Genomic DNA, 72,089 nt, shown 5'->3' with positions numbered 1-72,089 from the left:
TGATATGCCATGAATATGCAACCATAAAACATGCATTACATACCACTATGAGTAAACGGATCAACATCATTAAATCTTATACTGGCACTAGTCATCATCAAACCATACTGATCTTACTCCACTGGTTCTTGAGACTCATCATTTTTTAGTCATGATATCAACTTAATAGAATCAACTTCTTTCTTAAGAAAAATAGTACAGTACTATTCATGTCTTAACCATGTCATTATCACATAAGCAAAAGTTACTTCTACTGACTCATACTAACTTAGACATCATCACACTACTGGAATCTAGCATTTCAAGCAGAACAAGTAACTAGCAAAATCAATGTTCATTTAGATAATTTTAAATGCATGAAATAACTCATATTCAAGTTGAAAAATCACAAATATTGAAATGACACCATGTAAATGTTGGTGTGGCTTGCCTTAGTGCAGAGGAGGTTCACACTCCTCCTGGTGATCCTCAAGACAAGCTTCTCCCTCTGAAAACAATTATAAACAGAGAAAGAAAATATCAAGAATCACTCTAAAAATCACCAGAAATTCCAGACAGCAGAGAAAAATTCACATTTTGGTGTGCTGCTAGAACTATTCAAAATAAACACAATGCAAAAAGAATCAATTCATTTGGACTTCTGGTTTAAAAGTTATGGCTGGTCAAATTTTCTGGTCAAAATTTGAATTTAATTTGAATAAAACAGAAACCAGTGGGGTGACGTCGATGGCGTATTTTCAGAATACACCTCCACTCGTACCGCTTTGGGCGCGAGTGGAGAGGCTGATAGCGGGCCCCACTGGTCAGGTGTGGAGGGGGGAGAGGGAAACAGGGAGGTGGCGGCGCTTCGCCGGAACTCACGCCGGCGAGGAGGGGTCCTTGGCTGGATCCAGAGGGATAGAAAGAGAGAGGAGGTCGAGGCGCACCTGCCTGTACCCGTGGCTCGACGAGAGACGGCCGGAGCAGCTCGGAATCAAGCTCCCAAGCGGCGGCTGCGGTCGGTCTCGCCGGAGTTGAAGAAGACGGCGGGCGTAGGCAATTCCAGGGACTCCAACCGGGTCACTGGGCACTAGTGAAACACCATGGAGGCGCCGGAGAAGTTGCACGAGCTCGAGAGGGGCTGGAGGGGTGGAGGCGAATAGAGGGGATCGTCGGCGAGCTCGAGCTCGAGGACGGCGGCCCGAGGCCTGCCCGGCCGGGCTGCGGCTATCTACGGTGTTGTGATGGATGGATGAGTGTGTGGTGATGCTCGGAGAGGCTGGGGAGGGCCGTATTTATAGGCGAGGGAGGAGAGGGGCTCGGGGCTCCGCTGGAGTCCTCTGGAAGCGGCGCCCCGCGACGATTGGCGTCAGTGAGAGGGGGAGAAGGCACGGTAGATCACGCGGCCACTGTGGGCGAGCGGAGACGAGCACAGGACGCGTGTGGCGACGAGCACAGTGGGCACGGGCGCACTGTTGGCATGGTCGCGTCGTGCCCGTGCTTGCTGCGGCGAGCTCCGGCGTCGGCGAGTGCCAGGGGGAGTTAAGGGCGTCGGGACGGCGATTGTGGCGAAGTATGACAAGGCGCGGCGGGGTGGGAAGCGAGCACGCGCGAAACAGAGCCGTCGGCGGCATCCAGAGTGCGTCGACTAGCACGTTGGCATGGTGCACACGCATGGTCACCGCGCGAACTCTGGCATAGAGCCATGGCTAGTCTTAAATTCATGTCTGGCGTGTAGTCCTTGATGGTTTGAGTCACTCCATGGGTTTGAGTTGGTCACAAGAGCTCTGTGTGCGTTGGTTTCTTCCTGGCAAGTTTCTGGTCAGTAACTTGAGAGGTTAACTGTGAGTAAACCAGAAAGAGTATAGGGCTGATTTTTGGTGGTTAGTAGTTTCTTAGGAGGGTAATGAAGCCCTAAATTTTTTGGCTCCATTGGATCAAGGAAAAATGCACTTCCTGTAGAAACTGCATTTTTTGACCAGAACAGAGATGATTTTCTGTAGCAAAAATATTCCAAAAACCTATGCAATATTTTTGCTTGGGGATGTGTGCCAAGGTTCAATGAATATTTGGGAATTTTCTCAGATTTTTGTGGGCAAAGAAAATAGGGTTGCTTTGGAGCATATGTTGCTGAAATGGGGTTTTGAAGAGAAAATGAATATTTTTCATTCCTAGGATCATTTTGGGATATATGAGAGAGGAAATGATGGTTTGAGAGAGAGATGGGCCACTTGGGTGAAAATCAAAGGTATGCCCAAGTGTTTAAGTAATACTGAGTTGAATCAAAACCCAAATTCAAATCAAATGGCAATAAAAATCAGAAAAAGAAAAGAGGGCAAAAACCAGGCTGTCACAAACCTCCCCCACTTAGGATGAATCTCGTCCTCGAGATTCGGTTGCTCAGGAAAACAATTCTGGATAGGTTGCCCTTAGAAATTCCTCTCGTTCCCGAGTTGCTTCTTCCTCGGTATGGTGCTCCCACTGAACCTTATAAAACTTTATTGCTTTACTGCGAGTGACCCTTTCCATTTCATCCAAGATTCGGAACGGTTTCTCTCATATGTTACATCCTTGGCTAGTTCTAATTCTGCCATATCAGTCTTTTTCTCTGGAGGCGATATACATCGTCTTAGCTGTGAGACATGGAACACGTTTTGCACTTCTGACAATTCCGGGGGCAATTCCAACTGATACGCAACAGTACCCACTCGGGACATAACTGGGAACGGACCAATATATCTTGGTGCCAATTTTCTATGAGTCTGAAATCCCTTCATAGGGTGACTCGGAGGTATACATGTTCTCCAGGTTCAAAACTGATCGGACGGTGCTTTGCATCATAATAACTCTTCTGTCGGGACTTAGCCAACTGCAATCTATCTCGGATCTCCTTGACTTGCTTTTCAGCTTCCATCATGAGATCAATTCCGAAAATATGGCTATCTCCGGTTTGAGACCAGTTTAGCGGAGTGCGGCACTTACGGCCATATAGAGCTTCATAGGGGGACATCTTCAGGCTGGTCTGGAAGCTACTGTTGTAAGAGAACTCGGCATATGGCAAAAACTCTTCCCATTTGGGTCCTTGGGCCAGAGCACATGCTCGAAGCAGTATTTGATTTACTCGCTCAGTTTGCCCGTTTGTCTAAGGATGATAGGTTGTGCTGTATTTTAGCGCGGTCCCCAAAGCTTGATGGAGACGTGACCAAAAAGCTGAGGTAAAAAGGGAACCTCTGTCGGAAGTGATAGTTCTTGCCACTCCATGCAAACTGACTATTCTGGACACATACAACTGTGCGAGCTAATCGGCTCTGTAAGTGGTCCGGATGGGAATGAAGTGGGCTACCTTGGTCAGTGTGTCCACCACGACCCATACTGCATCATTGCCTCGGTGAGTCCTGGGTAGTCCTGTGATGAAATCCATGCAGACATCATCCCACTTCCATTGCGGAACGGGCAGAGGTTGGAGGAGTCCGGCTGGTTTCTGGTGTTCTGCCTTAACTTTATTGCATACATCGCAACAAGCAACAAAATAGGTGATGTCCTTCTTCATCCCATCCCACCAAAATATCTGCCGAAGGTCTTCGTACATTTTGGTACCTCCGAGGTGAATGGAATACGAAGATTCATGCGCTTCTGTCAGGATCTTCTTTCTCAGATCTGCTTGCTCAGGTATACAAACCCTTCCTCGAAACCTTAGCGTACCTTGTGGATCTTTAGAGAAATCCTGGGTCTGTCCTTCTAACATACGCTTGACATGCTTTCGTAGAACTGGGTCGTCTGACTGGGCCCTGCAGATTTCATCCTCGAGAGTAGGGGTAACTTCCATCTGTCAGCGTTCTGGGAACGGGGGTCCCCAGACTTGCCTTCCTGCGGCCCACGGCGTGGCTCCACCAGCGGCCCCATACGGCCCATCTTCACCAGCGAAGACTCAAGACCCTCGTGAGGGGCCAAGCCTCGCGAGGCGGACGACACAAGACCTCCTCAGGGGCGGCCTCACCAGGCTGGCTCGTGAGGAGCAGAGAGATCAAGGCAAGGGGCACCTCGCGAGGTTCCTGTGACGCAAGCCATGACGACCGGCGCCAGGCGGGTGCCAGGCGGGCGCAGAGTACTCGTTTCCTATTTGGTGCTAAAGAGGCAAGCGCATGCGAGGAGTCCCGAGGCATCAGGCAAAGGTTCCCATATCGGTGCAACGAGACCAAGACCAGCAGGACGGCAGGACGGAGGTCACCGTGGAGCCCAAGACGGCGTCACCACCAGAGCCTTTGGCAGGCGAAGACTACTTTTGTCAGGATAGCTTGTACTAGCTATCCCCCTTCAAACTTGGCCATTGTGGGATCCCTTCCCGCTCAATATTTGGGAAGAGGACCAGAGCCTCTATAAATAGGACTAGCCAAAACCATAGCGGGGGGCGGATCATTCGGACCACCCTTGCACTCACCAGCTCGCCAAGCACAAGAACACCTCTCCTCAGGAGGCTGTTCTTCCCTTGTAACTGTTCATCCTTAGCCCAAGAGGCAATCCACCACACCACACTGGAGTAGGGTATTACACCACATCGGTGGCCCGAACCAGTATAAATCATGTGTCTCTCTATTATTTGGGTTCGTCGAGCTAGGCCGTGAGATCCTTGAGCGAGCGAGCCATCGAGGGAGAGAGAGATCTTCGTGCGAACCCCAGTGTTCGAACGTTGAGGGTTTTGCCGGAACCCGTGATCCGACATTTGGCGCGCCAGGTAGGGGTGCGCCGAAGCTTTATTTCCGTCGATCCACGCTCCGTTGTCCCACTAGTACCATGGCCGACGCTCGCCGAGCTCGCGCTGAGCGCCGGGCCGTCCTTGCTGCCCGCGTCGCCCAGACGGCTCCCGTCGGCGGGCCTCCCCATCATTCGCCATCACCTGCTGCCAACGTCACCACCGGCCCGGCAGCACTCGAGCAGCAAGCTCCATCGTTGCATCCCTCCGTGCGCCGGGACGGCCGCACCACAACCCCATCGCTGACTCCCGCCGGCTCATCGTCTCACGCTCGCCGCGGGCCCGTGGACGTGCAGGCCGCACTGCTCACGGCACGTGAGCTCCTACGCTACCGCCTAGTCGACGACCTCTACGAGGAGTGGCTGGACCGCATCGCCGAGCTCGTCAGTGCCGCTGGGGGCTCTCCTGCACCGTCTCTCTCGCTGCCTCGTCTGCCCCGGCCGCGGGCAACGTGGCCCACGGAGCGCCTCCACCACCTCCACGTCAAGACGTCTCCCTCGCGCCAAGACGCGCGGCCCCACGGCGCGACCCCCGCGCAGGGTGCCCGCGTGAAGAAGGAAGCTGCCATGAGATTCCTCGGCCGCAGCAGGACGCCGCTGCACTCCCTGCGCCACCACGTCAAGACCGTGCACCGCCCGTGGTGGTTGTGCGCGGATATCAAGATCAGGCTCCACCTCCGCAGCGAGCTCTAGCGACCACGGCGGGCTGCCGCACATTCACCCCTGAGCTGCGCAGCATCATCTGGCCCGGAAAGTTCAAGCCCAACCTGCCTCCGCGTTACGACGGCACTCCCGACCCTACGGAGTTCTTGTAGCTCTACGAGCTGAGCATCGAGGCGGCCAACGGCGACGAAAAAGTCATGGCGGACTGGTTCCCCATGGCTCTCAAGGACGGCGCCAGCTCGTGGCTCCTGAACCTGCCCGCGGGGTCCATCTCCTCTTGGGGCGAGATGCGCGACCGCTTCGTCTCCAACTTCCAGGGCACTCGCGACCGCCCTCCGGCCGCGGGTGACTTGCGTCGCATCAAGCAGCAACCCGGAGAAACCCTATAGGAGTACATCCAGCGCTTCAACTGCGCCCGCCTCAAGATCCCCAAGGTGACAGACGAGGCCATCTTCGCTGCATTCTCCGACGGCGTCCATGATGTCAAGATGAAGGAGGAGCTCGCTATCCACGAAGACGTGTGCATGGCTTTGGAGCTGTTCAACCTGGCAACCAAGTGCGCGAGAGCCGAGGAAGGGTGTCTCTCCCTCGTCGAGCTCCCAGCGGCAGAACCAGAAGACAAGAAGGCCAAGGTCAAGGACATGAAACGCAAGGGCGCGGCCGTGCTCGCAGCCGAGTCAGAGGTGAAGCGTGGCCGCGACCACCCAGAGTCATCCAGCAACAGCCACCCATTCTGCGCCTTCCACAACATGCACAGCCACAACACCAGCGACTGTCAAGAGCTCAGGGCCATTCGAGATGGACGCTTCGGTCAACGCCCCGAGCGCAATGACCGGGGCTACGGCCGAGGAGGAGGCCGAACAGGAGGACGCTGGGACGACCGTGGCCCGCGCCAGGAGTGGCACGACCAGCCTCGTGAGGACCGCTGGCATGGCCAACCTCGTGAGGACCGCCCTCAGGGCAAGGCTGGCCTTCATCCTCTACCGCCACCACCAAGAAGGAACGACGACCAGGACGAGGGGCTGGGGGCTTCCAGGAGCCTCGCACCATTGCCTGCATCTTGGGCGGTGCGCAGGCCCCAGCCTCTCAGCGCCTCTTCAAGTAGTTTGCTCGCGAGGTGAACGCGGCCCTCCCCAGGCTCGAAGCCACGCGCCCACTCAGGTGGTCCAAATGCGCCATCACCTTCAACTCGGCTGACCAGCTCAAGTGCGCGGCAACTGCCGGCGCCTCCCGATGCTCTGTTCACCAGTCATCAGCAATGTTCAAGTCACCAAGACCCTCATCGACGGCGGCGCAGGACTCAATGTCCTATCCGTCAAGACATTCGATAGCCTCCAAGTGCCATACGATCAGCTACGGCCTACCAAGCCCTTCTCAGGAGTGACTGACGGCTCCACCACCCCAATAGGGCAGATCCGCCTTCCGGTCACCTTCGGCCAGCGCGACAACTACCGCACCGAGCTCATCGACTTCGACGTCGCCCTGGCCAAGTTCATGGCGGTAACCCACCACGGTTACAACGTCCTCAAGATGCCAGGAAGCAGCGGGATCATCATAGTCCCCTGCAAAGAGAAGGATGCGGTGTGCTCACTCGAGCGCGCTTACCAAGCCACGGCGGTCGAGGACCTAGACAATGCAGGAATCCTGTACCCTCTTGAGGCCATCCCCAAGAAGAGGAAGTTGCTGCTGCGCCAAGGGCCTCAGGAAAGCGGCGCCACCAGCAGCACCACCTCAGGACCTGCGCCCTCGGATGGGGCGCCTCCCTCTCATGCATAGGAAGGCGCGCCCGGCGCCCTCCTCGGGCAAGGCTCGGGGGCTCTCTCTGGAGGGCCTCAGACCTCGCCAACGTCACGAGGGAGGCGCTCGGGCACCACGTGGAGGCATGCTTTGCGGCACGTTTCCCTCAGGAAGGCACCGGGCAAGGAGTGCTTGGCGCTCAGGAGTTCCTCGCCAAGACCACTCAGGAGCTGCAGGATGCAAGGGCCATGCGCGGCGATCGCCGCCCATCTGGCGCAGCACCCCATCCAGGCGAGGATGGCGGGCTGCGCGTCTGCATCGACATCCCAGGGCTCAACCGGGCCACATCTCAGGAGCACGTCTGGCCTTCGCACGTGGGATGCTACGAGGGCCCACCTTATAGCTATGTTCGCATGCCGTTTGGCCTGCCGAGCATGGCGGTCGCCTTCCAGCGCAGCCTGCGGAGCATCCTGGCGGCTCAGGAGGCCAGGCATCACGCAGTCCTGGTGGAGATGGAGATGGTCCTCGAGGATCCGCATGGGCCCCCAGGGCCTCCCGAGGCTCAGGGCCCCGGAGGCTCATGAGGAGCGACCCCTTCACAACGCGTCTTCAGCAGCCCCAACATCTCTTCGACAACTAAACCAGGTGACATTTTCCAAGTTCATTTAGCTGGGAGCGCCCCTCGGGCTGCATCATTCCCAGGCCGCGTGGGCCCGTCCCTGCGACATGTATCCTTTTGTGTCTTTAGCTTACTTTGCTGGGGGCGCCCCTCGGGCTGCATCATTCCCAGGCCGCTCGGGTCTGACCCAGTGGCATGTATCGTTCCTACATTTACCTAAGCTAGTGTGCTCTCCATGCATGATCTATCTATGCTTATCACCTGCTCGATTATCGCCCACCACCGGAGCTGCTCATGCTGGCACGATGCTTGTGCTCGCGTCCGTCCCTGCAACGTCGACAAATCTGAGCGGTTGAGCTCTGACTCGCGGCACGCCCCGAACACGTCACCTCACCAGGCCCTCAGTGTCTTCACCTTCTTGCAAAGCCACCAGCGGTGGACCAGCAATCGCAGGGGCAATCAATGTCCCTCCTCGCGTTAACCTACAGGAACCTCCCGAGGATAACAGCAGACGGTACCGCGGGCTCCCTCTTCTCCCATGCAATTCGCTTGCACGTTAGAAGGGGGGCTCCTGAGCATCGCGACTCAGGAGCTCTTACTGGCTCTCCAGCCATCACCCCCTGGCCTTGACCACGGCATCGCGACCTGGCATACCAGAGGCGGCTGAGCTCGCTCGAGGGCCGGGACCTGAGGACGTAGAGCACATAGAAGAGCGGGGAGAAGAGGGGGAGGCTTGCACGGGCCTAACCTGGCTACGCTACGGTCGTCGACACACGAGACAGGCGCAGCACAAGGAATCGAACCAAGATCACCAAGATAAGTCATGCATTCGAGTCAAGCCCAGCGCTATTACACAGGATGTTTTCAATCCAATATCCTTTCGAGAATCTAGAGTGATATCAACAACCTCCTAGTTGAAGTACAGACGAGGTTTAGCTTTCGCCGCCTTGTTTCGGCAGCGCAACCCTCCTTTTCGGCCTCCGGGAGCTGCTTGCATGCCAAGGGTGACCTCCCGAGCATCGCGTCTCGGGAGCTCTCACCGTACCTCGGGCCGCTCACCTCCTGGCCTTGACCACGGCATCGCGACCTGGCATACCAGCGACGGCTGAAGCCTGCCCGGGGACTGGGACCCGCCGGCGTAGAGCGCTATGCTGCCGCAAGAATGAAAAGGAGGGAGAGCGAGGTTGAGGCAAGGCACGCCGCTGCAGACCTTGCCACCTTCACTAAACGCTGCCGCTTGGGCAACCTCGCCTCCCTTTCGGCCCTTGGGTAGTTTCTTGCATGCTAAAGGGGACCCCCCGAGCATCGTGCCTCGAGAGCTCTCACCGGACCTCGGCCGCTCAACTCCTGGCCTTGACCACGGCATCGCGACCTGGCATACCAGCGACGGCTGGAGCCTGCCGGGGGACTGGGACCTGTGAGCGTAGAGCGCCAGGCTACCGCAAGGGGCGCAAAGTGTCGACTAGCTCAAGCGGAATGCGCGACCACAACACTGGACAAAAGAATATATTGCATTAGGCCAAAAGCGCTACAGGTTCTTTACACACCCCCACGGGGTTCGCCTCGATTCCTCACTGGGAACAAAAGAGAAAAGAAGCCCTAGCTACAATCGCCAACGCCATCATCAACAGTGGGCCACGGGATGCCGGCACCAACCCCATCCAGATCAGCGACGGCGGCGGCCGGGTGCGGCGAGAGCTCGGGGGCACGTAGCTGTCGTTGCTCGTCTCCGGGGTCTCGTAGGTCTCAGGAGAGTCGCTGGACACCCAAGCACCGCCGCTGCTGCTGGAGGAGCTGCTGGCAGGACCAAGAGCAGGTTCAGCGCTGGCTGCTTCACCATCCTGGCGACCCCCTCCTGGACAGCACTCCAGGCGGTGGCCTTCCTCGTCGAAGACCTTGAAGAACATGGTGGAAACGCCATCGTACTCAAAGTGGATGGCGAGGGCACCTTCCGAACGGCAGACTCGGGCAACCTCGCCCCAGCCGCGGGTCATGAAGATCTTGCCTGGGGAGACGGCTTCAACCTCCGCTCCAGTCGCCGGGGCGTCGCAGTCGGCGTGCTCCAGCGAAAGCTCGAGGGGGCCCCTCGGTGGCATCTCGGCGGAGAAGAACTGCGGGAAGCGAATCCGCGGCATGGGCTCCTGGGGTGACAACGTGCGTCGCCACGGCGCGGCGATCGTGGCCACGCCGTGGGCGGCTGCGCTCGCCATCTCTTCCTCCGGAGCCCTCTGCGTGGGCATACAGAGGCAGCGGATACCCGGGACGTGGCCGCTCGCACCAAGGCCTCGACACCTCCGGCCCCACGACTACGTCGCGGCGATGGGCCAGCCTCTTCTTCAGCGGAAGTGGACCGGGCTCGTCGCAGGGGGTTTTCTCCTTCCCTGTGAGCGCGAATCTCCGTATCGGCGCCATGAGTGTCGCTACTAGCGAGGAAGAACAAGCGAGCGGGATGGAGTAAGAGATGGGTAACGGGGGCTCCGCCCCTCTCCCCATTTATAGCCAGAGGGAGGCCAACCGCCGGACCCCACGATCGCAGGTAATGATAACCCTTTTTGCATGCGGCAGGGACTCGTCAAGTCGGGTAGTTGCCGAGGCAGCGTGGGGAAGCGGAGACGCCCACGTCCAATCAATCGCCACGCGTCAAGCAAGCCCGTGGGCTGTTGGGGCCCGCGGCGCTCCGCACTTGTCCCTTGGCTTCGCCTTGAAGCCAAGCCCGAGCGCGCCTTGGGCCCGAGAGCTACTGTCGGCGTTCTAGGAACGGGGGTCCCCAGACTTGCCTACCTACGGCCCCGTACGGCGTGGCTCCACCAGCGGCCCCGTACGGCCCATCTTCACCAGCGAAGACTCAAGACCCTCGCGAGGGGCCAAGCCTCGCGAGGCGGATGGCACAAGACCTCCTCAGGGGTGGCCTCACCAGGCTGGCTCACGAGGAGCAGAGAGATCAAGGCAAGGGGCACCTCGCGAATTTCATGTGACGCAAGCCATGACGACCGGTGCCAGGCGGGCGCCCGCGGGCGCAGAGTACTCGTTTCCTCTTTGGTGCTAAAGAGGCAAGCGCAGGCGAGGAGTCCCGAGGCATCAGGCAAAGGTTCCCATATCAGTGCAATGAGACCAAGACCAGTAGGACGGCAGGACGGAGGTCACCGTGGAGCCAAAGACGGCGTCACCACCAGAGCCTTTGGCAGGCCAAGACTACTTTTGTCAGGATAGCTTGTACTAGCTGTCCCCCTTCAAACTTGGCCATTGTGGGATCCCTTCCCGCTCAATATTTGGGAAGAGGACTAGAGCCTCTATAAATAGGACTAGCCACCACCATAGCGGGGGACGGATCATTCAGACCACCCTTGCACTCACCAGCTCGCCAAGCACAAGAACACCTCTCCTCAGGAGGCTGTTCTTCCCTTGTAACTGTTCATCCTCAGCCCAAGAGGCAATCCACCACACCACACTGGAGTAGGCTATTACACCACATCGGTGGCCCGAACCAGTATAAATCATGTGTCTCTCTGTTCTTTGGGTTCGTCGAGCTAGGCGGTGAGATCCTTGAGCGAGCGAGCCATCGAGGGAGACAGAGATCTTCGTGCGCACCCCAGTGTTCGAACCTTGAGGGTTTTGCCGGAACCCGTGATCCGACGCCATCATATTAGCAAGTACTGTATCAACAATAACCAAATTGAACTGAGTGATCTCTTTCTGAAGTTCGGGAGGCAAGGACTCCATCATGGCATTCAAACTGGCAGGCTTGCGGCTGAGGGCATCGGCGACCACGTTGGCCTTACCCGGATGATAATTAATTCCAAGGTCATAATCCTTGACTAATTCGAGCCATCTTCGCTGTCGGAGGTTTATGTCCGGCTGAGTGAATATGTACTTGAGACTTTTGTGGTCAGTAAATATCTGACACTTTTTTCCAATGAGGTAGTGTCTCCAAATTTTTAAAGCATGAACAACCGCGGCCAACTACAAATCGTGAGTAGGATAGTTCCCTTCGTGGGGTCGTAGCTGGCGAGATGCGTATGCTACAACCTTGCCGTCTTGCATGAGTACACATCCAAGACCTCGCCTAGAGGCGTCACAGTACACATCAAAGCTGCGGTAGATGTCCTGAAGAGTTAAAACAGGTGCTGTCGTAAGTCTAGTCTTCAGCTCATTGAAACTTTTCTCGCAGTCCTCAGTCCATTCGAGTTTCTTATCTTTCTTGAGAAGCTCTGTCATTGGCTTGGCAATCTTAGAGAAACCTTCAATGAAACAGCGGTAGTACCCAGCTAATCCAAGGAAACTCCGGATCTCAGATACTGTCGTGGGTGCCGTCCAATCAAGCACGTCCTTTACCTTACTTGGATCCACGGCTATACCTTCTGCTGACAGAACATGCCCTAGGAATCCAGCTTGCTTGAGCCAAAACTCGCATTTACTGAATTTTGCGTATAGCTGATGGTCACAGAGTCTTTGTAAGACAGCTCTGAGGTGTTCTTTATGCTCTTCTTCACCTTTTGAGTATATTAAAATGTCATCGATGAAGACCACCACAAATTTATCCAAAAAATCCATGAATACTTTGTTCATCATATGCATGAAGAAAGCAGGGGCATTGGTGAGACCGAAAGACATAACTGTAGATTCATAAAGACCGTATCGGGTAGTGAACGCGGTCTTAGGAATATCTTCCTTCTTGATCTTGAGCTGGTGGTATCTGGTCCTCAAATCAATCTTGGAGAATACTTTTGCCCCACTGAGTTGATCAAATAAATCATCGATCCTTGGTAGTGGATATTTGTTCTTGATAGTGACATCATTCAGCTGACGGTAATCCACACACATCCAGAAACTACCGTCTTTCTTGTCCCCAAATATTGCGGGTGATCCCCATGGTGAAGATCTTGGATGGATATAACCTTTCTGGAGCATCTCATCAAGCTGTTTCTTTAATTCCACTAATTCTGACGAAGGCAACCGATAATACTTCTTGTATAACGGTGTGGTCCCGGGCACAAGATCAATTGCAAACTCAAGCTCCCGGTCTGGCGGCATTCCTGGTAATTCCTCAGGGAATACATCTGGAAATTCACTGACCACAGGAATTAATCCCAATTCTTCAGCTGCAGCGGTGAAGACCGTCTCTTTCTTGGGTATGCTTCTGCGGTCATAGAATTTTGTGGTTCGACCTTCCTGACTTGTCAAGGTGACTTCTCTGGTCGCACAGTTGATGCATACTTGATATTGGGTCAACCAGTTCATTCCCAAAATAATGTCCAATTTGGCAGACTATATGACTATCAAGGAAGTTGGGAAACAGACTCCTTTGATATCAATTTCCAAATTACGGCAGACCAGATTGCTTCTGAGCCCGGATCCCGGGGATTGTACCAGCATACTTTTTCCCAAAATCGAACAAGGAAATTTGTTTTGGGCAACAAAACTCTGCGAAATAAAAGAGTGGGAAGCCCCAGAGTCAAATAAAATTATTGCAGGTATGCTATCAACAGGAAACATACCAATGACGACTTCGGGGTCCTCTTGGGCTTCGTCTGCGGAGAGGTGGAACTTGCCCTTGGATGGTCTGCTGGACAGGGTATGGCCCCATATTGTTGACTTGCGGCCCGAATGGAGCATTCCACTTGCCGTTCTTGGTACACTATCTGGCATAATGTCCGGTTTGTCCACAATTGAAACACAAGTTGTTGCGCTGGCATTCTTCGCGCACCGGGCTGGTCACGACATTCTTGACTTGAGTAGTGGTCTTGTTAACATTCTGCTGCCAATTGGATTTGTACTCCACCTGAGTCTGCTGCCAAGTACGAGCCTTCTGCATTGGCTGACCATCCTTCTTAGACTCAAACTTATGCTTGTGATCATTATTGGCAGGCTTGTTGTCATGCACAAACTTGTGCTCCCTTTCAGCAATGAGGGCCTTGTTTACCAGAGTTTGGAAATCTGGAAAATCAAACATACTAAGAGTGCATCTGAGGTGCTGGTTTAGTCCTCCAAGAAATCTGTCGACCTTTCTTTCTTCAGTGGCCACATCATAGAGGGAATAACGGGCCAAATGATTGAACTTATGCAGATACTCACTAACAGACAGGCTTCCTTGGGTGAGCGAGAGGAATTCACGCTGCTTGACCTTCATAATACCAGCAGGAATATGATATTTGCGGAAATGGTCCTTGAATTTAGTCCAAGTGATTTCTTCTTCTGCAGGCCACATGGCTTTAGCATTATCCCACCATATAGTGGCAGCTCCTTCGAGGTAATGTGTAGCAAACAGAACCTTGTCATCTTCTTTAGTACGAGCAATTTCAAGCTTTTTCTCAATAGTTCTTAACCAATCATCGGCTTCCAAGGGATCGATAACTTGACTGAAACTGGGAGGCTTGGTTCTCTGAAAATCTGACAGTTTGGAGTGATGACCATACTGATTTCCATTCTGCCCAACCATAGCTTGTACACTTTTCAATAATTCGATTAGATCGTTATTCCTTCTTTCTTCAAGCATACGCATAATTTGTTCAGTGGAGGGCGGATGTGGCGGTGGTGGATTGTACGGTTCGGGGGAATGCCCTGCCTGTCGTGCGGAGCGGCGAACAGGGACATCCTCACAAGCATGACTGCTGCTGCTTCCCCACGTCATCCTATTATTTGTTTTTTCCAATATAAAGCAACCATGATGAGCAACATCCAAAATAGTAGGGAAAAGCCAGCGACAAATCCGAGAAAAAGAGGGAAAACCACGAAAAACAAAGCGAATAATAAAAAGGTTCCAACATAATTATACATAGACTCATACACGACATATAAACATCATGACCAGTCCGACTACTCTCATACATAGAACGAAACATCATGACTCGTACCACTACATCCGTACATCAACATGACAACTGCGGGTACTCGGACGCTCTAGTGCTATGCTGGTCCTGCTGGGTCCTCTCCTGAAGCGGACTCGGATCCTGAACTGACGACGTTAACCGAGACCTCCAGGTTGAAGGTAACACGACAACGCTGCCTCGAGGGCTCTCCTTTAGGGGCAGGTGCGGGATGAGGCTGGAGCATAGGGGCTGCGGGGGTAGCAAAAATACTCCAAAAACCTATGCAATATTTTTGCTCAGGGATGTGTGCCAAGATTCAAAGAATATTTGGGAATTTTCTCAGATTTTTGTGGGCAAAGAAAATAGGGGTGGATTTGGAGCATATGTTGCTGAAATGGGGTTTTGAAGAGAAAATGAATATTTTTCATTTATGAAAAATATTCCTAGGATCATTTTGGGATATATTAGAGAGGAAATGATGGTTTGAGAGAGAGATGGGCCACTTGGGTGAAAATCAAAGGTATGCCCAAGTGTTTAAGTCCAACTGAGTTGATTCAAAACCCAAATTCAAATCAAATGGCAATAAAAATCAGAAAAAGAAAAGAGGGCAAAATCAGGCTGTCACACGCGCGGCCCATGATTTCAGGTGGTTTCTGGTCGGGTGAAGACGTCAAGCCCCCACTCGTCTCGATCCCCTTCTCCTCGTCTCCGTTGGCTCCTTCTTCTTCGCTCTTTCCTCCTTCCCTGAGCCACCGGCCGCCGCCCCATGCAGCTTCAAGCCGCAACCATGGTGTCTGAGCGCCGCAACCCGTCCTCATGCGGGTCACCGCCATCTGCCTCCAGTGTGCCACCGCGCCGCTGCGCTGAACCCAGACGGATCCGAGGATCTCCGCCGCGCCGGATATGACAAGCACTACAAAAAAAAGACACATCCGTGACATTTTGGGCCGAATGAAAAAAAATTATGTCATACTTATGACACTTCTATGACGATAATTGTGACAAAAGCCGGTATCATCATAGATGTGGTGGGGTCCTACTTCTATGACAAAAAATCATGACAGAAAATGGGCTTTTCGTCCTGGGCAGGCCAGAGACACAACTGCATGACATTCTTTGGTTACAGTGGGTGGTCGGGGCCGCGCGATGCGCGTTTCTCTCGTACACGCACGTGCGTGGGTGCGAGGCGTTGGGCTCTAACTGAACCCGAGCGAGGCGTTGGGCTCTAACTGAACCCGAGTGATTGCACTGCAGGCTACGCGTTACTGAACCCGAGCGATTGATCGATGGCTGTTAACTGAACCCGATCGAGCGATTCCTTCGCTACTGCTGCTTACTGAAGTCGATCGATGCTGCCTCTGGATGAACAGTGAGCGTTGCTGGGGGGTTTGGATGAACAGTTCTCGGTAGGGGTGGATGAACAGGACCTCGTGGTGTTGCCTCTGGATGAACAGGACCCCGATCGATCGAGCCGGTTGGGGCTGGATGAATAGGACCCCATGGAGGGCTGGATGAATAGGACCCCATGGAGGGTTGGATGAACAGGACCACCCCATGGAGGGTTGGATGAACAGTAGACGGTGGAGGGCTGGATTAACAGTAGCCCGTGGAGGGCTGGTTGAACAGGAGCCCGTGGAGAGGGCTGGTTGAACAGTAGCCGGTGGAGTAGCGCGCGGTGGAGGCTGGATGAACAGGAGCCCGTAGATGAACAGTCACAGGTGGAGGCTGGGGGACGTCGACGGTGGATGAACAGTAGCCCGTGGAGGCTGGAGGGGGTCGACGATGGAGATGAACAGTATCCCGTGGAGTCCGGTTTTGCGGTACGCCACACCCCTCCCGATGAACAGGACCCCCATTTCGACCGTAGCGCTCCAACACAAGTCTGTTTCCTCCGTTTTGCGGTACGCCACACCCCTCCCGATCAACAGGACCCCCGTTTCGACCGTAGGAGGTCCGTTTCCTCCGTTTTGCGATACGCCAGACCCCTCCTGATGAACAGGATCCCGTTTCGTACGTGGCCGGTCGAACACAAGGCCGTTTCCTCCGTTCTGCGGTACGCTAGGCCTCGTTTCCATCGGTTGTTCCGTGCAAGCCCTCCCGATGAACATGACGACGCATTCTGTTCTGACCCAGCCGGTTGGCTCCCCATGAACACGACGATGACGCAGTTTCTCCGTTCCGACCCAGCCATCTACACGAGCCCTGGCCGTACGTATGCGCGAGTAGGCGTTCGAGACCCTGCCCGTATGTACGTACGTGGCTGTATTTTCTTTCTTGCACACTGGTCGTTGTACGTACGTGTACATGCTACGTGCGCGCCTCTACTATGACACGTGCGCGCCTCTACATCGACCAGTATGTACGTACACATTTGCGACTAGAATGACAACGCTACGTACGCTTCGACCAGGTGGGTCCCGACTGTGAGGCACTTCCCTGCGTGCGAAGATGTAGCTGGTGGGTACCAGCAGTCAGGGGGGCGAATCGTTTTTTTTTTCAGACGCACTTCCTTGTGTGCGAAGATGTAGTTGGCGGGTCCCAGCAGTCAGGGGAAATGTTTTTTTCGCGAAATACGGTGGCCCGTCTGGTGGGTCCCCGCTGTCAGGTGGAGGAATAATTATTTTGCACGTAATAAGGAGGCACTTCCTTGCTGCGGCCGTGGACCCAGCTGTCAGCCTCTCCACGTACAGTACTCTTCCAATGGAAGTTGTTCCTTGACCACGTTGACCACACCGCGCCGAGAGCACCAGGGCGGTGGATGACGGTGAGGCCTAGGAAGGGGACGACGCGGAGCCGGGGAAGACGCGGCAGTGGAAGCCCGCGCGGAGAGGAGTACGAGGGTTCACTGGTTCGGCTGCGGTGTGTGGCTGCCGTCACCGCAGGGCCTGGCCAGCGGTGGGAATAGTTGGGGCGGTGAGGCCTCCACGACAGCACAGCCGGCCACGCGAGGCAGGAGCATGCGGCACGACCGGCGCTGCTTGGGCGGCTGGAGCAAGAAGACCAGAGGTTGAAGAAGCACTACGGCCGTTGGATGGACATCGTATGGTCACTGGAGCTAGAATCGTTCATATTGACTAAGTTGACAAAGCACTCCGTCCCCGTCAACTTAGTAGGCCCACAAGTCAGCCACCCACCAAGGTGGGTCCCAACTAGCAAGGGGGGTATTCATTTGTTTGTGCGTAATAAGGAGGCACTTCCGGTGGGTTCGAGCTGACAGCGGGGGGAACGTTTTTTTCGTGAAATACGGTGGCTCGTCCGATGGGTCCCAGCAGTCAGGGGGGAAACGTTTTTTTCACCCAATACGGTGGCCTGTCCGGTGGGTCCCTGCTGTCAGGTGGAGGAATAATTATTTTTCGTGTAATAAGGAGGCACTTCCGTGCGGCTGCCGTGGACCCAGCTGTCAGACTCTCCACGTACAGTACTCTTCCGATGGAAGTCGTTCCTTGACCATGTTGACCACGCCACGCCGAGAGCACCAGGGCGGTTGACGACGGCGAGGCCTAGGAAGGGGACGATGTAGAGCCGGGGAAGACACAACAGTGGATGCCCACGCGTAGAGGATTATGAGGGTTCACTGGTTCGCTGCGGTGTGAGGCTGCCGTCGCCACAGAATAACAGGGGGTGTGGGTGAGTAGAGGGATGGCCTGGCCAGCGGTGGGAGTAGTAGGGGGCGGTGAGGCCTCCGTCGCATCGAAGCTGGCCACGGGAGGCAGGAGCACGAGGCACGACCGGCGCTGGTTTGGGCGGCTGGAGCAAGAAGACCAGAGGTTGAAGAAGCACTACGGCCGTTGGATGGACATCGTAGGGTCACTGGAGCTAGAATCGTGCATATTGACTAAGTTGACAAAGCCCTCCGTCCCCATCAACTTAGTAGGCCCACAAGTCAGCTTGCCACTATACTGGGTCCCAGCTAGCAGGGGGAGTATTCATTTTTTTGGTGCATAATAAGGAGGCACTTCCTTGCGTGCGAAGATATAGCTGGTGGGTCCGAGCTGTCAGCGGTGGTAACATTTTTTTGCGAAATACAGAGGCTCTTTCGGTGGGTCCCAGATGTCAGGTGTTGGAATCATTATTTTGCGCGTAATAAGGAGGCATTTCCTTGCGTGCGGACGTGGACCCAGCTGTCAGCCTCTCCACGTACAGTCCACTTCAGATGCATGTCGGTCGTTGACCATGTTGACCAGGCCATGCCGAGAGCACCAGGGCGGTGGACGACGGTGAGGCCTAGGAAGGGAACGACACGGAGGCAGGGAAGACTCGGCAGTTGTTTCCCATGCGGAGGGGAGTACGACTGTACGAGGGTTTACTGGTTCGTCCGCCCTCGCCGGAGAATAACAGCAGGTGTGGGTGAGTAGAGGGATGGCTAGGCCAGCGATGGGAGTACGGTGGGGCGGTGAGGCCTATGCGGCAGCACAGCCGGCCGCGGGGAGGAGGGAGCAGGCAATCCCGCCGGCGCTTGTTTGAGCGGCTGGAGCAGGAAGAGCAGAGATTGAAGAAGCACGACGGCCGTTGGATGGACATCCAACAGTCACTGCTTGTGCGTCAACCTTTTTTAGGAAAGCCTCAAATCTGTGGAAAACAGCATACAGCCCATCTGCCACTATTTCTAATAATTTACAGCCCATTTGCTAATTCTTAAGGTTTTTTTGGAGCCCATATTCTTTTTGTTAGCATTACAGCCCATATTGTGGCCACGGTTAAAAAATTATACGAAATTTTGCATATTTCGGTGCGGTCCGAACTGTTTTTAATCCCGAAATTTTGAGTCACATTTAAACTGATTTTAAAAATAAATGTATATCAATATAAAATCCAACAAATTGTCCACGCATAAAAATTAATGCAATTTAAAATCTCGAAATGAAAAAAATAAATTTGAAAATAATTGCCAGTTTGATGTGTTTTAAAAATGTACAGCCCATTTCTCATTACTGGTAGGCCATTTTCTCGGCCAGCCGAATGAAGCTCTCTTCGTCTTGAAAGATTTGCAGCCCAACGGGCCTGACAAAGCGACTTACTTGGCAAATCACAAAAAAACTGGGCTAGCCATTTTCAGAAAGAAAAAAACTACTGGGCTGGTCTGTGGTAAACATAAAAGAGAAGGCTGTCTAGACAAGCCAGAGTGCCCCGCACAGCCCAGTTGACACCCTGCTTCCGTCTCAAAAACAAATTAGATAAATGCCACTCCAATTATGGCGGTTCATAAAAATGCCACTGCAATTTCCAAACTTTGAAAAATGCCACTGCAATTTTTGCAAACTTTGGAAAACGCCACTGCAATTTGCAAACTTTGAAAAACGCCACTCCAGACTTCGAAAAATGCCACTGGAAATGGCATGAAATGGCATTTTTCAAAGTTTGGAAATTGCAGTGGCATTTCTCAGAAACACCAGATTTGGAGTGGCATTTATCAAATTAACCCAAAACAAAAATAACTGGGCGAGCTGCTGTGTCCCTGGTGTCAGCCGCTCATTGTGCAATTCTCTCGTTTATTGACTACGTTGACAATAGCATGGGACCCAGATGTTAGAAATCCATTAGGAGGAGCCATTTTTTTATTGTCTTGAAATAAGGAGGCACTTGCTTGCGTACTGCCATGACCTTTGCGGGTCCCTGCTGTCATCCTCTCCATGTACAATCATCTCTTGATTGTGTACGTGTCAACTTGGTAGGCCCACAAGTCAGCCTCTAAACCCATGGAGGACAAATACAACCCATTTAAAAAAATAACAGCCCATTCCATACGTTCAAACGGAAAGTTCAACATTCAAAGCAAAGTAACAGGTCTCATCCACATATAGAGTACTGAACTTCCACGTTGACAACCATCATAGCCAAGTTAACTATCTACTCCCACTAATACTCTAGTAGCATACGAGTACTAACTTACTCTTCGCTAACTAGACGATGCCGGCCGCCATCTGCGGTACACGCTAAACGCCGGCACCGGTGTCCTCCGCCTTGCCTCAGACTTGCCAGAGGTGCGATAGGGCACGTTGCTCGCGCGCGTTGGCCCTTTCCATGCCGGCGTGGTCCACCGGAGCTTCGGCTTCTAAGCGGGAAAACCACTTGATGAGCTGGTAGTAAAAATCGGTGTCGCGAACGCGTGCGTGCCCGACAGCCTCCGGGGCTATTTGCCGGGCGCTGGCCACCACGTAGTCGGCCCAGTTGCGGGCACTCTGCTCGCGACTCAGAGCATCGGTGCACTGCTGCTCCATGTCCCGCTGGTGGCGCAAATCGGTGATACGCTGCTCCCCTGCCAAGCGGTCGCGCTCCAACAACTCCTGCTCCTCCGCCAGGCGGTCGCGCTCCAACAAGTCCTCGATCTCCGCATTGCCTTCTAAAGACCGATAGAATGCCTCCTCCCTCCGTCTGCCTTCCGGCGAAAAACCGAACACTAGTTCCGGTGGTGACCGCCTCCAGCCTCGCCTATCGCAGACGGGCGGGGGCATGGCGGACGTGGCGAGAGCGAGGATAAGTGGCAAGCCACGTCGGGCCGGTGGGGGCTTATGAGGATAGGGCGAGTTGGGTCACGGTGCCACCATAGAAGGCTGGGAAACAGTACTTATAGGCGGAAGGTAGCGCGACGGTCATCGGAATTCAACGCATAATTAAGTAGGCATGGCTTAGCGCACCAGCTTGTCGTGGAAAACTAGAGAAACTGAAATTATGACTGTGCTATCCCGTCCCATCCGTGTTGGGTCGCACGCCGGCATGACGGTCAAACGAGTGCACTCGAATCATCTCCCTCCTTGTCAATAATGATTCCACGGATTTAAAAGGCCCGCAACAATTAAAGCGCATCTTTTTTCGGATCAGTTGGCGGCCTTAATTACGGCTAGCTGCATGCAGGCACTCAAAATCGCTCGCAGCCGGTACGCGGAGCAGCATGCAACGAGTCGCAGCCGAGGGCATTAGTTGATGAACTTTAGCTGGGAGATAAGGCATTTGCGAATGTTTTCGCTGGCAGTTTCTTCAGATTCGCATGGCATTTTCTTCAGAGCAGCTTGTCAATTTCTTCATAGGTAGGCATTTTTATTCAAAAAACTGCCACTTTGGATCTTGCGTCGCAACTAAAACTGCCAGGAGCGCATTAGTAGGCTAGCTAGTGATTGATCAGTAACTTGTAAACACTGAACGAACAGAAATAAGGAACTGTTAATGCATCTCAATGATTCACAGATCATATACAAATATGTAGCTCCAAAAGCAAACATCAGCCACTTCGGATCTTGCGTCACAACTAAAACCAACTAGTATGATTCCCATACATAAGATCAACATGTTAATGCATCTCAATGATGCACAGATCATATACAAATATGTGGCTCCAAAAGCAAAGATCTAGAAAAACATTTGTTCTGCCTACTAACATGGATGCTTCTCTTGGCACATTCAGTATAGACTGAAAGACAAATTTGTTTGTGAAGTCTACAATTCCTCTTGCAAACGTAAGTGGTTTCACCAACAGCTGGAACCATGAGAATGAACCACACATGATGGAGGAACATCCACTGCAATATGATTTGGTCTTCTTCCGATCACACAGCGAGACTATTTTTGGAATACAAACTTTAACTTAGGCAAAATGATGCCCATTGTATAATCAGACCAAAGCAATGAAGCACCTAGTATTGGCCAATAAATAGTACTGTACTACTTTTCTGCAGTCCATGAAATGACTATCCAATCTTTCTGTGCCTATTTTCAAATGGCACTGCATGAAGTGACTATATTATTCTCTTGTGCAGTTCAATCAAAATTGCGGTCACTTTGTGTGTTTGCCAAATAGCAACGGGCAGACATCTCTGTCTGCACAAATATCAAGCAGCTAGTAAACATATACCCCACCTTGTATTTTCGGTTTAAACATGTCTCTTCCGCTTAGCATCTGTCATGTTTTGCACTGGACAATTTGATACAGTCATGTTTTGCCCTGGACAATTTCATACTAAATTGATTTGCTAGTTTAGAGCAGAAATATAGCGCCTATTCTTCATCAGACCAAGGATATCCATGTTTGCAGTGATGGAAGAGGTGAAATCGATACAACCGAAATTGAGCATCCAATCATTGAATCATGTCCTGCACCTCCAATGTAGGTCCACCCTGCCAATAAATTCACATGCAAACCACTAGTATTACTATCTAATGACAGTACAAAAAGAGTAGCAAGATAGTAGCAAACTATGTACCTTCGTAATGAACAGCTCATAGTGCCACCAATTGGATATAAAGGTTTGGAAGAAAACATGCTCCTAATGTTGAACCAGTTGGACTTTTCGTGCAGTTCCACTAAAATCGGGCATCCCTGTTTGCATAGATATTGAAAGTGTGATTACTATAAAAGTGGCACTAGTTGAAGCATAGACTCACAAATATAAGCATTCCAATTTCTTAATGGGAAAAGGTAGCAAGACTGTTTCTAACCACCTGTTTGAAGGAATAAATAAGGCAACAGCGGCTGATGTCAGAAAGGCATATATAGTTCTTTCTGAAAGAATGATCGGTTCCCGACCTTTCCTCTTCTTTTAAGCATATTTTGTGCAGTTCAACTAAAGTAAAATGCCATCACTGCCTTGACAATTTAGTGATACTGAACAAAAGGAAATGACTTAACATTACATCATGATGTCAGGTATGTAGTCGACAGGCATTAGAGACCAACTTACAGACCTCCTCCGATAACATAATGAACATTAGTTTTAACAAAGGTGTGACTAGCTTTACCGGGATAATTTGAGTGAACTCTACACCCTCTGTTCCTTAATATAAGACGTTTTCGCGGTTCAATTTAAAGTACCCAAACGTCTAGTATTTAGAAAAACAGGTAGTAGTTTTCTTGAGCACATATCTGGGAAAGCTTGCCACACTTTATTTATGTCCATACGCTAATGCAACACCATTCGAAATTTCGAATACTACAAATATACACTAATCCAGTGGCTAGTGCAACAGTAGAGTAGTTATTTTATTACAGGGTACAGTACAATGGTTTTACTGAACAGATTTCAATAAACTCTAGCACTGGAAGATTTCTATAAGAATTAATAATACAAAATGTAAAGGTAACACGTTTCAGCATTGGTATACTAGCTGTGCATGAGCATTAAACCAAATACAAAAGTCTGAAGGTAACTAGCATTATTAACTAACGACGGTATAAAAAAATTGCAAACCATGTACCTCCAAGGTAAATATCATTTCGAACTCGGGGGGACCTTAAAAATTGCTATCCCAATCTTGATAATCGATCAAACATAAAAACTTGATCGAACGAATCAAGAGAACAGCCGGAGGAGGAGGTGCCCACTCTTGACCTTTCCTCTTGTCTTCATAATTTTTTGTGCAGTTTAACCAAAATAAAATGACATCAGCGCCTTGGCATTTTGGTGACACTATACAAAAAAATTAACTTATCTCATGAAAGTGAGGTATGTAATCTATAAGCATTAACAGTGCATAAATCTGAAGGTAGTAACGAGTTTCATCGTTGGTATACTGGCTGTGCAACAACATTAGAATGCCTTAGCTAAAAAATCTTTAATACATCCACAATCAACAGCTAACCCTGAAATAATCCAGTGACATTAAATGGCATTGCTTAAATTTATCGGTGGCATTAGACTGAGTGCGGCATTAGTTAAATGTGGCATCACTTTAGCAGTAGCATTGCTTGACTTGACTGCTGGCGTTATACTAACAGCAAAAAAGTGACAATAAGAGCATGGGAGGCCCATACGGACAGTGGGCGCACCAGTACGATGTACCTCCACGGGCGCATAGAGTGGTGATGGAGGTTTGGTTGCCCAGAGCAACAAATATCCAGGCAGCATATGTGGATTACGTCCCATTTTTGTTCTGTTTAGCCACCTTTTTCCTATATGAGGACAACAAACCGATCGACCTGGTCATTCTCTATTGTGTTGACATGCCTTTCTACCCTTCTTCAACCAAGAGACACGAGACTCGTTCCTTAGCTACTGATTTTCCCCTTTTCAACCTAGATGCGGGTTCGATGCCTACTCTCTTGGACAGTACAGTCTCCCTTCCTTTCCTTATTCAACCCAGACTTGGATTAGTCTGCATGAAGTAGGGTTTCCTTTAATAGTGCAAATTAAGGTTTTCGTCTGCGTTACCAGCAGAGCAAAGGATAGAAAATTGGGAAGATGGTGGAGTGGAAAAAGGTCCACATGCAACGACGTGGCAGATGGGGCAATAGAACAAGGGTATGGTTCAAAAAGAGGTAGCATACTTGAGGGTCAGAAGGAAGTGGCTTCGCTCGTGGTCGTCGTCCTCCGCATGCACTACGGCAGTGAGCTTGGGGATGGAGGCCATCCCGCGCGGGCGCTAGGTCTGAGAGGACGGCCTTGTCGTCAGTGCATGACCTCGCTCGCCGATGACGAGTGCGTCAACGCTGCACGTCCTTTTCTTCCCCAGCGGATCTGTGACCACCGGTGAGGAGGGAGAGAGAGGCCGTCTTTTTTAGATCTGGAGAGAGGGTGTCAGTGTGAGAAGCAAGTGGGCAGCCCTTAGCAAGAGAGCTCTGAAGCTCCAGCCTATATATCTTTTTTATACTACTAGTACTAGAGGTGGAGTAGTGGTAGAGCAGTTTATATTTTCTCTGCAAACAGTACCAGTTAGTCGTGCTCAAAACTGAACGACACGCCATTAAAAAAATAAAGGTCGATAACTAATGCGGCACCTCGGGCCAACGCGGCCAGATCGCATTTTGCACGAGAAATTACACACCATGTTTCGTTGACATGTGGTCCCATTCCAACATGTCAGTGAGACGACGGCGAGTCCTTTTGTACAATTTCTGAAAGGACGTGTAGGCCGGGGCGCCTCTTCGTGTACCGTGGCAAACTGGCAACCGTCCACCGACTCTTCGCCTTTCCCTCTCGATTTGGAACTGCTGTCGCACGCTCTTCCTCCCTCCTCCATTTGCCTTCACCCTTCCTTCTGCCATTGTTCGATCGTCTTCTCCGTGGAGGGAACAAGTCGGAAACGACCCCGTTATTCTTGCCCCGATCTGAAAGATGACGTGGTGGGGGAACTCATTGATCGGTGCAACGTCATCATCTCGGCTAGCATGGCAGGTTCGTTCAAGACCATTCTCGACTCAACTAATAACATCATTACAAGGAACCCAAGGGTCCAGGAGCGGTTTGATCTCCCTTATCTTCTTTGCTATAAGCATGTTCACGTGGGCGCGGACGACTGAGGCCTCGCCTTGTGCAAGTTGATGTCACTTGATAATGATTCGTGTGATGTCAAGATGCCATCGCTTCAGGGTAAGGCCTGGGCTAGCGCAAATGGAGATTGGGTTTCTTTATATTGGGTACAATTGCGAGTGGGAACTTGTGAATGTGTACACTCGTCAGCGGATTCCACTTCCAAAAATCTCCGAGTGCCCTGAGTTTGAGCACACAGATGATCTACGTACGTTCAAATACGATCATGGTGACTGTCGTCTACGGAAGATAGCAATTTCTCGAGTTCCCAACCGCTCTTGGAATTACGAGAACTATCAAGTTGTTGCTATCTTCGACAAGCTTGTTGCCATCGTTACTGATTCCACGGTTCGTCCATGGATATTGCTCAAAAGTCAGTTTCTGTACACGGATGAGTATTGTGATGCAATTGAATACGAGGATCTTGTGTTTGCTGCCACCACTCGTGGCACTGTTTTTGCATGGGATCCTTGTAGTTTTGGTACGTTTGTCTTCCAGCGTAATTATAATTGTTTCAGCCACATGCATGCGGGTTAGCAAGTTTCCCTTTACGAATTAACCTTCTTCTTATGTTTCCAAGGTCCTGTGAACATTCCACCACCTATACTTGAAAAAATTTATAACCAAGGGGGAGATAACGATGGTGATAATCACGAGCATGAGGACGAGCAGAACTTATATACTCAGTGGCGCCTGGCAACTAATTCCGATGGATCACCTCTTCTTGTCTGTATACAGTGCAATGTGATTGTTACTACTGAGGTAGCAGGTGTTGTCTCCCATGGTCGCCCTCTCCGGACTTATTCCAACACCCGTTGCAGGGTATTCGGGATGGATACTAGTGTGCTAGCGCCAACACCTTCTCCCTGGTACAGTATTGGTAGTCTTGGAGCAAACTCGCTCTTCCTTGGACCAAACTATCCAATGATGGTTAAAGGCGATCCAGCTGCTGTTGACATATCGTTACTACCATTTATGAGAAGCAACTGTATCTATACCTCGGACATTGCGGTGGTTCCCTACCCTGCTCCTGATATATGCCGCTTCAGCCTGGATGATCAGTCCTGCGTTGCTCTCGATATTGACAATAGCTAGCCCTTCCTAGAGCACCTATGGTTCAAAGCAAGCGTTTCCAACGCCAAGGATTGGTTGAGTTGAAGTTCATTTCATTGCTTGTTATTTTTTGTGTGATGAAAACTTCAGTATTTACGGGAATGTTTTGTTGGAAATAATCTATAATCCAACATGTATCATCGTTGTCGTTGTGTGTTGATGACTTGTTGTATGTAATGAATGGTACATTTGCAAATGCGTGTCATAGACTCAATTTATGAATGGTTTTCGAGTCACTTCTTGGAGTGTGAGTACCGTAGTAGTATAGCAAGCATCCGGTTAGTATATGAAGTTGCCACATCACATAGAGCCAACCTAAAATTGGAGTACCAGATCTGAGATGCCACGTGTACCAGATGAATGACTCCAAGTTCGACCACTGTGATGCTAGGTGTGAGCCGAGGAACACTGTTGGAGAGACCCCCCTCATAATTTTCCTACATTGGTCGTTTGATTCATAGGATAGAATGCTATAGGATTTTTTCCTATGTAATCATGTTTTAATTGGCAATCTAGCATCCACTCCAACTTTTGTTACACTTGTTGGAAATATGCCCTAGAGGATAATAAAATGGTTATTATTATATTTCCTTGTTCATGATAATTGTCTATTGTTCATGCTATAGTTGTGTTATCCGGAAATCGTAATACATGTGTGAATACATAGACCACAACATGTCCCTAGTGAGCCTCTAGTTGCCTAGCTCGTTGATCAACAGATAGTCATGGTTTCCTGACTATGGACATTGGATGTCATTGATAACGGGATGACATCATTAGGAGAATGATGTGATGGACAAGACCCAATCCTAAGCATAGCACAAAGATCGTGTAGTTCGTTTTCTAGAGCTTTTCCAATGTCAAGTATCATTTCCTTAGACCATGAGATCGTGTAACTCCCGGATGCCGTAGGAGTGCTTTGGGTGTACCAAACGTCACAATGTAACTGGGTGACTATAAAGGTACACTACAGGTATCTCTGAAAGTGGCTGTTGGGTTGACACGGATCGAGACTGGGATTTGTCACTCCGTATGACGGAGAGGTATCTCTGGGCCCACTCGGTAATGCATCATCATAATGAGCTCAATGTGACCAAGTGTTTGGTCACGGGATCATGCATTACGGTACGAGTAAAGTGACTTGCCGGTAACGAGATTGAACAAGGTATTGGGATACCGACGATCGAATCTCGGGCAAGTAACGTACCGATTGACAAAGGGAATTATATACGGGATTGATTGAATCCTCGACATCATGGTTCATCCGATGAGATCATCGTGGAACATGTGGGAGCCAACATGGGTATCCAGATCCCGCTGTTGGTTATCGTCTTGGTCATGTCTGCATGTCTCCCGAACCCGTAGGGTCTACACACTTAAGGTTCGGTGACGCTAGGGTTGTAGAGATACTAGTATGCGGTAACCCAAAAGTTGTTCGGAGTCCCGGATGAGATCCCGGACGTCACGAGGAGTTCCAGAATGGTCCGGATGTAAAGAATTATATATAGGAAGTCCAGTTTCGGCCACCGGGAAAGTTTCGGGGGTCATCAGTATTGTACCGGGACCACCGGAAGGGTCCCGGGGGACCACCGGGTGGGGCCACCTATCCCGGAGGGCCCCATGGGCTGAAGTGGGGAAGGGAACCAGCCCCTGGTGGGCTGGTGCGCCCCCCTTGGGCCTCCCCTGCGCCTAGGGTTGGAAACCCTAGGGGTGGGGGCGCCCCACTTGGCTTGGGGGGCAAGCCACCCCCTTGGCCGCCGCCCCCCCTTGGAGATCAGATCTCCTAGGGCCGGCGCCCCCCCAGGGGGCCTATATATAGGAGGGGGGAGGGAGGGCAGCCGCACCACAGCCCCTGGCGCCTCCCTCTCCCTCCCGTGACACCTCTCCCTCTCGCTGAGCTTGGCGAAGCCCTGCCGAGATCCCCGCTACTTCCACCACCACGCCGTCGTGCTGCTGGATCTCCATCAACCTCTCCTTCCCCCTTGCTGGATCAAGAAGGAGGAGACGTCGCTGCTCCGTACGTGTGTTGAACGCGGAGGTGCCGTCCGTTCGGCGCTCGGTCATCGGTGATTTGGATCACGACGAGTACGACTCCATCAACCCCGTTCACTTGAACGCTTCCGCTCGCGATCTACAAGGGTATGTAGATGCACTCATCTCTCTCGTTGCTAGATGACTCCATAGATTGATCTTGGTGATGCGTAGAAAATTTTAAATTTCTGCTACGATCCCCAACAGTGGTATCAGAGCCAGGCCTATGCGTAGTTTCTATGCACGAGTAGAACACAAACTTGCTGTGGGCGTAGATGTTGTCAATTTTCTTGCCACTACTAGTCTTATCTTGTTTCGGCGGCATTGTGGGATGAAGCGGCCCGGACCGACCTTACACGTACGCTTACGTGAGACAGATTCCACCGACTGACATGCACTAGTTGCATAAGGTGGCTAGCGGGTGTCTGTCTCTCCCACTTTAGTCGGAACGGATTCGATGAAAAGGGTCCTTATGAAGGGTAAATAGAAATTGGCATATCACGTTGTGGTTTTACGTAGGTAAGAAACGTTCTTGCTAGAAACCTATAGAAGCCATGTAAAAACATGCAACAACAATTAGAGGACGTCTAACTTGTTTTTGCAGCATGTGCCTTGTGATGTGATATGGCCAAAAGGATGTGATGAATGAGATATATGTGATTTATGAGATTGATCATGTTCTTGTAATAGGAATCACGACTTGCATGTCGATGAGTATGACAACCGGCAGGATCCATAGGAGTTGTCTTTATTTTTTGTATGACCTGCGTGTCATTGAATAACGCCATGTAAATTACTTTACTTTATTGCTAAACACGTTAGCCATAGAAGTAGAAGTAATCGTTGGCATGACAACTTCATGAAGACACGATGATGGAGATCATGGTGTCATGCCGGTGACGAAGATGATCATGGTGCCCCGAAGATGGAGATCAAAGGAGCAAAATGATATTGGCCATATCATGCCACTATTTGATTGCATGTGATGTTTATCATGTTTTACATCTTATTTGCTTAGAACGGCGGTAGCTTAAATAAGATGATCCCTCACAATAATTTCAAGAAAGTGTTCCCCCTAACTGAGCACCGTTGCGAAGGTTCGTTGTTTCGAAGCACCACGTGATGATCGGGTGTGATAGATTCTAACATTCGAATACAACGGGTGTAAGCCAGATTTACACACGCCATACACTTAGGTTGACTTGACGTGCCTAGCATGTACAGACATGGCCTCGGAACACGAAAGACCGAAAGGTCGAGCATGAGTCGTATAGAAGATACGATCAACATGAAGATGTTCACCGATGTTGACTAGTCCGTCTCACGTGATGATCGGACACGGCCTAGTTGACTCGGATCATGTTTCACTTAGATGACTAGAGGGATGTCTATCTGAGTGGGAGTTCATTGAATAATTTGATTAGATGAACTTAATTATCATGAACTTAGTCTAAAATCTTTACAATATGTCTTGTAGATCAAATGGCCCACGTTGCCCTCAACTTCATCGCATTCCTAGAGAAAACCAAGCTGAAAGATGATGGCAGCAACTATACGGACTGGGTCCGGAACCTGAGAATCATCCTCCTAGCTGCCAAGAAAGATTATGTCCTAGAAGCACTGCTAGGTGAAGCACCCATCCCAGAGAACCAAGACGTTATGAACGCTTGGCAGTCATGTGCTGATGATTACTCCCTCGTTCAGTGCGGCATGCTTTACAGCTTAGAACCGGGGCTCCAAAAGCGTTTTGCGCAACACGGAGCATATGAGATGTTCGAAGAGCTAAAAATGGTTTTCCAAGCTCATGCCCGGGTCGAGAGATATGAAGTCTCCGACAAGTTCTTCAGTTGTAAGATGGAGGAAAACAGTTCTGTCAGTGAGCACATACTCAAAATGTCTGGGTTGCACAACCGCTTGACTCAGCTGGGAGTTAATCTCCCGGATGACGCGGTCATTGACAGAATCCTTCAGTCGCTTCCACCGAGCTACAAGAGCTTTGTGATGAACTTCAATATGCAGGGGATGGAAAAGACCATTCCTGAGGTATATTCAATGCTGAAATCAGCGGAGGTGGAGATCAAAAAGGAACATCAAGTGTTGATGGTGAATAAAACCACTAAGTTCAAGAAAGGCAAGGGTAAGAAGAACTTCAAGAAGGACAGCAAGGGAGTTGCCACGCCCGGTAAGCCAGTTGCCGGGAAGAAGCCAAAGAATGGACCCAAGCCTGAGACTGAGTGCTTTTATTGCAAGGGAAGTGGTCACTGGAAGCGGAACTGCCCCAAATACTTAGCGGACAAGAAGGCCGACAACACCAAAGGTATATGTGATATACATGTAATTGATGTGTACCTTACCAGTACTCGTAGTAGCTCCTGGGTATTTGATACCGGTGCGGTTGCTCATATTTGTAACTCAAAACAAGAGCTGCGGAATAAGCGGAGACTGGCGAAGGACGAGGTGACGATGCGCGTCGGGAATGGTTCCAAGGTCGATGTGATCGCCGTCGGCACGCTACCTCTACATTTACCTACGGGATTAGTTTTAAACCTCAATAATTGTTATTTAGTGCCAGCTTTGAGCATGAACATTGTATCTGGATCTCGTTTAATGCGAGATGGCTACTCATTTAAATCCGAGAATAATGGTTGTTCTATTTATATGAGAGATATGTTTTATGGTCATGCCCCGCTGGTCAATGGTTTATTCTTAATGAATCTCGAACGTGATGTTACACATATTCATAGTGTGAATACCAAAAGATGTAAAGTTGATAACGATAGTCCCACATACTTGTGGCACTGCCGCCTTGGTCACATTGGTGTCAAGCGCATGAAGAAGCTCCATGCTGATGGACTTTTAGAGTCTCTCGATTATGAATCATTTGACACATGCGAACCATGCCTCATGGGCAAAATGACCAAGACTCCGTTCTCCGGAACAATGGAGCGAGCAACCAACTTATTAGAAATCATACATACTGATGTGTGCGGTCCAATGAGTGTTGAGGCTCGCGGAGGCTATCGTTATGTTCTCTCTCTCACTGATGACTTGAGTAGATATGGGTATTTCTACCTAATGAAACACAAGTCTGAAACCTTTGAAAAGTTCAAGGAATTTCAGAGTGAGGTTGAGAATCAACGTGACAGGAAAATAAAGTTCTTACGATCAGATTGTGGGGGAGAATATTTAAGTCACGAATTTGGTACGCACTTAAGGAAATGTGGAATCGTTTCACAACTCACGCCGCCTGGAACACCTCAGAGAAACGGTGTGTCCGAACGTCGTAATCGCACTCTATTGGATATGGTGCGATCTATGATGTCTCTTACCAATCTACCGCTCTCATTTTGGGGCTATGCTTTAGAGACTGCCGCATTCACTTTAAATAGGGATCCGTCAAAATCCGTTGAGACGACACCGTATGAATTATGGTTTGGAAAGAAACCTAAGCTGTCATTTCTAAAAGTTTGGGGATGCGATGCTTATGTCAAGAAACTTCAACCTGAAAAGCTCGAACCCAAGTCGGAAAAATGCGTCTTCATAGGATACCCTAAGGAAACCATTGGGTATACCTTCTACCTCAGATCCGAAGGCAAAATCTTTGTTGCCAAGAACGGGTCCTTTCTGGAGAAAGAGTTTCTCTCGAAAGAAGTGAGTGGGAGGAAAGTGGAACTTGATGAGGTGATAGTCACCCCTTCCGAACCGGAAAGTAGCGCAGCACGGGAAGATGTTCCTGTGGTGCCTGCACCGACTGGGGAGGAAGTTAATGATGATGATCATGAAGCTTCAGATCAAGTTACTGCTGAACTTCGTAGGTCCACAAGGACACGTTCCGCACCAGAGTGGTACGGCAACCCTGTCATGGAAATCATGTTGTTAGACAACGGTGAACCTTCAAACTATGAAGAAGCGATGGCGGGCCCGGATTCCAACAAATGGCTTGAAGCCATGCAATCCGAGATAGGATCCATGTATGAAAACCAAGTATGGACTTTGACTGACTTGCCCGATGATCGGCGAGCCATAGAAAATAAATGGATCTTTAAGAAGAAGACAGACGCGGATGGTACTGTGACCATCTATAAGGCTTGACTTGTCGCTAAGGGTTATCGACAAGTTCAAGGGGTTGACTACGATGAGACTTTCTCACCCGTAGCGAAGCTGAAGTCCGTCTGAATCATGTTAGCAATTGCCGCATTCTATGATTATGAGATATGGCAAATGGACGTCAAAACGGCATTCCTTAACGGCTTTCTTAAGGAAGAATTGTATATGATGCAGCCGGAAGGTTTTGCCGATCCTAAGAATGCTAACAAGGTATGCAAGCTCCAGCGCTCCATCTATGGGCTGGTGCAAGCATCTCGGAGTTGGAACATTCGATTTGATGAGATGATCAAAGCGTTTGGGTTTACACAGACTTATGGAGAAGCCTGTGTTTACAAGAAAGTGAGTGGGAGCTCTGTAGCATTTCTCTTATTATATGTGGATGACATACTACTGATGGGAAATGATATAGAATTCTTGGAAAGTATAAAGGCCTATTTGAATAAGTGTTTTTCAATGAAGGACCTTGGAGAAGTTGCTTATATATTAGGCATCAAGATCTATAGAGATAGATCAAGACGCCTCATTGGTCTTTCATAGAGTACGTACCTTGACAAGATATTGAAGAAGTTCAATATGGATCAGTCCAAGAAGGGGTTCTTGCCTGTATTGCAAGGTGTGCAATTGAGCATGGCTCAATGCCCGACCACGGCAGAAGATAGAGAAAAGATGAGTGTCATCCCCTATGCCTCAGCCATAGGGTCTATTATGTATGCCATGCTGTGTACCAGACCTGATGTAAACCTTGCCGTAAGTTTGGTAGGAAGATACCAAAGTAATCTCGGCATGGAACACTGGACAGCGGTCAAGAATATCCTGAAGTACCTGAAGAGGACTAGGGATATGTTTCTCGTTTATGGAGGTGACGAAGAGCTCGTCGTAAAGGGTTACGTCGATGCTAGCTTCGACACAAATCTGGATGACTCTAAGTCACAAACCGGATACGTGTATATTTTGAATGGAGGGGCAGTAAGCTGGTGCAGTTGCAAGCAAAGCGTCATGGCGGGATCTACATGTGAAGAGGAGTACATGGCGGCCTCAGAGGCAGCGCAAGAAGCAATCTGGATGAAGGAGTTCATTACCGACCTAGGGGTGATTCCCAATGCGTCGGGCCCGATGACTCTCTTCTGTGACAAGACTGGAGCTATTGCCCTTGCAAAGGAGCCCAGGTTTCACAGGAAGACCAGGCATATCAAGCGTCGCTTCAACTCCATTCGTGAAAGTGTTCAAAATGGAGACATAGATATTTGTAAAGTACATACGGACCTGAATGTAGCAGAACCGTTGACTAAACCTCTCCCTAGAGCAAAACATGATCAACACCAGAACTCTATGGGTGTTCGATTCATCACAATGTAACTAGATTATTGACTCTAGTGCAAGTGGGAGACTGTTGGAAATATGCCCTAGAGGCAATAATAAAATGGTTATTATTATATTTCCTTGTTCATGATAATTGTCTATTGTTCATGCTATAATTGTGTTATCCGGAAATCGTAATACATGTGTGAATACATAGACCACAACATGTCCCTAGTGAGCCTCTAGTTGGCTAGCTCGTTGATCAACAGATAGTCATGTTTTCCTGACTATGGACATTGGATGTCATTGATAACGGGATCACATCATTAGGAGAATGATGTGATGGACAAGACCCAATCCTAAGCATAGCACAAAGATCGTGTAGTTCGTTTGCTACAGCTTTTCCAATGTCAAGTATCATTTCCTTAGACCATGAGATCGTGTAACTCCCGGATGCCGCAGGAGTGCTTTGGGTGTACCAAACGTCACAACGTAACTGGGTGACTATAAAGGTACACTACAGGTATCTCTGAAAGTGTTTGTTGGGTTGACACGGATCGAGACTGGGATTTGTCACTCCGTATGACGGAGAGGTATCTCTGGGCCCACTCGGTAATGCATCATCATAATGAGCTCAATGTGACCAAGTGTTTGGTCACGGGATCATGCATTACGGTACAAGTAAAGTGACTTGCCGGTAACGAGATTGAACAAGGTATTGGGATACCGACGATCGAATCTCGGGCAAGTAACGTACCGATTGACAAAGGGAATTGTATACGGGATTGATTGAATCCTCGACATCGTGGTTCATCCGATGAGATCATCGTGGAACATGTGGGAGCCAACATGGGTATCCAGATCCCGCTGTTGGTTATTGACCGGAGAGTCGTCTCGGTCATGTCTGCATGTCTCCCGAACCCGTAGGGTCTACACACTTAAGGTTCGGTGACGCTAGGGTTGTAGAGATACTAGTATGCGGTAACCCGAAAGTTGTTCGGAGTCCCGGATGAGATCCCGGACGTCACGAGGAGTTCCGGAATGGTCTGGAGGTAAAGAATTATATATAGGAAGTCCAGTTTCGGCCACCGGGAAAGTTTCGGGGGTCATCGGTATTGTACCGGGACCACCGGAAGGGTCCCGGGGGTCCATCGGGTGGGGCCACCTATCCCGGAGGGCCCCATGGGCTGAAGTGGGGAAGGGAACCAGCCCCTGGTGGGCTGGTGCGCCCCCCTTGGGCCTCCCCTGCGCCTAGGGTTGGAAACCCTAGGGGTGGGGGGGCGCCCCACTTGGCTTGGGGGCAAGCCACCCCCTTGGCCGCCGCCCCCCCTTGGAGATCAGATCTCCTAGGGCCGGCGCCCCCCCAGGGGGCCTGTATATAGGAGGGAGATGGAGGGCAGCCGCACCACAGCCCCTGGAGCCTCCCTCTCCCTCCCGTGACGCCTCTCCCTCTCGCTGAGCTTGGCGAAGCCCTGCCGAGATCCCCGCTACTTCCACCACCACGCCGTCGTGCTGCTGGATCTCCATCAACCTCTCCTTCCCCCTTGCTGGATCAAGAAGGAGGAGACGTCGCTGCTCCGTACGTGTGTTGAACGCGGAGGTGCCATCCGTTCGGCGCTCGGTCATCGGTGATTTGGATCACGATGAGTACGACTCCATCAACCCCGTTCACTTGAACGCTTTCGCTCGCGATCTACAAGGGTATGTAGATGCACTCATCTCTCTCGTTGCTAGATGACTCCATAGATTGATCTTGGTGATGCGTAGAAAATTTTAAATTTCTGCTACGATCCCCAACAACACTTCCTTTGATCCTACGAAGAGAGTACTTGCTCTAAATGATGTGCCGCTGCAGGAGCCGCCTATATTAATTAACCATGCTCTAAAAAGTTGGACCAGCTTTGACTGTAGTAGTACTGTACTAGGTTAGTAGGTTACCTTGCGCTTGGCTCTTCTCCTCTTCCGGAAGTCGAACAATAATGATGGTATTGTACTACTTCTGGCAATCTGACACCAAATGAACTGCTGCACGTCCACCGCTTGTAAGCAAAAGTTTCTCCTCGTGCTGCGAGCCACCGCGCACGCGTTGGCGAGGGAGAAGGCGTAGTAAGCAAGCTTCTCGTCGTTCTGCGAGTTGATGGGACACATCAAAGTTGCGTATTTATTAGTACTCTCTTCAAAAAGGGCCGGCCATGTCCATGGCTACCATCCCGTGCTCTGTCATTGAGTATGTGCACTATTCACGTGCCATCGAGGAGAAAAATTATTGTGTAGTACTAGGTGCCATCGAAGTGCACGACTCACTTACGCACTGCATATCTCCATTTTCTTGCATGACACGCCACCTTGATGCTAGATGTCCCACGTGTCATGGAGGCATATAGTATGATTTTGTAAAATGGAGGCATATAGATGTCCCGCGTGTCGGCAACAGGATGAACAAAGTTAAATGAAAGAGTGGAAGAACATAGATTCCCGACGACCGAGAAGGAGCTACAAACCTCGGGGTGGAGCGTCTGCACTCATAATATTTTATATTATTCAGCGATATAAAATCAACCAAATCTCTCCACGTTCCTATACCATTCTATAGTATGAGAATAACTTTGAACGTAAGCCATTGATTCACTCTATCCAATGGTCATAGTTGGACAATCCAAACAAAACCAAGCATTGGATCAACTCTTTTTTCGAGATCAACTCTTTTAGCACTTAGATTGTTGCCGCCTGCCCACCTAGCCCACCTATATATCCGCTCACGTGTGATGACCACAGGAGCTGTCCACTCAGATTGTATGTTAAAAAAATAAAGGTCGATAACTAATGCGGCACCTCGGGCCAACGCGGCCAGATCGCATTTTGCACGAGAAATTACACACCATGTTTCGTTGACATGTGGTCCCGTTCCAATATGTCAATGAGACGACGGCGAGTCCTTTTGTACAATTTCCGAGAGGACGTGTAGGCCGGGCCGCCTCTTCGTGTACCGTGGCAAATTGGCAACCGTCCACTGACTCTTCTCCTTTCCCTCTCGATTTGGAACTGCTGTCGCATGCTCTTCCTCCCTCCTCCATTTGCCTTCACCCTTCCTTCTGCCATTGTTCGACCGTCTTCTCCATGGAGGGAACAAGCCGGAGACGACCCCGTTATTCTTGCCCCGATCTGAAAGATGACGTGGTGGGGGAACTCATTGATCGGTGCGACGTCATCACCTCGGCTAGCATGGCAGGTTCGTTCAAGACCATTCTCGACTCAACTAATAACATCATTACAAGGAACCCAAGGGTCCAGGAGCGGTTTGATCTCCCCTATCTTCTTCACCGTGACCCTGCTGACTGGCGCGGGGACGAGGGAAGCACTACTAGAGAAAAGCATACTAGTGGTGCTGGTTTTTACATACCAGTAGCGCGGGCATCCGCGCTACTGCTAGGGCGCTACAGCTATTATTTAACAGTAGCGCGTTTCTAAACAAGCGCTGCAGCTAAAATACTTAGTAGTAGCGCCTCTTTCTCCACCAACGCTACTACTATCATCATGTAGTAGTAGCGCCATATTTTCTCCCCACGCTACAACTAGGTAAATAGAAATAAAAAATAAAAAATGCAGTCAGATGCCATGGAAATCAAGACAAGTCCAGTGCAAATAAACTAAGTTCACAGAACCATCTCACAAACATTAACGACAATACCACATTTAATATAACCACACAATCTCACAAACTCATATATAGTAGTCAACAATGCATGGATAGATCATAGTTGATAAGTCTACTAGGTAGTCATACTAGCATATATATGGTTCAACAGCCACACGCATGCATATGTAGTTCTAGATGATATCGATGATGACCATCATCCTCAAGCCTGGGCGGTGGGTGTTCCTGATAGTAATTAGGATTGCCTGTCCAACATGAATATTCTTGCCGACGAGGAAGCTCTTCCACCTAATCGAGTTGAAGTGTGTGCAACCGTCCGTGTCCACGCCGTACGCACAAGTGGTGACGGAGCCCCTCGCGGTAAGGCGTATTCCAGCAGAGCCTTCTTCATCAGGCTTGATACCACAACTCTCAGATAGGCTCTTTGGCAATTTCTGAATAAGAAAAACATATCAATTAATAAGTAGCCTCACACATTCTACACTATCAAAAGATATTACTACATTTCTGCTAAGCATGAATTCTACTAATAAGTATATATGGATTCTACACTATTAACAGTTCTTTGGATTCTACACGAAGCATATATATCATAGGATTCACTAAGCATATAGATCATCGGATTCACTAAGCATATATATCATAGGACTCTACACTAAGTATAACAATAAAGCATATAAGATTCACTAAGCATATATATCATCGGACTCTACACTAAGTATAACAATAAAGCATATCATCAAATTACTACAGTAAATGCAACATACCATGATATGCCGATCAACCATGGTACTTATCAGGCGGGTCACGAATGGCACCCCGACGAAGTCAGCATGTGGCGGAATGATGTCCCATATGTTGCACACCTCCTCCTCGCTCAACTTCATTCTTTGAGCTACGATGGCTTCACCAAGTGGGTCGTCATCATCCTCATCATCTTCATCATCTTCTTCTTTGTTGACATAAATCACGGCCAGCTTGGGTCTTCCAGCTCTGAAGGAGAAGCTGATCAACTCACCACCGGTGATACGCATGTGGGCAATGAAACGGACCCATCCATCTCCTCCCACCTGCGTCATATTTTGTCCTTTCTCGACCTGCATAGTGTAGGGGCCCCCAGGAGCCTCAAAGGTCACAGAGTCTCCGGTCAGCTTATTGAATTCTGACCTCACATTGCATGGGACGATTTGTGTACAAAAAGCAAAATGATACATAAACGATGCGTTGATGCCAATAACACTAAAAAAATAGTGGTTACTAGTTTCATATAATTTATTACCGCCGCATGAAGAAAACTAGACTCGAAGTAGATGCCGAACAGCGTGTCAGTTGCAAGGCTCCTGGAGCACCTTGACTTGCACCGTGGACATGGTGGTGGTGCTGGTGGCGCCATTTCCCTAAAGCAATATGATTAAAGGATTAACGATCCAAAAAGTAAACATAAAGTTTTCAATACACATCAGGTTTTGAATAATATACACATCAGGTTCACATCATAGAGAATACACATAAGGTTCACATGGCAAGCAAAATAACAACTAAATTGTAGTTCAGTTCAGACAATAACCTAATAGAGATCATGTAACCCAAAAAGAGCCTAATAATAAGATAAATGGCATATTGCCACTATTGTGCAAGCAGACAAGCAAAAGTAGTTCAATCCAGGGGAACACTTTATCTATTCCCACATCCAAAAGTTGAACCAGCTTAGAATCTTTCAAAACAGCACGGCACAAGATTCACAAAACACAATAAGTAAACATCCATTCCACCTTTGGCATCAGATGCACAATAATTAAAACTATAAAAGGCAAACACCCCCCTTTTAGATCAGATACAACTCTCTGTCTATCTGTGTTTCTTTTTCTGAAATTTACCAAAAATGGGCTCACTAACAGCATCAGATGGATAGCGATTTGGGTCGATAGGGGGCTTTGTCAATTTACACCCTGCTCCTTTGCCTAAAGAGGCATTGCAAAATTGACAAAGCCCCCTATGGAGAACAAGGAAGGAAAGTTTATGTACAAAGATTCAGTTGTAGAAACATAATTCACAAGTGGCTGAAAATATAGCCAACATTTTCTACTACAAAATATAAGCACCAGACTAAGAGGTAATACAAGAGAAGAACAATCGCGCACACAGACAAAATATAAGCATTTTTTTCGAAACGGGTGTTAGCATATATTCAAATGCGCACCATAACAACTTGGCAATTTGAGCATCACCACATACAGATACTCTCTTCAACCTAAAAGAGTATCGAATCAAGCATTGATTTTTCCATGAAACCACATAACAGTGAGGGCTTCTTGGTCATATCTTTATATGCATCAAAAAATAAGCTAGTGGATCAAATTCACACATAGGGTAGCTCACGAGGATACAGACATTTAGACCATTAAGAAGAACTGGCACAATCAACATCATTCAGATAAAAGGAGGAGCATTCACGACATAACCCTAGTGTCAGGAAAGAACCCCTCTCTAAACCCTAGAACACTAGGCATCGCCGCCGCCGCCACTTCTCCAGGGACAGCAGCCAAGAATTGAAACCCAAGTTTCAATTATATGTGCTAAAAGCCTCTACTTCTCTAGCTACTTCTCTCTACTCTCTCCTAAGTTTTGGTGAGCAACAAAAAGCCTCTACTTCTCTCACCTAACCCCTCTCTCTACTCTCACCCCAATCACGCGAGGAAACAAGCCTGGAACACGTTGCATCAAAGTGTGGAGCCACCGTGCAATCCCTAAATCCCAAAACATGGCGAGCCGCCGCGGCAAATCGATTGGATCCTAGCTAGTGTGGCACGCGCAGGGAGGAGGAGATCGAGAGGGACTTACGGGGCTGGAGCGTCGGAGGAGGCGAGAGGCGACCGCGCGTGGTGGCGGCGCACGGCACCGTTGACGGGGGTGAGGCGGCCGGGGAGGAACCCTAACCGCGGCGGCATCGTCGGGCGGAGGGGATCGATTGTGAGAGTGAGGGGGTGCGGGGGGCGCTCGGGCCGGTTTTCTTTTCCTCTAGTAGTAGCGCTGGGTATAGGACGGCACTACTGCTAAGCCCACTAGCTGTAGCGCCCGTTCAAAACAAACGCTACAGGTAAGTGGGCTACTGTTTTTGCCCTGCGGCCCATGTAACAGCAGCGCGACCCAAGCCAACAAACGCTACTGTTATTTATTAGTTGTAGCGTGTTTTATGCCCAGCGCTACTTGTAAATACCAGTAGCGTCGGGTCATAAACAGGCGCTACTAGTAAACTTCTATCTACAAGCATTTTCCTAGTAGTGAAGCCTCGCCTTGTGCAAGTTGATGCCGCTTGATAATGATACGTATGATGTTAAGATGCCATCGCTTGAGGGCAAGGCTTGGGCAGGCGCGAATGGAGATTGGGTTGTTTATATTGGGTACAATTGCGAGTGGGAACTTGTGAATGTGTACACTCGTCAGCGGATTCACTTCCAAAAATCTCCAAGTGCCCTGAGGTTGAGCACACAGATGATCTACGTACGTTCAAATATGATCATGGCGACAGTCGTCTATGGAAGATAGCAATTTCTCGAGTTCCCAACCGCTCTTGGAATTACAAGAACTATCAAGTTGTTGCTATCTTTGACAAGTTTGTTGCCGTCCTTCGTGGTTCGACTGGATGGATATTGCTCAAAAATCAGTTTCTATACACGGATGTGTATTGTGATGCAATTGAATACGAGGGTCTTGTGTTTGATGCCACCACTCGTGGCACTGTTTTTGCATGGAATCCTCGTAGTTTCGGTACGTTTGTCTTTCACCGTAATTATAATTGTTTCATCCACATGCATGCGAGTTAGCAAGTTTCCCTTCTCTACTAATTAACCTTCTTCTTGTGTTTCCAAGGTCCTGTGAACATTCCACCACCTATACTTGAAAATTTTTATGACCAAGGGGGAGATGACGATGGTGATTATCAAGAGCATGAGGACGAGCAGGGCCAATATGCTCACTGGCGGCTGGCAACTAATTCCAATGGATCACCACTTCTTGTCTGTATACAGCCCACTTCTGATGTTACTACTGAGGGAGCAGGTGTTGTCTCCCATGGTCGCACTCTCCGGACCTATTCCAACACCCGTTGCATGGTATTCGGGATGGATACTAGTGTGCTAGCGCCAACACCTTCTCCCTGGTACAGTATTGATAGTCTTGGAGCAAACACGCTCTTCCTTGGACAAAACTATCCAATGATGGTGAAAGGCGATCCAACTGCTGTTGACACAACGTTACTACCATTTATGAGAAGCAACTGTATATATACGTCGGACATTACGGTGGTTCCCTACCCTGGTCGTGATATAGTAGGTCGCTTCAGCCTGGATGATCAGTCCTGCATTTGCCTCGAGATTGACAGTAGCTGGCCCTTTCCAGAGAATCACTTGTGGTTCAAAGCAAACGTTTCCAACGCCGAGGATTGGTTGAGTTGAAGTTCATTTCATTGCTTGTTATTTGTTGTGTGATGAAAACTTTATTATTTATAATGTATCCTTGTTGTCATTGTGGGTTGATGACCTGTTGTATGTAATAAAATAATATGCATGTGATAAACTTACTAAATTTATGAATGGCTTTCGAGTCGCTTCTCTGAGTGGGTGCTGCGACGAGGCAAAAAAATATTTTCCGAATACATAATTGTACGTGCATTGCAACAGGTTATCGGATGAGGCCAATCAACAATAGTACACTATTTGTACTAGCTTCACATGCTGCACTATCTCTACGTCTACGTACGTAATATAACAAGTTTTAAACTTGAGACCAGCCACCCATCCTCACAAAGAACACTTTTTAACCTAGCACAGACTCCAAGAAATTTGGCCAGAGTGTGAGGTGGGCCATATGTTAATGTGTTCGATGTACGTAACCAGCACCTCGAATCCTGGATACTACTATTATAAGTAGTAGGAGTAGTAGGGTGGCATGGGCCAGAACAAGCATTCACGTCCAGGAGTACGGCACACACCACCAGCACGACTTCCATCTGACACCATATTTCTTGGAGTCCGTGCTACAGCAATCTCTTCAACCTCGTCGTTTCTCTAACTCAGCCATCGCGCGGCGGGCGAGGTGTGGGTTTGCCGATAGTCGGTTTCCTCAACTGCGATCCCACTTGTAAGGCCAACTCCAACGCACGACCCCAAACGGACCTCCGTTTTGCCCGGGTTCTGTCTGTTTGGGTAGGGCAATGGGGTCGTGTCCGGGCCATTTCTCGGATGCGGTGGCCGTGCGCCAAACGCGCGGACGCATCCCGGCCGCGTACATTTTTCTTTGCAAACACATATCTTTTTTTCATCATTGATTTTTTGGTACATGGAAATACATCACCAAAATTTTGACTAGAAAAGCAAGACCAAAGAAAACAAGAACCACAAGAATACATTTTAGAAGATATCCAACTTCCATAACTGCTCCTGTAAGTTAGATTAGTGCCTTCAAGATGCATTCATTGTTGATCTGCGGAGGCTCGATCTTGGGTGCTTCTTTCTATCAACAAGTGCACTAGTCTCATCTCTAGCCTCTATGCTAGCTAAAAGTGCTAGAACATCTACTAAATTGCGCTCTATCAACATATCGTTGTACTCTTCTTCCCAATACCAAAACTTGCATCCATTCTACACAATAAAATTTTAAGTTAGCACAACTAGTCTAATCCGAGAGCAGAACCAAAGATTTGGTCGAGTTCTTCCTCCTTTTGCCGACACGTGGGACATCCAGCATCCAGGTCGTGTCATGCAAGAAAATAGAGTTGTAGTTGAAGCCACGTGATGTGCATCTTGGGTTAAACTGTAAATAGAATCTTACTACTCTTGAGTAACTCCAAAAGCAGCCACCAAAGATCTTAATTGGATTTGTTTTTCATCACCAGCACGTCGAGGTGAAAGATGTGCAGGTTCAGTGGGTCCTCTTGCGTTTTCACTGACATGTGGGACCGCATATGAGCAAACAGACGATGGGCTCCACGCGTCTGCTGGATGGCTGAGAAGAGAGATAGAGGAGGGCTGAGCACGAACTCCAGGAAATTTGTTCTACGTAACCAGCACCTCGATATAGTGGGGTGGCATGGGCCATAACTAGCATTCATGTCTAGGAGTATGGCACACGCCACCCACACGAGTCCCATCCGACACCAATTTTCCTGGAGTCCGTGCTACAGCAATCTCTTCTCCCTCCTGTTTTCTCAGCCATCGCACGGTGGGCGGAGTGGGGGTTTGTCAATAGTCGGTTTGCTCAACCGCGGTCCCACTTGTAAGTGAAAATGCAACACAGCACGCATTTCCCCTTGAGCGGCGTGCCGGACCAACCGTGTGGGGGTGCGACGCGAACACGGCAGGCTTTTCCTTTTGAACTTGTAACTTGTAAAATTTGGTTCTGCTCCATGGCGCGACCGATAGATAGAAATAACGATTTTCCCTAGAGTAATGAGAAGTTTGGTTCTGGCGCGGTTCATGCATGGAGTACGTAGGAAAATTATGAAGTTGATGCGAAAGGTAAGATAATTACTAGTAGTACCATATACTACCACATGGATTTGATGGAAAGATAAAGATACATACGGATCCATCAACGACATCCTCACGCCCTAGTGCACCGGGTCACCAACCGACGTGTGAGGAGCAGCGGCGTTGGCGGCAAGCTCAACGTGCTTCTGAACAATGTCGTCCAAGGTTGCCCCGCGGTCCAAGAAGGCCAACGTCCTATCGTCCTCCTCTTGCATGTAGTAGTCCTTGTGGATGATTTGCGCGTAGACGTGGGTGATTATGTCGATGGTGTCTTGCTGCGCCAGGCGCTGCGCGGCGAGCGCGACCTCGAGGTGGACATTCTCCGGCGCGACGGTGGGCAGTCGCAGGGCCACCAGTGCGTCGAAGAGGTTGTCACCATAGAGGCCGTTGAGGGTGGCAGGCATCGCAGAGCCTGGGCGCGTGGGCTGGAGGCGTACGTCAAGGTCGTCCGTGAGCTTCTTGACGACGGTGAACTTGTCGAGGAAGCCGACGAGGACCTCGTCGAACAAGGAGACGAAGCTGTCGTCCAAGCGGCCCCTCGCCCTAGTGGCCTCAAGCACTACCTGGAGACGTTCCTCGGTGCCGGGCCGCAGGCTGGCGTGGTGGACCATCTGGCACAGCCGGCTGATGCTCGCGCTCATCGCCTCCATGGGTCTAGCTTCTAGTCAACTAATCTTGTGATTGGAGTGATCACTCTTGCCCTTGGGTGCGTAGGTGCGTAGGATTTCATAGATTGGACTGGCGGGAGCCTTTATATGAGAAGTGCAGACTGCGTTGAATTCACATGCGTGTTGGCCATCTACTCCTCGCCCCTCTACTACACCTGCCTTTGGCTGTATGACAGGTTGGCCAGCCACCCATTGGGCCCACGTGTCATACACCCAAAGGCAAGTGCAGTAAGTCAATGAACCTGCGTCCCCCTCCATGCTCGTGCATGCTTTCAATGACTTGAGACTACCAAACATCACATGTAGTGGTTAGTTCATTGCATGTAATCCTATTAAGTAGCAAAAAGGCATTAAGTTATCTCGCCGATAGGAATAAAACAATACACCATGTATTTATTTACAGAGGGAGTAGTACAATTTTTGTGACATGCAATACTAGATATTGCTAGTCAAATACTAAATCCAGATGGACGTGGTAGTACTACTAAATCCAGAAGGTGGTGCTAGTACTAGTAGTAGTAGTACTACCAATGTAGTAGCACTGTACTACCCGTTGGTCAAATTATTACGTGCTGCTCCTCACAGTGAAGTGACAAGACCCTACGCCGGAGATGACACCTGAGTATAGGCGCCGTGTTCGGCATACCATAGTCAGCCTCACCGTCTGCAGTCACTATCATCATGGCTGTAGACCTAGCCTGCTTACAACTAGCCGTGTTCGACATAATTTCCCGTACGTAGATGCCTGTGCATTGCACGAAACACCAAGATTGGGGGGTGGACGGCGCCGGCAGCGGCCATCGCGCCAGATTTTTCTATGGCCTTCTAGATGTGGTGGGGAGGAGATAAGGCTGATTGTGAGAGACAAGGAGTTGTTTGTAAATATGGAACAAGTGCGGGCATCTTTTTGCAAAACTGTAGAAGTTTCGTTTATATGCGTCAGATCTAGATCTGACGGCTATTGGTGAAAGATGGCAGGCACAAAATCATCACCAACTCAGGACCTGTTTGATTCGCAGGATTTTGAAAACGCAGGAATAGGACACGGCAATATTACAAGTTTCAAACTGATATTACAAATGTTAGGAGTAATGCTGCACCTACGAAGAGGGAATTACTAGGAAGTTTACGTAAGAACTTTTGTTACTTTAGGTGGATGCAACATTATCGTACAAACTAAAATCCACCGCCCTGACAAGTCACTAATGGGCAAATAAGTTTTCGAGTCTCTGGCCACTTGATGTTTCAAAAACAAATTCAGCTTCTGTGGAGACTTTGTCATTTAGGCTTAGACGCTTGCGGTGATCAGCACGCCATTCATTGTTGCGCCAGAGAACGCCAAACCTCATTACCTTGAGCACACTTGCCTCCAGACCAAAGAACCTGGCCAATTTAATCTTAGATGTGCTGCCTCGGTAGTTGATCAAATCAATTTCTGTAAGATGGAGGTCAAGGCATTCGATGAGATTGTTATAGTGCAGCACATTTTTCACTTTCGGGTCTTTTTTTATCTGCAAAAGAAGAAACATATTAGAGCAGCTAGCTATATAAGATTGTCGTGTCATCAAGAGGTACCAATATCATTCGCTCATACGATAGGGTTGGCTGGCTAGTGATATTTTTTCACTCTCTCTCTCTCTCTTTCTCTTTCCTCTCATTTCCTAGGAGTACGTGAAGAGCTTGGGCATTTGTTGCCTTCCACTATGTGGCCGATGCCATATTTCGCAAAAGTATGCCACATAATACGCATCGATGTCAAATCAAAAGATTTTGGCACCGCTCTCGCGATGTGAGAGAGTTGGCACCGCTGTGCACACAAACCCACATGTATAAACAAATCAATCAAACCAACTACACCAGCCTCTCACTCTCCCAAACAAGTGTTTTTTTATTGCCTCAGTCCTCTCTATCTCCCACGCAAGTGTTTTTTCATTGCGTGAGTTAATTTGGCACTGGAGCAAAGTAGGTGATCCAGATTGGGGCACCAGGTGAGCAATGGAGGGGCATCGATGCCAAATGCATCACAAGTGAATTTGGCACGTGTTTTGGCCTACATAGTGGAGGGCCGTTATAGCCCACTTTTGTACTACCTCTTATTTAGTATAAAATTTTGACCATATATTTATGTAAGAAAATGCCAATGCATGTCACTAAAAATTACACCATTTGAATTTTTGTTCAAATACGAATCCAACGATATAGTTCTTAGTGACATGCATTAACATTTTGTTAGTTAAATCTATGGTCGAATTTTGATACTACAAAACAGGAAGAGTAAATCAGGACGGAGGTAGTACTTGCTCTTAGGGTAACCATAGAGTTATTGGAGTAGTCTAAGTTACTTTCCACTATGACTAGCCTAGGCTACTATAGTAGTACAACAACAAAACGATGCAGGTGATCATGTGAGAAAAAATACTAAAAACATTTCTTTCGGTGCAGTGCGTAGATGCAGTTTTGAACACTACACTTGTCATCGTAATTTGGGAAAATTACAAAAAATTTGAGCTACGTTGTGATTACCGTTTACTAATAGGAAAGAAGTTTTGCCTCGATGAGTAGCTTCTCCGTGCACGGAAAGCATGTAAGGAATCCAACAACTTGATCTAGATTGGGGCCGATAGATTTTATTGCCAAGATCTTCACTGTGCGCATAGACTGGGTCAAGCTTGTGGGAATCATTTTCTGGAATACGGTCATAAATACATCAAGAAGAAATTTAAAAATGTGAATTTCAAGAAGACGGAGAAGAAGATGAGTGCTGTACCTGAACGATTACGGATCCAATAAAGAGTTCGGAGAATTTGGCAGACGAGTGCACCAACGCTGTCAATTTTGACGCGTCAATGACCCTGATTTTTGTTGGACCTTCTAGATCCGATACAAACAATCTCTCAAGGAAAGGCGCATTCTCAATGACCATAACGTGGAACAACTGGAGTGATCTCTTCCCAATTGATGTCTTGTTGCGGGGCCAGCAAGACACATAAATCCATCGGAGATTCGTCGAGGCGATGTGGAGGCTAATGAACCCGTGGATCTACTCAAGACGAAGGTACTCGAGCGTAGTACAGCTGCGGAGCAGGTGCTCCATAGCCTTCTTCGAGATGACAACGTCGAAGAGGTCGAGCTGCTTGAGTTGAGGGAGAAGAAGGGCGGGCGTGGCATTAGTCTGGGGAAGATAGCAGGAGCTGAAGCTGGCACGGCGCAGTGTTGGCGCGAGGCGGAGCGCGGACGGGGCAGAGAGCGACATCGTCCAGCTTCAAAGCTGAGCTCCTCGAGCTGATCTAGCGCGGGGGATAAGAACCACTCGTCGAACTTGGGTTGGACCTTGCAGTTGGTACTGAACATGCGGATGTCAAGGCGTCTGGCTGGCCCAGGGTGCGATGAAAGGATCTTGGAGACTGCGGCCATGCGTTTGCAATCCCCGTCGCAGAGGCAGCTGTCGACGGTGAGGTTGAGGGGGACGCGACGCCAGATCGGCGCCACCGCCGGGAGAGCAGGGCGGTCCGCACGACAGATTTGGTGGGGAGGAGGCCGATGATGACGAGCAGCATGTCGTCGGGGAGGCTGCTGATGAAGTCCTGGCTCGCCGGATGCGGTTTTGGCTCGAGCCGCCTCCGCTTGTTGGCTGCCTCGCCGTCCATCTCAACCGGCAGCGATGCCGGTGTACACGTGTGCTGTGTGTGTTGTGTTGGGTGTGCGCGAGTGCGTCCTTCTGTGCATGCCGCCGCGTAGTGGTGAATTGTGCGCGAGTGCGTCCTCCACGCGGAAGAAGTGTGTCCTCAATGCGCCCTCAATTTTCTAGCGCGCGGGGTGCTACCCCGAGTGGTTTCAACTTTGTTTACTTCACCGCATGTCAGATAGGCCTCTAGTTTACTTATTTTCACCCACTGCCACATGGGCCAGCACACGAAGATACAGAACACGAGCTGACAAGGCAGCATGTGGACTGGTTGACCGGTCAACTAAACAATATACAGAGATATACGCTGACACAGTGAGCGTATAATCCGTCGGTATAGAGTGTTCGTGTGAGAGGGGAGGCCCGTGAGAGATAGCACAGAGAGAGAGAGAGAAAGGGCTACTCCCTCCGTTCGATAATGTAGTTCCAACATTTTTCTAAAAGTCAAACTTTTGAAACTTTGACCAAGTTTATAAAGAAATTACTTATATCTACAATACCAAAGATAAATGATAGTATGAAGTAAGTACATGTTGTGATGAATATAATGATCTTTCCAGATGTAAATGTTTTTCTCCACATATACCTGGTCAAACTTTTCTGAGGTTTGACTTTTCAAAACATCCATCTGCTTATGGACGTGAGAGAGTTCATTACCGACCTAGGGGTGATTCCCAATGCGTCGGGCCCGATGACTCTCTTCTGTGACAAGACTGGAGCTATTGCCCTTGCAAAGGAGCCCAGGTTTCACAGGAAGACCAGGCATATCAAGCGTCGCTTCAACTCCATTCGTGAAAGTGTTCAAAATGGAGACATAGATATTTGTAAAGTACATACGGACCTGAATGTAGCAGAACCGTTGACTAAACCTCTCCCTAGAGCAAAACATGATCAACACCAGAACTCTATGGGTGTTCGATTCATCACAATGTAACTAGATTATTGACTCTAGTGCAAGTGGGAGACTGTTGGAAATATGCCCTAGAGGCAATAATAAAATGGTTATTATTATATTTCCTTGTTCATGATAATTGTCTATTGTTCATGCTATAATTGTGTTATCCGGAAATCGTAATACATGTGTGAATACATAGACCACAACATGTCCCTAGTGAGCCTCTAGTTGGCTAGCTCGTTGATCAACAGATAGTCATGTTTTCCTGACTATGGACATTGGATGTCATTGATAACGGGATCACATCATTAGGAGAATGATGTGATGGAGAAGACCCAATCCTAAGCATAGCACAAAGATCGTGTAGTTCGTTTGCTAGAGCTTTTCCAATGTCAAGTATCATTTCCTTAGACCATGAGATCGTGTAACTCCCGGATGTCGTAGGAGTGCTTTGGGTGTACCAAACATCACAACGTAACTGGGTGACTATAAAGGTACACTACAGGTATCTCTGAAAGTGTCTGTTGGGTTGACACGGATCGAGACTGGGATTTGTCACTCCGTATGACGGAGAGGTATCTCTGGGCCCACTCGGTAATGCATCATCATAATGAGCTCAATGTGACCAAGTGTTTGGTCACGGGATCATGCATTACGGTACAAGTAAAGTGACTTGCCGGTAACGAGATTGAACAAGGTATTGGGATACCGACGATCGAATCTCGGGCAAGTAACGTACCGATTGACAAAGGGAATTGTATACGGGATTGATTGAATCCTCGACATCGTGGTTCATCCGATGAGATCATCGTGGAACATGTGGGAGCCAACATGGGTATCCAGATCCCGCTGTTCGTTATTGACCGGAGAGTCGTCTCGGTCATGTCTGCATGTCTCCCGAACCCGTAGGGTCTACACACTTAAGGTTCGGTGACGCTAGGGTTGTAGAGATACTAGTATGCGGTAACCCGAAAGTTGTTCGGAGTCCTGGATGAGATCCCGGACGTCACGAGGAGTTCCGGAATGGTCTGGAGGTAAAGAATTATATATAGGAAGTCCAGTTTCGGCCACCGGGAAAGTTTCGGGGGTCATCGGTATTGTACCGGGACCACTGGAAGGGTCCCGGGGGTCCACCGGGTGGGGCCACCTATCACGGAGGGCCCCATGGGCTGAAGTGGGGAAGGGAACCAGCCCCTGGTGGGCTGGTGCGCCCCCCTTGGGCCTCCCCTGCGCCTAGGGTTGGAAACCCTAGGGGTGGGGGGCGCCCCACTTGGCTTGGGGGGCAAGCCACCCCCTTGGCCGCCGCCCCCCCCCCCCCCCTTGGAGATCAGATCTCCTAGGGCCGGCGCCCCCCCCCCCAGGGGGCCTGTATATAGGAGGGGGGATGGAGGGCAGCCTCACCACAGCCCCTGGGGCCTCCCTCTCCCTCCCGTGACACCTCTCCCTCTCGCTGAGCTTGGCGAAGCCCTGCCGAGATCCCCGCTACTTCCACCACCACGCCGTCGTGCTGCTGGATCTCCATCAACCTCTCCTTCCCCCTTGCTGGATCAAGAAGGAGGAGACGTCGCTGCTCCGTATGTCTGTTGAACGCGGAGGTGCCGCCCGTTCGGCGCTCGGTCATCGGTGATTTGGATCACGATGAGTACGACTCCATCAACCCTGTTCACTTGAACGCTTCCGCTCGCGATCTACAAGGGTATGTAGATGCACTCATCTCTCTCGTTGCTAGATGACTCCATAGATTGATCTTGGTGATGCGTAGAAAATTTTAAATTTCTGCTACGATCCCCAACAACACTTCCTTTGATCCTACGAAGAGAGTACTTGCTCTAAATGATGTGCCGCTGCAGGAGCCGCCTATATTAATTAACCATGCTCTAAAAAGCTGGACCAGCTTTGGCTGTAGTAGTACTATACTAGGTTAGTAGGTGACCTTGCACTTGGCTCTTCTCCTCTTCCGGAAGTCGAACAATAATGATGGTATTGTACTACTTCTGGCAATCTGACACCAAATGAACTGCTGCACGTCCACCGCTTGTAAGCAAAAGTTTCTCCTCGTGCTGCGAGCCACCGCGCACGCGTTGGCGAGGGAGAAGGCGTAGTAAGCAAGCTTCTCGTCGTTCTGCGAGTTGACGGGACACATCAAAGTTACGTATTTATTAGTACTCTCTTCAAAAAGGGCCGGCCATGTCCATGGCTACCATCCCGTGCTCTGTCATTGAGTATGTGCACTATTCACGTGCCATCGAGGAGAAAAATTATTGTGTAGTACTAGGTGCCATCGAAGTGCACGACTCACTTACGCACTGCATATCTCCATTTTCTTGCATGACACGCCACCTTGATGCTAGATGTCCCACGTGTCATGGAGGCATATAGTATGATTTTGTAAAATGGAGGCATATAGATGTCCCGCGTGTCGGCAACAGGATGAACAAAGTTAAATGAAAGAGTGGAAGAACATAGATTCCCGACGACCGAAAAGGAGCTACAAACCTCGGGGTGGAGCGTCTACACTCATAATATTTTATATTATTCAGCGATATAAAATCAACCAAATCTCTCCACGTTCCTATACCATTCTATAGTATGAGAATAACTTTGAACGTAAGCCATTGATTCACTCTATCCAATGGTCATAGTTGGACAATCCAAACAAAACCAAGCATTGGATCAACTCTTTTTTCGAGATCAACTCTTTTAGCACTTAGATTGTTGCCGCCTGCCCACCTAAACCACCTATATATCCGCTCATGTGTGATGACCACAGGAGCTATCCACTCAGATTGTATGTTAAAAAAATAAAGGTCGATAACTAATGCGGCACCTCGGGCCAACACGGCCAGATCGCATTTTGCACGAGAAATTACACACCATGTTTCGTTGACATGTGGTCCCGTTCCAATATGTCAATGAGACGACGGCGAGTCCTTTTGTACAATTTCCGAGAGGACGTGTAGGCCGGGCCGCCTCTTCGTGTACTGTGGCAAACTGGCAACCGTCCACCGACTCTTCTCCTTTCCCTCTCGATTTGGAACTGTTGTCGCATGCTCTTCCTCCCTCCTCCATTTGCCTTCACCCTTCCTTCTGCCATTGTTCGATCGTCTTCTCCATGGAGGGAACAAGCCGGAGACGACCCCGTTATTCTTGCCCCGATCTGAAAGATGACGTGGTGGGGGAACTCATTGATCGGTGCAACGTCATCACCTCGGCTAGCATGGCAGGTTCGTTCAAGACCATTCTCGACTCAACTAATAACATCATTACAAGGAACCCAAGGGTCCAGGAGCGGTTTGATCTCCCCTATCTTCTTCACCGTGACCCTGCTGACTGGCACGGGGACGAGGGAAGCACTACTAGAGAAAAGCATACTAGTGGTGCTGGTTTTTTACATACCAGTAGCGCGGGCATCCGCGCTACTGCTAGGGCGCTACAGCTATTATTTAACAGTAGCGCGTTTCTAAACAAGCGCTGCAGCTAAAATACTTAGTAGTAGCGCCTCTTTCTCCACCAACGCTACTACTATCATCATGTAGTAGTAGTGCCATATTTTCTCCCCACGCTACAACTAGGTAAATAGAAATAAAAAATAAAAAATGCAGTCAGATGCCATGGAAATCAAGACAAGTCCAGTGCAAATAAACTAAGTTCACAGAACCATCTCACAAACATTAACGACAATACCACATTTAATATAACCACACAATCTCACAAACTCATATATAGTAGTCAACAATGCATGGATAGATCATAGTTGATAAGTCTACTAGGTAGTCATACTAGCATATATATGGTTCAACAGCCACACGCATGCATATGTAGTTCTAGATGATATCGATGATGACCATCATCCTCAAGCCTGGGCGGTGGGTGTTCCTGATAGTAATTAGGATTGCCTGTCCAACATGAATATTCTTGCCGACGAGGAAGCTCTTCCACCTAATCGAGTTGAAGTGTGTGCAACCGTCCGTGTCCACGCCGTACGCACAAGTGGTGACGGAGCCCCTCGCGGTAAGGCGTATTCCAGCAGAGCCTTCTTCATCAGGCTTGATACCACAACTCTCAGATAGGCTCTTTGGCAATTTCTGAATAAGAAAAACATATCAATTAATAAGTAGCCTCACACATTCTACACTATCAAAAGATATTACTACATTTCTGCTAAGCATGAATTCTACTAATAAGTATATATGGATTCTACACTATTAACAGTTCTTTGGATTCTACACGAAGCATATATATCATAGGATTCACTAAGCATATAGATCATCGGATTCACTAAACATATATATCATCGGACTCTACACTAAGTATAACAATAAAGCATATAAGATTCACTAAGCATATATATCATCGGACTCTACACTAAGTATAACAATAAAGCATATCATCAAATTACTACAGTAAATTCAACATACCATGATATGCCGATCAACCATGGTACTTATCAGGCGGGTCACGAATGGCACCCCGACGAAGTCAGCATGTGGCGGAATGATGTCCCATAGGTTGCACACCTCCTCCTCGCTCAACTTCATTCTTTGAGCTACGATGGCTTCACCAAGTGGGTCGTCATCATCCTCATCATCTTCATCATCTTCTTCTTTGTTGACATAAATCACGGCCAGCTTGGGTCTTCCAGCTCTGAAGGAGAAGCTGATCAACTCACCACCGGTGATCGCATGTGGGCGATGAAACGGACCCATCCATCTCCTCCCACCTGCGTCATATTTTGTCCTTTCTCGACCTGCATAGTGTAGGGGCCCCCAGGAGCCTCAAAGGTCACAGAGTCTCCAGTCAGCTTATTGAATTCTGACCTCACATTGCATGGGACGATTTGTGTACAAAAAGCAAAATGATACATAAACGATGCGTTGATGCCAATAACACTAAAAAATAGTGGTTACTAGTTTCATATAATTTATTACCGCCGCATGAAGAAAACTAGACTCGAAGTAGATGCCGAACAGCGTGCCAGTTGCAAGGCTCCTGGAGCACCTTGACTTGCACCGTGGACATGGTGGTGGTGCTGGTGGCGCTATTTCCCTAAAGCAATATGATTAAAGGATTAACGATCCAAAAAGTAAACATAAAGTTTTCAATACACATCAGGTTTTGAATAATATACACATCAGGTTCACATCATAGAGAATACACATAAGGTTCACATGGCAAGCAAAATAACAACTAAATTGTAGTTCAGTTCAGACAATAACCTAATAGAGATCATGTAACCCAAAAAGAGCCTAATAATAAGATGAATGGCATATTGCCACTATTGTGCAAGAAGACAAGCAAAAGTAGTTCAATCCAGGGGAACACTTTATCTATTCCCACATCCAAAAGTTGAACCAGCTTAGAATCTTTCAAAACAGCACGGCACAAGATTCACAAAACACAATAAGTAAACATCCATTCCACCTTTGGCATCAGATGCACAATAATTAAAACTATAAAAGGCAAACACCCCCCTTTTAGATCAGATACAACTCTCTGTCTATATGTGTTTCTTTTTCTGAAATTTACCAAAAATGGGCTCACTAACAACATCAGATGGATAGCGATTTGGGTCGATAGGGGGCTTTGTCAATTTACACCCTGCTCCTTTGCCTAAAGAGGCATTGCAAAATTGACAAAGCCCCCTATGGAGAACAACGAAGCAAAGTTTATGTACAAAGATTCAGTTGTAGAAACATAATTCACAAGTGGCTGAAAATATAGCCAACATTTTCTACTACAAAATATAAGCACCAGACTAAGAGGTAATACAAGAGAAGGACAATCGCGCACACAGACAAAATATAAGCATTTTTTTCGAAACGGGTGTTAGCATATATTCAAATGCGCACCATAACAACTTGGCAATTTGAGCATCACCACATACAGATACTCTCTTCAACCTGAAAGAGTATCGAATCAAGCATTGATTTTTCCTTGAAACCACATAACAGTGAGGGCTTCTTGGTCATATCTTTATATGCATCAACAAAGAAGCTAGTGGATCAAATTCACACATAGGGTAGCTCACGAGGATACAGACATTTAGACCATTAAGAAGAACTGGCACAATCAACATCATTCAGATGAAAGGAGGAGCATTCACGACATAACCCTAGTGTCAGGAAAGAACCCCTCTCTAAACCCTAGAACACTAGGCATCGCCGCCACCGCCACTTCTCCAGGGACAGCAGCCAAGAATTGAAACCCAAGTTTCAATTATATGTGCTAAAAGCCTCTACTTCTCTAGCTACTTCTCTCTACTCTCTCCTAAGTTTTGGTGAGCAACAAAAAGCCTCTACTTCTCTCACCTAACCCCTCTCTCTACTCTCCCCCCAATCACGCGAGGAAACAAGCCTGGAACACGTCGCATCAAAGTGTGGAGCCACCGTGCAATCCCTAAATCCCAAAACATGGCGAGCCGCCGCGGCGAATCGATTGGAGCCTAGCTAGTGTGGCACGCGCAGGGAGGAGGAGATCGAAAGGGACTTACGGGGCTGGAGCGTCGGAGGAGGCGAGAGGCGACCGCGCGTGGTGGCGGCGCACGGCACCGTTGACGGGGGTGAGGCGACCGGGGAGGAACCCTAACCGCGGCGGCATCGTCGGGCGGAGGGGATCGATTGTGAGAGTGAGGGGGTGCGGGGGGCGCTCGGGCCGGTTTTCTTTTCCTCTAGTAGTAGCGCTGGGTATAGGACGGCGCTACTGCTAGCCCACCAGCTGTAGCGCCCGTTCAAAACAAACGCTACAGGTAAGTGGGCTACTGTTTTTGCCCTGCGGCCCATGTAACAGCAGCGCGACCCAAGCCAACAAACGCTACTGTTATTTATTAGTTGTAGCGTGTTTTATGCCCAGCGCTACTGGTAAATTTACCAGTAGCGTGGGGTCATAAACAGGCACTACTAGTAAACTTCTATCTACAAGCATTTTCCTAGTAGTGAAGCCTCGCCTTGTGCAAGTTGATGCCGCTTGATAATGATATGTATGATGTTAAGATGCCATCGCTTGAGGGCAAGGCTTGGGCAGGCGCGAATGGAGATTGGGTTGTTTATATTGGGTACAATTGCGAGTGGGAACTTGTGAATGTGTACACTCGTCAGCGGATTCACTTCCAAAAATCTCCAAGTGCCCTAAGGTTGAGCACACAGATGATCTACGTACGTTCAAATATGATCATGGCGACAGTCGTCTACGGAAGATAGCAATTTCTCGAGTTCCCAACCGCTCTTGGAATTACAAGAACTATCAAGTTGTTGCTATCTTTGACAAGTTTGTTGCCGTCCTTCGTGGTTCGACTGGATGGATATTGCTCAAAAATCAGTTTCTATACACGGATGTGTACTGTGATGCAATTGAATACGAGGGTCTTGTGTTTGATGCCACCACTCGTGGCACTGTTTTTGCATGGAATCCTCGTAGTTTCGGTACGTTTGTCTTTCACCGTAATTATAATTGTTTCATCCACATGCATGCGAGTTAGCAAGTTTCCCTTCTCTACTAATTAACCTTCTTCTTGTGTTTCCAAGGTCCTGTGAACATTCCACCACCTATACTTGAAAATTTTTATGACCAAGGGGGAGATGACGATGGTGATGATCAAGAGCATGAGGACGAGCAGGGCCAATATGCTCACTGGCGGCTGGCAACTAATTCCAATGGATCACCACTTCTTGTCTGTATACAGCCCACTGCTGATGTTACTACTGAGGGAGCAGGTGTTGTCTCCCATGGTCGCACTCTCTGGACCTATTCCAACACCCGTTGCATGGTATTCGGGATGGATACTAGTGTGCTAGCGCCAACACCTTCTCCCTGGTACAGTATTGATAGTCTTGGAGCAAACTCGCTCTTCCTTGGACAAAACTATCCAATGATGGTGAAAGGCGATCCAACTGCTGTTGACACAACATTACTACCATTTATGAGAAGCAACTGTATCTATACGTCGGACATTACGGTGGTTCCCTACCCTGGTCGTGATATAGTAGGCCGCTTCAGCCTGGATGATCAGTCCTGCATTTGTCTCGAGATTGACAGTAGCTGCCCTTCCCAGAGAATCACTTGTGGTTCAAAGCAAACGTTTCCAACGCCGAGGATTGGTTGAGTTGAAGTTCATTTCATTGCTTGTTATTTGTTGTGTGATGAAAACTTTATTATTTATAATGTATCCTCGTTGTCATTGTGGGTTGATGACCTGTTGTATGTAATAAAATAATATGCATGTGATAAACTTACTAAATTTATGAATGGCTTTCGAGTCGCTTCTCTGAGTGGGTGCTGCGACGAGGCAAAAAAATATTTTCCGAATACATAATTGTACGTGCATTGCAACAGGTTATCGGATGAGGCCAATCAACAATAGTACACTATTTGTACTAGCTTCACATGCTGCACTATCTCTACGTCTATGTACGTAATACAACAAGTTTTAAACTTGAGACCAGCCACCCATCCTCACAAAGAACACTTTTTTAACCTAGCACAGACTCCAAGAAATTTGGCCACAGTGTGAGGTGGGCCATATGTTAATGTGTTCGCTGTACGTAACCAGCACCTCGAATCCTCGATACTACTACTATAAGTAGTAGGAGTAGTAGGGTGGCATGGGCCAGAACAAGCATTCACGTCCAGGAGTACGGCACACACCACCAGCACGACTTCCATCTGACACCATATTTCTTGGAGTCCGTGCTACAGCAATCTCTTCAACCTCGTCGTTTCTCTAACTCAGCCATCGCGCGGCGGGCGAGGTGTTGGTTTGCTGATAGTCGGTTTCCTCAACTGCGGTCCCACTTGTAAGACCAACTCCAACGCACGACCCCAAATGGACCTCCGTTTTGCCCGGGTACTAAAAGTGCTAGAACATCTACTAAATTGCGCTCTATCAACATATCGTTGTACTCTTCTTCCCAATACCAAAACTTGCATCCATTCTACACAATAAAATTTTAAGTTAGCACAACTAGTCTAATCCGAGAGCAGAACCAAAGATTTGGTCGAGTTCTTCCTCCTTTTGCCGACACGTGGGACATCCAGCATCCAGGTCGTGTCATGCAAGAAAATAGAGTTGTAGTTGAAGCCACGTGATGTGCATCTTGGGTTAAACTGTAAATAGAATCTTACTACTCTTGAGTAACTCCAAAAGCAGCCACCGAAGATCTTTATTGGATTTGTTTTTATCACCAGCACGTCGAGGTGAAAGATGTGCAGGTTCAGTGGGTCCTCTTGCGTTTTCACTGACATGTGGGACCGCATATGAGCAAACAGACGATGGGCTCCACGCGTCTGCTGGATGGCTGAGAAGAGAGATAGAGGAGGGCTGAGCACGAACTCCAGGAAATTTGTTCTACGTAACCAGCACCTCGATATAGTGGGGTGGCATGGGCCATAACTAGCATTCATGTCTAGGAGTACGGCACACGCCACCCACACGAGTCCCATCCGACACCAATTTTCCTGGAGTCCGTGCTACAGCAATCTCTTCTCTCTCCTGTTTTCTCAGCCATCACACGGTGGGCGGAGTGGGGGTTTGTCAATAGTCGGTTTGCTCAACTGCGGTCCCACTTGTAAGTGAAAATGCAACACAGCACGCATTTCCCCTTGAGCGGCGTGCCGGACCAACCGTGTGGGGGTGCGACGCGAACACGGCAGGCTTTTCCTTTTGAACTTGTAACTTGTAAAATTTGGTTCTGCTCCATGGCGCGACCGATAGATAGAAATAACGATTTTCCCTAGAGTAATGAGAAGTTTGGTTCTGGCGCGGTTCATGCATGGAGTACGTAGGAAAATTATGAAGTTGATGCGAAAGGTAAGATAATTACTAGTAGTACCATATACTACCACATGGATTTGATGGAAAGATAAAGATACATACGGATCCATCAACGACATCCTCACGCCCTAGTGCACCGGGTCACCAACCGACGTGTGAGGAGCAGCGGCGTTGGCGGCAAGCTCAACGTGCTTCTGAACAATGTCGTCCAAGGTTGCCCCGCGGTCCAAGAAGGCCAACGTCCTATCGTCCTCCTCTTGCATGTAGTAGTCCTTGTGGATGATTTGCGCGTAGACGTGGGTGATTATGTCGATGGTGTCTTGCTGCGCCAGGCGCTGCGCGGCGAGCGCGACCTCGAGGTGGACATTCTCCGGCGCGACGGTGGGCAGTCGCAGGGCCACCAGTGCGTCGAAGAGGTTGTCACCATATAGGCCGTTGAGGGTGGGAGGCATCGCAGAGCCTGGGCGCGTGGGCTGGAGGCGTACGTCAAGGTCGTCCGCGAGCTTCTTGACGACGGTGAACTTGTCGAGGAAGCCGACGAGGACCTCGTCGAACAAGGAGACGAAGCTGTCGTCCAAGCGGCCCCTCGCCCTAGTGGCCTCAAGCACTACCTGGAGACGTTCCTCGGTGCCGGGCCGCAGGCTGGCGTGGTGGACCATCTGGCACAGCCGGCTGATGCTCGCACTCATCGCCTCCATGGGTCTAGCTTCTAGTCAACTAATCTTGTGATTGGAGTGATCACTCTTGCCCTTGGGTGCGTAGGTGCGTAGGATTTCATAGATTGGACTGGCGGGAGCCTTTATATGAGAAGTGCAGACTGCGTTGAATTCACATGCGTGTTGGCCATCTACTCCTCGCCCCTCTACTACACCTGCCTTTGGCTGTATGACAGGTTGGCCAGCCACCCATTGGGCCCACGTGTCATACACCCAAAGGCAAGTGCAGTAAGTCAATGAACCTGCGTCCCCCTCCATGCTCGTGCATGCTTTCAATGACTTGAGACTACCAAACATCACATGTAGTGGTTAGTTCATTGCATGTAATCCTATTAAGTAGCAAAAAGGCATTAAGTTATCTCGCCGATAGGAATAAAACAATACACCATGTATTTATTTACAGAGGGAGTAGTACAATTTTTGTGACATGCAATACTAGATATTGCTAGTCAAATACTAAATCCAGATGGACGTGGTAGTACTACTAAATCCAGAAGGTGGTGCTAGTACTAGTAGTAGTAGTACTACCAATGTAGTAGCACTGTACTACCCGTTGGTCAAATTATTACGTGCTGCTCCTCACAGTGAAGTGACAAGACCCTACGCCGGAGATGACACCTGAGTATAGGCGCCGTGTTCGGCATACCATAGTCAGCCTCACCGTCTGCAGTCACTATCATCATGGCTGTAGACCTAGCCTGCTTACAACTAGCCGTGTTCGACATAATTTCCCGTACGTAGATGCCTGTGCATTGCACGGAACACCAAGATTGGGGGGTGGACGGCGCCGGCAGCGGCCATCGCGCCAGATTTTTCTATGGCCTTCTAGATGTGGTGGGGAGGAGATAAGGCTGATTGTGAGAGATAAGGAGTTGTTTGTAAATATGGAACAAGTGCGGGCATCTTTTTGCAAAACTGTAGAAGTTTGGTTTATATGCGTCAGATCTAGATCTGACGGCTATTGGTGAAAGATGGCAGGCACAAAATCATCACCAACTCAGGACCTGTTTGATTCGCAGGATTTTGAAAACGCAGGAATAGGACACGGCAATATTACAAGTTTCAAACTGATATTACAAATGTTAGGAGTAATGCTGCACCTACGAAGAGGGAATTACTAGGAAGTTTACGTAAGAACTTTTGTTACTTTAGGTGGATGCAACATTATCGTACAAACTAAAATCCACCGCCCTGACAAGTCACTAATGGGCAAATAAGTTTTCGAGTCTCTGGCCACTTGATGTTTCAAAAACAAATTCAGCTTCTGTGGAGACTTTGTCATTTAGGCTTAGACGCTTGCGGTGATCAGCACGCCATTCATTGTTGCGCCAGAGAACGCCAAACCTCATTACCTTGAGCACACTTGCCTCCAGACCAAAGAACCTGGCCAATTTAATCTCAGATGTGCTGCCTCGGTAGTTGATCAAATCAATTTCTGTAAGATGGAGGTCAAGGCATTCGATGAGATTGTTATAGTGCAGCACATTTTTCACTTTCGGGTCTTTTTTTATCTGCAAAAGAAGAAACATATTAGAGCAGCTAGCTATATAAGATTGTCGTGTCATCAAGAGGTACCAATATCATTCGCTCATACGATAGGGTTGGCTGGCTAGTGATATTTTTTCACTCTCTCTCTCTCTCTCTTTCTCTTTCCTCTCATTTCCTAGGAGTACGTGAAGAGCTTGGGCATTTGTTGCCTTCCACTATGTGGCCGATGCCATATTTCGCAAAAGTATGCCACATAATACGCATCGATGTCAAATCAAAAGATTTTGGCACCGCTCTCGCGATGTGAGAGAGTTGGCACCGCTGTGCACACAAACCCACATGTATAAACAAATCAATCAAACCAACTACACCAGCCTCTCACTCTCCCAAACAAGTGTTTTTTTATTGCCTCAGTCCTCTCTATCTCCCACGCAAGTGTTTTTTCATTGCGTGAGTTAATTTGGCACTGGAGCAAAGTAGGTGATCCAGATTGGGGCACCAGGTGAGCAATGGAGGGGCATCGATGCCAAATGCATCACAAGTGAATTTGGCACGTGTTTTGGCCTACATAGTGGAGGGCCGTTATAGCCCACTTTTGTACTACCTCTTATTTAGTATAAAATTTTGACCATATATTTATGTAAGAAAATGCCAATGCATGTCACTAAAAATTACACCATTTGAAATTTTGTTCAAATACGAATCCAACGATATAGTTCTTAGTGACATGCATTAACATTTTGTCAGTTAAATCTATGGTCGAATTTTGATACTACAAAATAGGAAGAGTAAATCAGGACGGAGGTAGTACTTGCTCTTAGGGTAACCATAGAGTTATTGGAGTAGTCTAAGTTACTTTCCACTATGACTAGCCTAGGCTACTATAGTAGTACAACAAAAAAACGATGCAGGTGATCACGTGAGAAAAAATACTAAAAACATTTCTTTCGGTGCAGTGCGTAGATGCAGTTTTGAACACTACACTTGTCATCGTAATTTGGGAAAATTACAAAAAATTTGAGCTACGTTGTGATTACCGTTTACTAATAGGAAAGAAGTTTTGCCTCGATGAGTAGCTTCTCCGTGCACGGAAAGCATGTAAGGAATCCAACAACTTGATCTAGATTGGGGCTGATAGATTTTATTGCCAAGATCTTCACTGTGCGCATAGACTGGGTCAAGCTTGTGGGAATCATTTTCTGGAATACGGTCATAAATACATCAAGAAGAAATTTAAAAATGTGAATTTCAAGAAGACGGAGAAGAAGATGAGTGCTGTACCTGAACGGTTATGGATCCAATAAAGAGTTCGGAGAATTTGGCAGACGAGTGCACCAACGCTGTCAATTTTGACGCGTCAATGACCCTGATTTTTGTTGGACCTTCTAGATCCGATACAAACAATCTCTCAAGGAAAGGCGCATTCTCAATGACCATAACGTGGAACAACTGGAGTGATCTCTTCCCAATTGATGTCTTGTTGCGGGGCCAGCAAGACACATAAATCCATCGGAGATTCGTCGAGGCGATGTGGAGGCTAATGAACCCGTGGATCTACTCAAGACGAAGGTACTCGAGCGTAGTACAGCTGCGGAGCAGGTGCTCCATAGCCTTCTTCGAGATGACAACGTCGAAGAGGTCGAGCTGCTTGAGTTGAGGGAGAAGAAGGGCGGGCGCGGCATTAGTCTGGGGAAGATAGCAGGAGCTGAAGCTGGCACGGCGCAGTGTTGGCGCGAGGCGGAGCGCGGACGGCGGCAGAGAGCGACATCATCCAGCTTCAAAGCTGAGCTCCTCGAGCTGATCTAGCGCGGGGGATAAGAACCACTCGTCGAACTTGGGTTGGACCTTGCAGTTGGTACTGAACATGCGGATGTCAAGGCGTCTGGCTGGCCCAGGGTGCGATGAAAGGATCTTGGAGACTGCGGCCATGCGTTTGCAATCCCCGTCGCAGAGGCAGCTGTCGACGGTGAGGTTGAGGGGGACGCGGCGCCAGATCGGCGCCACCGCCGGGAGAGCAGGGCGGTCCGCACGGCAGATTTGGTGGGGAGGAGGCCGATGATGATGAGCAGCATGCCGTCGGGGAGGCTGCTGATGAAGTCCAGGCTCGCCGGATACGGTTTTGGCTCGAGCCGCCTCCGCTTGTTGGCTGCCTCGCCGTCCATCTCAACCGGCGGCGATGCCGGTGTACACGTGTGCTGGTGTGTGTTGTGTGCTGGGTGTGCGCGAGTGCGTCCTTCTGTGCATGCCGCCGCGTAGTGGTGAATTGTGCGCGAGTGCGTCCTCCACGCGGAAGAAGTGTGTCCTCAATGCGCCCTCAATTTTCTAGCGCGCGGGGTGCTACCCCGAGTGGTTTCGACTTTGTTTACTTCACCGCATGTCAGATAGGCCTCTAGTTTACTTATTTTCACCCACTGCCACATGGGCCAGCACACGAAGATACAGAACACGAGCTGACAAGGCAGCATGTGGACTGGTTGACCGGTCAACTAAACAATATACAGAGATATACGCTGACACAGTGAGCGTATAATCCGTCGGTATAGAGTGTTCGTGTGAGAGGGGAGGCCCGTGAGAGATAGCAGAGAGAGAGAGAGAGAGAGAGAGAGAGAAAGAGCTACTCCCTCCGTTCGATAATGTAGTTCCAACATTTTTCTAAAAGTCAAACTTTTGAAACTTTGACCAAGTTTATAAAGAAATTACTTATATCTACAATACCAAAGATAAATGATAGTATGAAGTAAGTACATGTTGTGATGAATATAATGATCTTTCCAGATGTAAATGTTTTTCTCCACATATACCTGGTCAAACTTTTCTGAGGTTTGACTTTTCAAAACATCCATATGCTTATGGACGTGAGAGAGTCCCTAACTAGAGAGAGAGAGAGTGAAATAGAAAGAGTGAGTGAAAAAAGTGTGTGTGCGTGTGTGAAAGACACATGGACAACACTCGATAAAAGTCGAGAAAAAATGTGTGTGTCTTATGCAAACATATCACACATGCATCTTCGACAACGGAAGCAAGGTGAGGAGATAGTGTGTGGTTGTTTGCAACCGAGAGAGCAAGACCCCTAGCACGTGGCCAAGAGGGGTCTGACAAACAAGGGAGAGAGGTCGAGAGAGACGTACGGAGAAAATGCAGACATGGGGAGGAGAGAGTGTATGTTTGTCATAGAGAGATCCCCTGGAGATCGTGATGGGACTACATGGGTGGGAGATCGAGTGACAAGGTGTGTGCGCGATAGAAGATACCCCGAGAGATATCGAGATAGACGTATGGATGGAAGGAGCCCTAATCCAGGCTCGCCGGATACGGTTTTGGCTCGAGCCGCCTCCGCTTGTTGGCTGCCTCGCCGTCCATCTCAACCGGCGGCGATGCCGGTGTACACGTGTGCTGGTGTGTGTTGTGTGCTGGGTGTGCGCGAGTGCGTCCTTCTGTGCATGCCGCCGCGTAGTGGTGAATTGTGCGCGAGTGCGTCCTCCACGCGGAAGAAGTGTGTCCTCAATGCGCCCTCAATTTTCTAGCGCGCGGGGTGCTACCCCGAGTGGTTTCGACTTTGTTTACTTCACCGCATGTCAGATAGGCCTCTAGTTTACTTATTTTCACCCACTGCCACATGGGCCAGCACACGAAGATACAGAACACGAGCTGACAAGGCAGCATGTGGACTGGTTGACCGGTCAACTAAACAATATACAGAGATATACGCTGACACAGTGAGCGTATAATCCGTCGGTATAGAGTGTTCGTGTGAGAGGGGAGGCCCGTGAGAGATAGCAGAGAGAGAGAGAGAGAGAGAGAGAGAGAGAGAGAAAGAGCTACTCCCTCCGTTCGATAATGTAGTTCCAACATTTTTCTAAAAGTCAAACTTTTGAAACTTTGACCAAGTTTATAAAGAAATTACTTATATCTACAATACCAAAGATAAATGATAGTATGAAGTAAGTACATGTTGTGATGAATATAATGATCTTTCCAGATGTAAATGTTTTTCTCCACATATACCTGGTCAAACTTTTCTGAGGTTTGACTTTTCAAAACATCCATATGCTTATGGACGTGAGAGAGTCCCTAACTAGAGAGAGAGAGAGTGAAATAGAAAGAGTGAGTGAAAAAAGTGTGTGTGCGTGTGTGAAAGACACATGGACAACACTCGATAAAAGTCGAGAAAAAATGTGTGTGTCTTATGCAAACATATCACACATGCATCTTCGACAACGGAAGCAAGGTGAGGAGATAGTGTGTGGTTGTTTGCAACCGAGAGAGCAAGACCCCTAGCACGTGGCCAAGAGGGGTCTGACAAACAAGGGAGAGAGGTCGAGAGAGACGTACGGAGAAAATGCAGACATGGGGAGGAGAGAGTGTATGTTTGTCATAGAGAGATCCCCTGGAGATCGTGATGGGACTACATGGGTGGGAGATCGAGTGACAAGGTGTGTGCGCGATAGAAGATACCCCGAGAGATATCGAGATAGACGTATGGATGGAAGGAGACAATACGTGTGTTCCTGATGGCTAGTGAGAGATAATCATACTTAGGGGGGGAGTGCTTGCGAGTGAGGGATTATGGTACTTATTAGGGGGGTGCGTGTCACATAGAGAGAGAACAAGGGCAGAGAGTGTTGGATGGGTCTATATGTATACCACGAGCGAGACATGTGTATGTGTGAACCAGGGAGATATGAAGTTTGAGAGAGATTGAGGAGCCCCGATAAGGCTGAGTGGTGCGTCCGATAGTTGAGAGGGGGAAAGAGATATTCCATCCGCTCGATAATGTAGTGCATGTAATTTTTTTAGAAGTCAAACTTTGGAAACTTTGATCAGGTTTACACAAATGTTATTTATATCTTCAATACCAAAGATACATCATACGAGACTACATCTCATGGTGAATCTAATGGTATATGTTTGCCGTTCTAGATGTAACTTTTTTTCTCCACGTACATGGTCAAACTTTGTGATGTTTGACTTTTCAATAAATCAATATGCTATGGACCGAGGAGAGTGCCTAAGTCGAGAGGGATCAAGTGCATGTGAAGGAGAATGAGTAAGTGTGCAAAAAGAGTATGTGTGTGAAAGAGAAAGTGACAACAAACGATAAATTAGAGAGAGAGTGTGATTTTTTGTTTCTTAGGCGAACATATCACGCATGCATCTCCGAGATAGAAAAGCGAGGCGAGGAGATACACAAAGATAGCTAGTGTGCGATTGTTTGCAACGGAGAGAGAGACCCCTATAGCACATGTCCAATAGAGGTCTGGCCAACAAGGAACAAAGGTCGAGAGGGACACATGGAGAACATGGACGCATGGGGAGGGCGAGAGGGTGTGTTTGTGATAGAGAGACCCCCTCGAGATCGTGAGGGGACTATATGGGTGGGAGATCGAGGGAGGTGCGTGCGCGATAGAAAGATGCCCCGAGAGAAATCGAGATAGACCATGCACATGTTTGTGATGGAGACTAAGATTAGCTAGTCATATACATATAGGGGGGACTGCGTGTGCCTACAATTGAGTGAGAGACCATCATACTTGACTAGCTAGGCATGAGATTGTGTGTGTGTGCATGTGAGATGGAGAGAGAACGAGGGAGAGAGATAGAGTTTTAGATGGGCCTATCGAGTGCGAGTGAGATATGCATGTGTATGTGTGACCCAGGTAGATGGAGAGTTTGAGAGAGAGGGGGAATAGCTCCGAGACGACAGAGTGGTGCGTGAGAGAATTACGGGCAACGAGCCAAGGAATTTTTGTGTGTACGATGAGTGCACCCAAGATATCTAGCTTGGACTAGAGATTCATACATAGTGTGCGAGAGAGACCTATAGATGGAGTATATATGCATGCGAACTTGAAAGACCCCCCCCCCACGCACACACAAAGAGAGAGAGAGAGAGAGAGAGAGAGAGAGAGAGAGATGGAGAGAAAGCGAGAGGGACCAACAAGGTTTGTGTGTTGGATGCGTGCGACAGAATTGAAGATTGTCGGCGAGAGAGAGAGAGCAGGTGTCCGGGAGAGGGGGAGGTCGCGTTTTATGCATCAAAGACTGATATAAACCATGTTTCGATATAAACTTGCATTCAAATATTTAAATTGGAGAACATGTTGTCTGCAATCCACACATGAACGGATATATGCGTATATCAAACAAGTTCATTAATTTGACTTTCAACATGTTCATGGAGTACTATAATACTGTACAACATGCTATTCGATTGAGGTGTTCAATTTTGGATTTAGTTCACTATTTTGACCTGGTGAACGAGCTATTTCATTGAATCGAGATATTTCATTTTGGGTTTGATTCCCGTTTTTGAGTGGGTCAACTATTTTTCATATAGTAAATCGCTAGCAACGAGCATGTAAAAACACATTACTCCCGAGCATCATCTCTCCATCTAAAAAAGAAGTGGCAAGCTAATATTTCAAAATTTGATTCGAATCGACTTGGTAAGGTAGACGTGGATGCTCGTTCTCCCAAATTTTGAACGAACCGTTAAACATCCTCTGCTCGGTGGAATTCGCCCGAGCAAATAAATGGGAGACGCGAAATTACTGTCCTATGTGGGAGACGCATTAATTGGCCCGTTGTACATCGAGGGTAGGTTCGTAACTTCATCCAAGCGCGCCTTCTCCTCGGCCGAAATGACATGTGCCGAATAATTCATAAACCATGGTCGGCAAAACACGCTCTCCTCGCCTGAAATAGCTCGCGCCCACTATTTCAAAACACGCTCTCCTCGCCCGAAATCGCTCGCGCCCACTATATTTCAAAACACGCCCTCCTCGCCCGAAATCGCTCCCGCCCACTATTTGGGGAGAAGCAAAGTTACTCTACTATCCCCGACCCTCAGTACACAGACCCAAGCCGTGAAGCCTAAAGGCAGGGGTGGAACTGTAACTCCCCTCACATTTCAAACAAATGCGTCCATAAAACATGGTTCCACTCCCCTCCCAATTCCCCCCCCCCCCCCATTCATACCTCGTGGTGCCAAATCACCTTCTCCCCGGAAGCTCCCTTCTCCTGAGCCGCGAAACCTCAGCCCCTCCTCCATGGCGCCCCCCACCGCACCAATTTTACAGCCGCCCTCCTCCCTAATGCCGGAGACGCTGTCCATTTGCTGTCGTGCACTGGGCCGTGTGCCTCTTACTCCGTGCTGCTGGAGCTGCCTCGACGACGGCCGCGTGAACCGTACCGGAGCCGATTCACCCCCGCTGTTGTTCACGGCGCCGGAGCAGCTCCAACTTCGCATCCGTCCAGAGTCCCGGCGCTGCTTCCCCGTAGCCGTCGACCGTCGCGACATCGCTATTTCCCTGCCGCCGGTGGCCACCGCAACCGCGCCGGCCTCACCGACTCGGCAGCTGGACCTGCCTACTTCACCATGCCGCCAGATAGGTCGCACCCTCATCTCAAATCACTTTATTTAGGCGTCAGTTGTCTGAATTTTTATTCTGGGCCAATCGGTTCCCAATGGGAAGCAGCACCCCTCGAGGCGGAGGAGCTCCTAGGCTCCCGGTTGGCTGGTGCCTAACGTAAGGGTGCGCGGCCGCAAGTTCGCCGCGGAAGCAGCGTTTAGATGGCTATCTTAGAGTTGTGTGGGTTGAAGGTACTGCCGCCGCCGGATCTGGATAACGGGGAGTCTTTGTGGATTGGCCTGAGGGCGGCGCAACCACGGCAGTGCGGTGGGGCGGGGAGCGGGGTTTTGGCCGGGGCCACGGACGGCGGAGGCAAGCTGCTCTGTCGTTGGTCGCTAGCTCATCGGGGAAGATTCCTAACAGTGTCAGCTGGGAGGCACAAGACGGCCATCAAGCCATTCGGCGTAGATCGGACAGTACCAAAAGAAAATAAAATCATGTGACCCCAATTTAGTCTTTAGTCAAGAGACGTGTGACCACTCTCGTACCTTGTTGTTGATCTCTTAGTGTATTTCTTCATATCAAAGAGATGTGTCGTTCTTAACATTATGCGGTATCTGCATCTTCAGCCACACCATCTTCCGGCTCACCGCAGCTGCTCCAACAAGGGAAGCATACACCAGAAGGGAGCTATAGTCCCCACTCAACAGTTCCCTGCATCAAATGCGCATGCCCGACATGGACAGCCGCAACAACTGCAGGGCCATCGACAAGTCAGGACATGATGCTCACTCCTATGGATGGCGGCCAGATAGGTTGTACCCTCATCTTACTTGTGTGCAACATTTATGGCTTTGTTATTCATCTAAGCATGGAAAATAGATTATCACATTTCACTGTATATTCATGCTGATCTCTTACGGGTCTTGTTCAGGAGTTAACGCTGTTCCATAGTTCAGCTAAGATACTTGTTCTTTAGGTAACGTTGTTCCATAGTTATCATCCATCAGCCAATGCTATCTCACAGGCTGGTGATTATAGTATTATCCCACTTCTAGTATTACCTATGTTGTTCTTTAATACTTTTGTGTGCCATCTAGTTAATCTCGAGTACAAACGATACATATTCTGTAGCTTTCATCTGTGTTCTCCCTTTAGTTTTTGAGACCTGTTGCTGCTAGTTAACCCCAGTCCTACTATTTATGTCGTCTCCTACAGGCACTCATTACATAAATCTAACTACTAGTTGTCTTCCATGCATGTCAGATAAAATTGCACACACTGATATATCCACAAGAACCTCACGGAGCAATGTAAAGGCCAATAAACTTGATGTCAATGATACCCAATATGATGGAACATGTAAAGGCAGTTCTTCAGAAGACTTGCAGAAAGATGTTGAATCCTCTTCACCCAACAAGGTCCTTGCTCTAACTCGGCCCGTGATATGGGTACAACATGCATATAATGTCCTGGAGTGTATCTACTCTGTTGCAATGCCATGTGCTTAGCATGCTGATCATGCATGTAAATATGTCATGCCTTCCTATTTTTCAGTACCTATTCCATTCATGATAACATGTTTTCAAATTCAAGTACTGTCATTCTACTCTATCGCAATGCCATCTGCTTAATTTGGACATCATGCTTCTGAATATCTTATGCATTGTTATTCATCAGTATGTACTTCATCTGTCTATCATACCATATTTTTTTACATTGAAGTGTTGTTCTAGTGTTCTGTTGCAATGCCATCTTAGTTTCCCAATCATACACGTGTATGTTGCCTTAGTTTTTTCTGTACGTATTCCGCTAGCATACAGTTTTACATTCAACTAGTGTTTTTTTACTGTGCTGTCCTGTCGTATCCCTAGCTCTTACACCATACTCCCTCCGTCCGGATTACATGTTGCCGAAATGGATAAAAAAGGATGTATCTAGAACTTAAATACGCCTAGACCCATCCATTTTTTTCCGGATGGAGGGAATACATGTAATTATGTCATGCCTTTCTATTCTTCAGTACCTATTCCATCTCTCTGCTGTAGCATGTTTTATAATTGAAGCACCATTCTTCTATACAAGGCATGCAAGGGGAAGACGACTATGTTAGAATCTAAAGGGTTACAAACCAGGTCTTTGCAAAATATCCAAACGCCGGGAGATAATAAACCAACTCCAGCTTTTATAGATACTGCTCCAGCACAGAGAAACCCAACTCCTACTGATAATAAGCAGATTCCAGTGGCCAAAGAACTAGTCCGCTCCAGTCCAGCAAAAATATGTCAACTCCATTCTAAGAAGCGTGTGCGTATCCTTGCATCATGAAATTTTATAGCATGCTGATCATATTTTCTACATGTTTCTTACCCATCTCTCTTTTAGAAAATAAGCTTAACAGATAGAAGAATTTCTGCACTGGTATCGTCTGTGAGGAAAGATTCTTGCAGGAATTCTCTGTACTCCAATGCAGATGTAAGTACCTGTTGTATATCACTATATGTTTACATCAGCATGTATTTTGTTAATCGGCGTGAATCCAACCTTTATCTGATCTAAATTTAGTTGTAGCAAAATGTATGATTAAAGGCCACAATGTTGTTTCTGTAAGGACAACTGCCTAGTAGTTTTGCATCCTGAGCTGCATGAGTGTACTATCTCATATTAGTGGGTTTGATTACTTTGGTTCTGCAGTGGGTTTTTAGTGTTTTTTACTGTGTTGTCCTATTGTATCCCTAGCTCTTACATCATACTCCCTCCGTCCTGATTACATGTCGCAGAAATGGATAAAACTGGATGTATCTAGAACTGAAATACGCCTAGACCCATCCATTTATTTTCGAATGGAGGGAATACATGTCAATATGTCATGCCTTTCTATTCTTCAGTACCTATTCTATCTCTGTTGTAGCATGTTTTATAATTGAAGCACCATTCTTCTATATAAGGCATGCAAAGGGAAGACGGCTATGTTAGAATCTGAAGGGTTACAAACAA

The sequence above is a fragment of the Aegilops tauschii genome, chromosome 7 (assembly GCF_002575655.3).
Source record: "Aegilops tauschii subsp. strangulata cultivar AL8/78 chromosome 7, Aet v6.0, whole genome shotgun sequence".
Taxonomy (NCBI): Eukaryota; Viridiplantae; Streptophyta; class Magnoliopsida; order Poales; family Poaceae; genus Aegilops; species Aegilops tauschii.
This window is presented reverse-complemented; position numbering follows the sequence as displayed.